Source organism: Anarhichas minor, unplaced genomic scaffold, assembly GCF_050575085.1.
Source record: "Anarhichas minor isolate MPS153535 unplaced genomic scaffold, ASM5057508v1 ptg000002l, whole genome shotgun sequence".
Classification (NCBI taxonomy): domain Eukaryota; kingdom Metazoa; phylum Chordata; class Actinopteri; order Perciformes; family Anarhichadidae; genus Anarhichas; species Anarhichas minor.
The window spans coordinates 4,334,392-4,406,480 of NW_027466448.1; the positions used below are offsets into that span (position 1 = coordinate 4,334,392).

Sequence of the window (72,089 nt, forward strand, 5' to 3'; positions counted from 1 at the left end):
CCTGGGCTGACTCAGCAATTGAACCCTTCTGAGTGAAATGTTATAGTTTTTGCAGAGGAAAATACATTTTTGCTAAACACAACCTGTCACTGGAACGGCCTTGCAGAGAGTTGGAGATGAGAAAATCCGTCCTCGGGGTCAGTCGTTCTGTCTCTCAGTATCTCTCCACTGTTTGTACAATGGAAAATGTTTAATTAGCGCACCGCTTGTGCTGAATCTGCAAGTGACATTTTCAGATATAAAGAGCTCTTTGCAACTTTAATCAGAATAAAATAATTTATATCATCTTGACATGAAGCAGTTCTTTGTGATTGTCAGACAGACTGCTGGAATAGCCTGTAATTAAGAGCGTTCAATACCACGTCAAAAGTGAATGAAATGGCTCACATTAATGACTTTTGCTATTATTTTTTCACCCCACTGTAAATAAAGAAAGATATGTTAACAGCACATGTAATCACGGACACTTGATTGAATGACAAAAGTACAAGCAAGAAGGCAAATAACAGTCATGTTTACTGCAAGGTTTACACTCAGTGTAATAAAATGCTCATTTGGAATAGTTGTAAATGTCATTTTTTATAATTTATTGTAACTCCAAACAAAAATAATTTCTACAAAAAATATTCAAATAATGTCATATAATATTGATACGTGGTCGATATCTTTTCTCTCTCTTTTAGACTTCTGATAAGTTGAATTCTGTTAAATTCTGCTTCCTGAATACTGTGAAGATTAAATCTCGCTAAGTGTGGCAATAATCACTCATTCCTATAACAACCATAATAGTGACTACATTTTTATTATTCGTAACCCCCTGGATATTATATATGTATAATCTCAGCGACTGTTAGTGGGCACATTAGATACAATGACTCAAGATATAATTTTGAAAAAAAAAAGAATGCAGCAGAAATAGAATAAATGTAAACTCAAGTATCATCTTTTGAGAAGAAATGAAACCTGGTTAATATACTATGTAGGCCTCAGCAGCAGGATCCAACGCACAGCTCTCCTCCTGACTCGTCCGTCGTGTCGTCATGTCGCGTACTCTCACCGCGTCTGACCACACACACACACACACACACACTCCTTAACTCAACCAAGAATAAAGGAAGAAAAGAAAAGGTCCTTGTGGGTACAACAGCCATTCCCTTTGAAGTGAAACAGTGGTGATTTAAGTGTTTAGTTTATGCTTTTTGGTTTGATGCACATTGCTCCAGCTCAGGAATAAAGGGAACAGTGGTTGGTATGATTTATTTTTTTTTCTGTTTTTTTTTTCTTCCCCCGTCTGCATCTTTTTTTCTCTGAGGTCACTCCCCTTTCTTCTCTGTTCGACCTTCTCACACCTGAGCACACACCCTGTATCATAACAGTCCTGTGAAGTGTGTGTGTGTGTGTGTGTGTGTGTGTGTGTGCGTATATATGTGTGTTTTGTTAGGAGACTGGGGCTAGTTAGTGTTGTGTGTGTGAGTTTTGCGAGTGCCGGGGTGTGTGGGTCCACGACTGGAAGCGGCCCTAACCATTCTGGGTCACCCCTCGCCTCGCGTACACACACACACACACACACTCTCCTTAGTCCGAGGGGCATTTCGTGGCTCAGTGTGGAGTTAACGTGGCCAGCAGGTGGGCTAGCAGAGTGCAGAGCAGCAGGGTGGCCGTGGTAAGGTGCAGGGAAGAGGCGGCGTTGCAGTCCTTGCCGGCCTCGCAGCGGGGGGATTGGCACAGTAACCCTTTAAACTCTGGAGGACAGATGCACTTCTGGCTCTGGAAACATGTTCCTCCGTTCTGGCACAGGAGCATCTCCTCGTCGCAAACGTTAGCTGTGAGCGGAGACGAAGGCAGACAGAAAGAGTAGCATAGGGAGGAGAGGGAAAGAATTGCAGAGGTAAGGAGAATGAGAGAGAAGTCAGGAATAAAGAGGGCACGGCAAAGTGACAGATTGACAGGCAGTAAAAGGATAGAGGGGGAGTAAAGAGCATAAAGAAGAAGGAAAGATGTATGGCAAAGAGAAAGACAGGTGAGGGAAGATGAGGAGGGGCAATGTTAGAAAAAGCATGATGGGAAACAGAGACGCAGGGGTAGGAGAAGAATTCAGGGCAGAAGGAACAAAGTAGAAAAGAAAGCAGGAGGAAGGAACGAGGCAAGATAAATTCTCCGGTCTTTGCCTCAGGGACAACAACAGGTAACACCTGCCTTCTTCTTTTTTTTTTTTGCAATTCTTTTCTCTGTCTGCTTTTCTTACGTCTGCACTTTCTCAGGGTCAAGTCAAAACCATTGTCTCAAACACAGCAGAAAATCCACTGCATTTGTGATATTTGTTAAGTAATGATTGGAGGAACAAATGGCATCGTTAAAACACTATAAAAGGCATTAGGAAAACCACAGAGGTAGTTGCACTGCAAAAGATACTTAACCTAAAAATGTACTCAGAGACAATAGAGGGGAGGATCAGGCTTCCATGACAGGAAATAATTACGTTGAGCTAACATGTTTTAGTACACCAACGATAATTGGCTCTGTTGCATTGGAGTATTTGGAGTAAGATGTCAACTCTAAAGTGGAGTAATATGTCCCATATTGTAGTAAATAAACCCACAGTCAAAATACATGTACGCCTGTGGAGGTGTGGTCTGTGTGTGTGTGTAGGGTCTATGTGAGACTGAGGCCCCTCACTATGGTAGATGGTAGAGGAAGGCGATTCCCTGTAATGGGGTTAAGGAGTGATAGGGTCATCAATTAAAGGAGCAGCTGATGCTGCTAATGAGCTACATGATCTATTCCCCCCTGAGTAAAGATCACCTCGGGAGATGCACAGGCTACACAGTAAGTGGCACAGTGCACCCGCAAACGTCCTGGAAACCTACAACATTTGTTCATGGCTGGATTTATCAGACATGAACCCAGAGAAAACTCTGCCTCCTTATACTCACAGTAACAGCCTTGTTTCCAGTAGTATCCTGGCAGACAGTCGTCACACTTGGCCCCCGTGGCCCCGTCTTTACACTGGCAGAAGCCTGTGCTGTTACATCGGTCATGAACCGAACCCATCTGGTTGCAGTTACACTCTGAAAAAAAAAAAAAGAGATGGAGGCATTTAGAATAAAGATTTAACCAAGAGTTGAAATGAGTTCAGCCAAATATGTGGACATTTGTATTCAGACTTGATTTGTTTTTTGTGTCGATGCTTTTCAGAGCTGCAGCACTGTGGAAGGTGAAGTTTGTCCGAAGTACAGAGAAATCCCGAGATGCTGCAGAGATTCAGACCAGAAATTTTCGGCCCTTTTCAGCCATCAATATTCTTGTTTTGCACACCATGCACCTCATGGTGAAAAGGATGCAAAGTGTTTTTTCTATAAAACTCACAGATAATGTGATACGTGTAATAGTGTCTTGACTAAAAAAACTACTGTGATGTAGTAAAAGAAGTTACATTTTGGATGTTATCCCCGAGATTTGATCCCACAGACTGTAAACAAACTGTCCCAAGGATTCTAAGAGGCTAACGTTTGCCGTTGGCTTCCTAATAACGGCACCTATCGCAAAGCCTACCACACTGGGAAGACGGATGTCAGAAAGTACTGTGTCAGATGTTTGGGAAACTAATACTATCTAAATATAACTGCAAGTTCTTTTTTTCGCAGAATATCTCCTTTCAAAGGCACGTGTACTACGTGTTGGGAACATTGTGGTATTTTGAACAGGTGAGGGAGATGCAGACGTCTTTGTAATAATAAAACAAATTCAGGCTTGGGCAGTTAAAACTTCATATGATTCAAATGGCCTATAAATCACCACAAACTAATGTTTACTTTCAGAAACACCATGAGCTCTGCTCCCTACCAATCACAGTAACTTGAAAAGCGAGGGTTAGTAAACTTGACAAACTAGCAATAGTACGCTAGATTTAAAAAAATGACCCAACAGAAAAACCCAGCGCAGTGTTGCCAACAGCACGAGCTCCAAAAGTTTCTAAATCGAGCAAGAATGTCGCCAAGTTGGCAACACTGACAGTTTGTCCCTTCAGGCCTCCTTTCAACGCCTGTCCCCCAAAATGATCATTTTGAAAGTAAACGTTTCCTAATGAACAAAGACATTCATTTCTTTAGACTGAATGAAATGATATGATGGTCTCATTACAATCCTGTGACAGCTAGAGATGCAGGATATTTCGTTTTTATTTTTGCAGAGCATTTGATTTATTGATTACCAAACATAGCGTCAACACAAGATGACATTGGATTTGTTCCATTTTTCATATAAATTACACTTATTTCTGCAAGTGGTTATCATTACAAATGCATATATTTATAGAAGCTGACTGATATCCAGATCAGTGGTAGCAGATCAGAGATGGTAAAAAAAAAAAAGTGCACAGCTGCGTATTTGCTTTGCATCTGTCTGTCGGTTGACCAGAGTTTCTCTTATGATCTGATGTAAGCCAGTAGCTTAAGCTAAACCCACGATCAAATTAACTCATTTATAATAAAATTATAAAATATTCATAGAAATGAAACACATTACACAACCAACGCCATGCAGTTGGTATCCGTGTGTTTGTGGGTCATGTGCATTAATATTGGGATTGTATGTGAGCCACTGAGGGAATGTGTAGCTGTGTCAAATGTCTGTGCAAATGCATTAATGCTTGAGAGGGCATGGTTTCTTGCTCTGGAGATGCCTGGTGCGAACTAATTTCTTTTGCCATGCTCGGTGTGCCAGTGTGCTGCCAGACGAGCTAATGGGGCCTTCTCTGTGCCGACTCCAAGGCCTGTTTGCGCCCCAACCGCCACAAGTTTAACCCCCCGACCCCCTGCTGTCCACCTGCAGATGGATTGCTTTAAGGGTGCTTGAGGGTGTTTGCATCAGTATTAGTCGAACAATGTTGGACTTCTAAACCATTTTTACACATACTGTACAGTAGCACTACGCTGAACTATTATTACCTTTTATAAAGTTGCTATTGTGAATATTTTAGCAAACGGGTGCCTTATTTTATAATAATCTTTGTGTTAAAAAACTCTGAAAAAAAACGTGTAGTTGCTTGTATTTTAAAGCAACAACGCCTTCTCTGTCAATCACACACAACACACACTCCACCACCACACACACACACGCCGTCCCCCTCCACGCACTCCTTCTTTCCCCTGCACACTGACCGATGCAGACGCTCTCATCATCCAGTTCGGCAGAGGCGTTGCGGAAGTATCCCAGTCTGCAGTGTTGGCAGTTCTGGCCCCTGGTGTTGTGCTTGCAGCTGACGCACGTGACGATGTTCAGGTAGTCGATGTAGCTGCAGCGGTTGGAGTGGCCGTAGCACTCACAGTCTGAAAGAAGGAGACATGTTTGAGTTCCTTTCCTAGAGGAAGATAATTATACATGTTCATGATGTCAAAGTCAATACTTGGGATGGGGTAGTACCCTTGTAAGCATGCTCATGGGATTCTTCAGTGACCGGTGGAAGTGATAAATGACTTGCATTAACAGATGTGTCTGATGGCTTTAGTTTTAGACGTCAGTGAACAAATGAATGGCTCCGAGTGTGTTTTATGACTTGCCTTTCTGACTCTATATTGGTTCAATAAAGACAGACCACTCCCTCTCCATTACTACACTCACAGGTTTGCTGAGTCTGCTTCGCTGGGCTGCACTGATTACTGATGGGAATTCCACTATCCTGTGTGTGTGTGTGTGTGCATGCTTGTTTGTGTATATGTGTGCAGGCGTCTGAGTACAGGTGTGTTAAATGTGTCTGGGAGTTTAATTGCATTCCCAGATGAGTAGATTATATGCCCAAGAATCATAACCAAGGGAGTTTGAGGTGAGTGATACGGTACAGTAGTTGTTTTCAGACTGCACCCGACACCATGAAATCGGTCTGACACCACTTAACTGATGGAAAACCTCCACTGCGTCTCCTCTCTTTCACTGTTTGTTCTTCATTTCCACAGTCTTAAATTCTCTTCCATAAGGCGCTGCACAATCAGAGCTCTTTATTAAATTTTCCCTTTGTAATTCATGATTATCTGAGAGGATTTGATTAATCTTCATGCTCATACGCTTGATAAATTAAGACTTTATCCATATTTCACACCCTAAAACCAAAGCTAAAAAAAAGACGCTGCAGAGAATGGTGTTTTGTATAATTTTTCCACAGAGGGAGAAATGAAAGCCTGATATAATTTACTCTAGGATCTGCATTGTGCAGAGGGGTACAGCAAGTGTTGCTCTACATTCTCACTAGTATCTTGGCTGAGGCTGGTAGCTAATTAAGGTTTTATTAAGCTTTAGAAGTTGCCTGCAATAGTGCGCTGCAAGGCATCACTGTCCTCTAAAGAGGCGTTTACCAGGCATGTTTATGCAAATACACATTTAAATGCACATTAAAAAGTCTGAGTTTAGCTGTTTAATCAGCCGTCACATTATTATTTTATTATTGTTTGGTTGATGATGCCAGCTGAAATATTAATGAGCTGGTTTAAAAGGAAACCAGCGAGTGCAGCGCCATAAAGTGCCTCTCTCAGCACTGAGGAAACCATGCTAGCGGTGGGGGAAGAACTGCCTGATTAAATATAAATGCCCAATTACGCCACAGACTAGAGATGCAATGGGACATTGTTCCACAAATTACCGTCAGGAGTCAAGATGCTGCTTTATTTCTGTTTGTCAATTGTGAATTGTTCACGTGAGAGATGGTTACATTGACAGAAATGAAGAGAGCTGCCTGCATCAAAGAGTCTTTAAGGGTGAAGGAATAATGGCACATTTTGCTAACAAGCATACTTTCTAAAATCAATGAACAGGAATGTCAAAGTCTGCGTTTGTTTGATGGTTTAATATGAATTTAAAGTCTAAATACTTACCTTGATCATGCACATAAAGCAAAAACACGACCAAGAGGGAGTTGCATAGGGAAGAGAGGGAGCAAAATGAAAAACACAAGACATGCAATGAAAGGAATTTTCCCACAGGTTGCTGCTTGAAAAAACAGCGTCCACACTTATGTGAAATGAGAGAGTTCACAATCGCTGATCTGAACCAGAGGATTTAACCAAGCTCGAGTCTCCTGTCTGTATTTTCAGACCAGGTCTCTTACCTCTGAAGTCATCGTATATGATCCCATACAAGTGTCTGGCCTGGGGCTCTCCAGAGATCAAGAGTTTCAGGAGCCCTTGAGGGATGAAGGAGTCTTTGTTTAAGATTTATCTCCACGTCATTTACGGTGCTCTACAGCTCTATACCTTCACACAGCTGGGGCACGTATAGGTGGGCATCAGTACTTCAGAGAGGTGCTATGGATTAGGTGGATGGGATTCCCACTAGACTCTACCTTAAAGAAGGGGGTTGCTTTGTTCTATAAAGCTGACATAATCTTCACCTAGTGCAGTGTTTCTTAACTGGAGGCACAGAACCCAAAAGTCATCCTCAAGATTTTCTTAGTTTGTCTTCACATGATCCAGAGCTTTCAAGTCAAGTCCTATTTGTCAGCTCAATATTTGACTGTTAATATCTGGGGTGGACTAGAAGCTGATGTTTTAAAGGGAGTCATTTTCAAAATGCTCCAAAAAGATGAACTTGTAAGTTCTGTCCTGACCTTGGAAACTCTCCAACACGAACTTTTGTGGTGAGATAAGTAGCTGTTCGCGGGCTTTTGATCGAATCACACAAACGTTTGTCGTCAGATTGTTTCCCCAACCCCTGATTCCAAGGTCAAGAATGACCTCTTGAACTCAACTTTTACCACGATATAGACTATACATCTTAAAGTGCTCTAAAAACAGTTTGAACGTAACGTTTGGCACGGTTTGTCTTAAAGATATTCCAAGTGGATTCCATTTTCTTAAACATTTTTTGGGGAAAATCATATAGACCCATTAAACTTTACAGCCTTAAGTGAATAAGATTGATACAAATGTCAGTTTGTAGATTAAACCAAGAAAAGGATGATTAACTCTGGGCTCAAATGATTCAAATCACCACATTTAATGGAGCTATAACTGCAACACTGTGTCACCTATTAATCTCATCAGGATACATTTTGGGTCCCAATTAGCAAACGGTTATGAATCACTGTGTTATCTCAACACATGTTCTACCTTTCCTTTTCTCTCTTTCTCTCTCTTCTCTCTCTTCATCTTCTCTCCCAGGAGTGTGTTTGTGGGTCTCATGACTCCTTCTTCCCCACTCAGGTTTGTGGTGCACTACAAAGGAGCAACAACTTGCAAATCAATCTATATTGACGTAGCGCAGATCATCGCAGGCTGTTTTACCAAACGACGACAACAACATCTAATGATTTGTGAGAAACCGTTGATAATATAGATCCTATTCACATATAATGTAATCGACTAAAGGACTAAGGATTCTTCTGGGTATTTAGCACAATAAAAAGTTCTCTTTTCTTTTAAAAGTATCATACAATTGCTCTTACTATCTATAGTCACTTTAACAGACCGGACTTTAAACTTAAAAACGAATTATTTTGAATGCAAAAACAGCATTCTGTCTTTCAAGAGCATTTTCCATGTGAAGTTCATTTCCTTCCTCCTACAGTTGGTACCAAATTAAGATTTTGCCTTATAGCGTATGTTGACTGACAGGGTATCACGTAGTTAGAGACAAATTTAGATACATTTGTTGTTCCCAGTTTCTGTTTTCACTGTGAGCTACCAAGTTTAATTCACAATGAGAGTTTATGCATACTTGCTGCACCACAAACAATCTACAGGAGCATTGCCACCACTACATATAAAAGAGATGCCACTCTTTTCACCTTTTCTTTCTTTATGCTTGTGCTGATATTGTGGGGAAAGTGTGTCTACTGCATACTTCCTTCACTACAGATACACTACAGTATATAAAACTACAAGACCATTGCTACCACTACATATAAACGATACCTTGCCCGTGCCCAGATGAGGTTGTTGATTTGTGGCCATGGATCTCATGTCCGTGTCCTTCAGACATGTGGGAAACTGTCAAACCACAATCATCATAAACATAACAAGCAAAAGGATCATAGGATCATATGATTGTATATGCTATTTTTCTCAGCAACCTAAATAAGCAATGTATATTTGTGTGTTTTTTTTACTTGGTTCTACTGTCCTTTTCTTGATCTGATCTTGAGTCTCGGATAAAAATATTTTGCGTCTCATGTGCGTGTCCATGAGACTCATGCTCATGTTCCTCAGGCTTGTGGGAGACTGCCCGAGATCATTGTCAACAAAAGAAACAAAAACAAAGATACATTTCTGCTTTTTTCAGGGGCTCATTTTAGTTTAGACAGCTGAAGGTGTATCTTCTATTTACTGTGCTAAAGGTCAACTATAGTATATAAAACTACCAGAACATTGCCACCACTACATGTAAAAGATATCCTCTCAGCTTTTCTTTCCTCCGCCTCCCATTCCCCCCGTGCCTAAATGAGGTAGTTGTTTTGTGGTCATTAGTCTCATGTATGTGGCCACGAGCCTCCTGTACGTTTTCCCTCAGGCTCGTGGGACACACAACACATTTCATTAGAATTACTACAGTATGCACAAAAGATTAAACTTTTCGTTCAGCTTTTTTCCCCTCCCCGTGCCCAGATGAAGTTGTTATTTTGTGGCCATGAGTGTCATGTTCGTGTCCATGAGTTGCCAAGTTTAACTCGTAGTAAAAGTGTATCCACTGCATATTTATAGATACCACTACAGGTCAACAACAGTACATAGAAGGATATACCTTCATGCTTGTCCTCCCTTTTGGTCCCGTGCCCAGATGAAGTTGTTGTTTTGTGGCCATGAGTGTCAGGAACGTGGCCATTGGTCTCACGAACGTGGCCATTGGTCTCACGAACGTGGCCATTGGTCTCACGAACGTGGCCATTGGTCTCACGAACGTGGCCATTGGTCTCACGAACGTGGCCATTGGTCTCACGAACGTGGCCATTGGTCTCACGTACGTGGCCATGAGTCTCTTGTACGTGGCCATGAGTCTCTTGTACGTGGCCATGAGTCTCTTGTACGTGGCCATTGGTCTCTTGTACGTGGCCATTGGTCTCACGAACGTGGCCATTGGTCTCACGTACGTGGCCATGAGTCTCTTGTACGTGGCCATGAGTCTCTTGTACGTGGCCATGAGTCTCTTGTACGTGGCCATGAGTCTCTTGTACGTGGCCATGAGTCTCTTGTACGTGGCCATTGGTCTCTTGTACGTGGCCATTGGTCTCTTGTACGTGGCCATGGGTCTCTTGTACGTGGCCATTGGTCTCCTGAACGTGGCCGCGAGTCTCTTGTACATGAGTCTCTTGTACGTGGCCGTGAGTCTCTTGAACGTGGCCGTGAGTCTCTTGTACGTGGCCGTGAGTCTCTTGTACGTGGCCGTGAGTCTCTTGTACGTGGCCATGAGTCTCTTGTACGTGGCCATTGGTCTCCTGAACGTGGCCGCGAGTCTCTTGTACATGAGTCTCTTGTACGTGGCCGTGAGTCTCTTGTACGTGGCCATGAGTCTCTTGTACGTGGCCATTGGTCTCCTGAACGTGGCCGCGAGTCTCTTGTACATGAGTCTCTTGTACGTGGCCATGAGTCTCTTGTACGTGGCCATGAGTCTCTTGTACGTGGCCATTGGTCTCCTGAACGTGGCCGCGAGTCTCTTGTACATGAGTCTCTTGTACGTGGCCGTGAGTCTCTTGAACGTGGCCGTGAGTCTCTTGTACGTGGCCGTGAGTCTCTTGTACGTGGCCGTGAGTCTCTTGTTCGTGGCTGTGAGTCTCTTGAACATGAGTCTCTTGTACGTGGCCGTGAGTCTCTTGCATGTGGCCATGAGTCTCTTGTACATGAGTCTCTTGTACGTGGCCACGAGTCTCTTGAACGTGGCCGTGAGTCTCTTGTACGTGGCCGCGAGTCTCTTGTACGTGGCCGCGAGTCTCTTGAACGTGGCCGCGAGTCTCTTGAACGTGGCCGCGAGTCTCTTGAACGTGGCCGTGAGTCTCTTGTACATGAGTCTCTTGTACGTGGCCGCGGGTCTCTTGTACGTGGCCGCGGGTCTCTTGTACGTGGCCGCGAGTCTCTTGTACGTGGCCGTGAGCCTCTTGGACGTGGCCGCGGGTCTCTTGGACGTGGCCGCGGGTCTCTTGGACGTGGCCGCGGGTCTGTTGGACGTGGCCGTGGGTCAACTCTACGGCACCATGTGTCTCATGTCTGTGTCCCTCAGATGTGTGGGAAACTGAAACGCCACAATTGCGATTGAAATAACAAGCAAAAACACATCATAAGGTAGATTTTAAATGCTGTTTTCTTTGTATCTTAAACAACCAATAAACCATATCTGTCTTTGAACATATTTCTCTTGATACCAAATTTAGATTTAGCAGTATAACTATCATGTCACTGAAGAGACAAATTTAGATTCTTGTTTTTGCCTTGTTGTTCTAGTGACAACAATTTGTGAAAGTTTATCTCCTGTAAATTTTCACTTCTACACTTTTCTACAGTTAGTTAAAACCACTACAGTATATACAAAAACATACCTTCACCGTATCCAGATGAGGTTGTTTTGCGACCATGAGTCTCATATACATGTCCCTCTGAATTGTGGGAGACTGAAATACGACAATTGTCATTGAAATAATAAGCAAAAATCAAGATACACTTTGCTGTTTCCAGTTTTGCTGCAAGTAGCCAAGTCTTAATTGTGGTGAAAGGTTGTCTACTGCATATTTCCATCACTACAAGCAAACTACAGTATACCTGCTATCGCTACATAGAAAATACCTGTTGTTTCAGCTTTTCTGGCCTTATGCTCCTGCTTCACCCTTTCTTCCCCGTGTCCAGATGAGGTGGTTGTTTTGTGGCCATGAGTCTCATGTGTGTGCCCCTCAGACATGTGGGGGACTGATACACCGCAATCATCACTGACATAACAAGCAAAAATATGAGGTGTATTTTTTACGAGAAGATTGCCACCGCTACATATAAAAACTATACCTTTCCTTTCAGCTTTTCTTTCCTTATGCTCCTTTTTCTCTCCGAGCCCAGATGAGGTTGTGGTTTTGTGGCTATGAGCCTCGTGTATGTGTCCCTCGGACTTGTGCCGAACTGAAACACCACAATCATCATTAATGAATGAAGCAAATGCCAGCAAGCAAGCAAAAATGTAGATGCTTTTCTATTTCTAATTAAATTTTTTGCTGTCAGTTGCCAACGTGGGGAAGGATTATCTACTGCATTTTTCCTCTACTACAGGTTGAGTTCAGTTGGCTACAGCTGACTTTACAGTACATAAAAGGATCTACCTTTATGCTCTTACTCACTTTTATCCTCGTGCCCAAATAAGGTTGTTGTTTTTTGGCCATGAGTCTCTTGTACTTGGCCGCGAGTCTCTTGTACGTGGCCGCGGGTCTCTTGCACGTGGCCGCGGGTCTCTTGCACGTGGCCGCGGGGCTCTTGTACGTGGCCGCGGGTCTCTTGTACGTGGCCGCGGGTCTCTTGTACGTGGCCGCGGGGCTCTTGCACGTGGCCGCGGGGCTCTTGCACGTGGCCGCGGGGCTCTTGCACGTGGCCGCGGGGCTCTTGCACGTGGCCGCGGGGCTCTTGCACGTGGCCGCGGGGCTCTTGCACGTGGCCATGAGTCCCATGGTCCTCAGACTTGAGGGGGACTGACACGCAACAATTGTCAGTGACATAACAAGCAAAAACATCCGGTGTTATACATTTGATATGCTCTTTTCTCTGCAAGAAATACATTCTGTATCCATTTCTACTTCATCCTGTCAGCCAGATAAATAATATGACACCACTATTGGTGCCAAAATTATGATTCAGCTCTATCACTGATGTTGAGTGACAGACTATCATGTCAGTGAAGAGATGAATTTGCTGTTTTCAATTTTTAGTGCCCCAGTTGTTGTTCACCGTGAGCTGTCAAGTTTAACTCATGATAAAAGTGTATTTACTGCGCCAAAAGTAAACTACGGTATATAAATCTACAGGAACATTGCCACTACTACATATAAAAGAGTAATACCTGTCATCTCAGTTATGCTTTCTGTCTCCTCCTTCCCTTCCTCCCTGTGCTCGGATGAGGATGTTGTTTTCTGGCCATGACTCTCATGTACGTGTCCCTCAGACTTGTGGTAGACTGACACACCACAATCATTATTAAGACAACAAGAACAGACAACGTATGAGGTAATTTACATGCTCTTTCCAAAGCAACCCGAACAATAAGAACCGTATAATTAGGCCGATACTGCAGTGGGTAAAGATTACTGATATCGTCTGCCTTTCTCTCCCTTCTCATCTTCCTTTGAGACCTTGTTTTCCTTTTCTCTTTCTCTCTCTCTGTGTCAGATAGTGGATTGCCCCATCAGGGGCCTCAGCCCTGGGCTTGGGAAAAAGCTTCGAGAGTCAGAGAGGCTTGAGAAACTCCTTCATCACTACACTCTCACTCTGGTTTGGAAAGATATGACATGCACTTCCTTTTATCTGAACGTCATGACATTTTCTGAAACTCTCCATATGTCCTTGTTTCTTTGTTCCATTCCATAATAGAAAGAATATCTGTTTTGTTCTTATTTCTGCTCCTTTATTTGATATGAATATTCATAAGATGCTATATACAGTAACATCTTCTCATGGGTGCAGCTCCTTATGTTGAGATTTAATGCTCTCTGTGGTGCACTCACACATTATCTCAAATCAATACGAGAGACAACCTAGAACACACATTCCGTTTTTACTGCATTTTTAATTGTCTCTCGCTCAAGTTTTTCCTCTTTTTCTCTGTTTCATTTTCCCAGAGGGCTTTATGCTATTCCCAAGATCCTTTGCTTCAAGATTTTAGGGCTACAAATGAAAGAATAGGCATGTGAAACTAGTTTAGTTTATGGATCAAGCCCTCTCTTCATTTTACCTTTCCATTTACTGCAACACCGGCACAATTCAGTAAATCACCAAAGTCCTCCTCACATGAGTGATTAAGACAGAAATATAAAATAACCGATTGCATGAAGCAACCACACCATGCACGTCATTTAGGGACTAATGATCTCCAGACCACCAGAGAATACAATGCTTCATGCATCCATCTGTGTTTCCCCTTGAGGGTTTTTTGTGCAGGCGATGTACTTCTCCAGTTGTTCTTCTTCAGAGGGGGGGGGGGGGGGGGGCATCCTGCAAGCATCCTGCTCCCCTGCGGAGCGTCCCTCTTCAGGCTATCTCCCGCCCACTCTCTCCCCTTCATCCCTCCCCGTCCCTGGGGCTCCAGTGAGACAGGACGCCAGCAGCTGTTCTCACAGCACCCTGGACCATATCACACAACTGGCATCATGCCATCACTACCTCTCATCAAAGTAACCCCTGCCTTCCTCCGCTCATGTCCGACTCCGGCCCCACTGGACCTACTCTCTCACACATCTGTCACAGCTGCACACACGCGTGCATACACGCAAAATTAATGAAAAAAAGACTCTCTTGTGGGAGAGCAGGATTCTGAGTCCCGGTTGTTCCAAAAGGCAGACGTAGCACAGCAGTGGGCATAAATGCATTTACTCTCAGTAACCTATGCTGCCTTGGGGGTAGGAGTGATTTCAACTGTTGTTGGCATTCATCTCAATCAGCTCAGCCCGAACCGTCTGACTGGCAGGTTCATGCAGGGTTCCCGCTTGCTCTACACTGACTGACAGAAGGGACCTCAAACACCATGTGATTGTTTTATTTATATCTTGACACTCTATAGATTAATGCCCCTCCATGATGTAGTATTTTGCCATCTACTGCAGTAAATTGAGGTTGATGTCAAGGGGGATGTTTTGGGCGTAGTCCTGATTCTGTCTCTCCTGTTACCTCTTCATATCTATCTGTCACTCTGATCCTGCGGCTGATGCTCCGCAATCCTCTCAATGCCTCTGAGTGAGGCACAGACAATGTCAACTGAACTCAGACTTTTTGCAAACCTCTCACTCACTCATCCATGTTAACAAGATTTCACTGCAACTACCAAAATTGAATAAGCGTTTCTGACATGCGATATGATGCTGAACATAATGATTATGGAAGCTTGTGTATACGAGCATGTTCGGGACTTTCACCTCGTGAAAATTGCCAATTTCGGCAAGGTTCCACACCGAAAGAAACATCACGTTGGCTGGAAATGAAAATGATCTCCTGTTTCTAAATGAGATTATTCTATTTTCTGGCAGCCTGTACTCTACTCTATATCTACTGTCAACTAGAGCTATGGGTGTGCCTTACCTCCTCTCTCACTATGCCTTGAGTGTTTTTCCTCAGTGTCGTGCAGGCTTGTTTGATGGTGAAGATGAGACAGGACAGACCCTATTGTTAATGGATGGTGGTGTAGATCATGATTAACAACCGAATGATGCGTGGACTCCTTTTGGACTGGGTGAGACGGATGTGAATGTTCGGGGATTCTCTCCGAAGGTGTGAACACCTCTGGTGTCAAGGAAACCCGGTGCTCCTCAGCAGGAAGGCTAACCCCTCCCGTAACAGGAAGTGCGTCAAATTCTCCGATGGGCACCAGTGGAGGCTCAGACAAATGCCTGGTGTGTAACACATTGTCTGTTACCGGGGCTGAGCTGTCTGTAACTCTGGTTTCTGCTGGTGGAGCTCTCGTGTCTGTTGCATCGGTTGCATGAGGACAGAGAATGGAAATGCAATGAGGAATGAGCGGGCTAAGACATTAGCATAAGAGATGCAGCATCAGATTGTTTATCCAAAGAAAGCCTAGCTTTCCCTTTTTCCTCTTCAAACTTGCGCATACACACACACACACACGCGAGCATGCACGTTCAAACACACAGAAGTGCGAACACACAATGATAGTGTGATTTCACACTGCTGAGATAGGCTAAACTCAAAAGCTGTTCCACAACCCTTTCAGTGCTGGAAATTGTGTTAATTTTTTTAGCAAAACACAGTGACTGTTAAAGGTGTGACTATTGTTAATACGGCTGTAAAATGAAAACACACGCTGTTTGTCAAAGTGTATTGCTCTGTTTTACACGTACAGTGTTGTGTACGGATGTGTGCATATGTTTTGTCATCTCTAAATCTGAGAGACGTTAATCTCTCACCTTCACAACAGTAATTAATTAATTACTGATCTATAAATACAGTACTGTAGTGGTACAATATATCGGCTATGACATAATATGATTGCATAAAACTACTGGTACAAGTTGCCGTGTTTAAACTGTTCTGATGTCCTGACTGATCGTCATGCTATTTTCTACTAATGTGAATCTGAAATTATTTAGTGGCCACAAGTTTATTCTATTTTACTGTTACTTAGTGAGAGAGAGAGCATAATTGTGATGCTAGATTTTTAGACTTACGGCTGCACACAACACTGTGTTACACCATTAATACATGGTATGTATTAATATGATGTGAACACCAAGTACATCATTGTACGCTCTACATCACCAATGAAAGCAGGAGTTGACATAACTTTTAACCATCACACTTTTACAGTTCTCTATTCTAGTATAATCACACTACAATCATGACTAGTCTCGTACTAGCTAGTTTGCAAGTGCCTACCTCCACCTGGATCAGAATGATGAGGGTTTAGAGAGCTGAAATGTGAGTTTCCAACCCCAGAAACGGAGCCGCTGGAGGCAATGGACTCTGAATGTAAAAGTACAAAGTAAAAAAAAAAAAAAAAAAAAAAAGCAGGGCCAAGGTCTTAGTGTCATTTTCAGCCATGCAACAGCGCCATCACTCTCTCACGCAATGCATCAATAATCTAAGCTGATTCATTACATCATCATGTAACATGTGCCTGTCTGTCTGTACAGATGGACTCACTAACGGTCCTACGACACACACACACACACACACACACACACACACACACACACACACACACTCTTCAGCGAGCGAGTGTCCAGTCCCTGCTCGCCTGCTCGGACACATTTTTAGGTGTCTTCCACACAAATGTATTTGCATATAATGAGATCATTTGTCACTTGTATTAATGTAGCCAGAGAAATTATAACAATAATGTTTAATGCCACTTGTCAGTCTCGGCATTCTCATCATTTATTACCGGAGTGCTGGACATTGATTTAGCTCCACACTAATGAAGCCGTTGTTATTCAGGACCAGTTAACGTGTTTTTTTTCCAGAACACCTAATGGTGGCAGGAGGAGTGAGAGCATGGATCTTATTAATATGTTACATGATCTTCCAGACATGATCCAATCCCTCTCAGTCGAAGGGCAAGTTCAATCCTTATAAAAAAATGAAAAGATTTGAATAGACGGGCGTGAGATGAGGATGGTGGACAGATAGGATTGCGGTTGATCGAGTGCAGTACGTCCCCAGTGCCTGTGAGTTTGCATACACTTGTCTGTCCGCATGTGTCTGCTAGTCCTTTATTGAGGCTATTCTACAGCTCTGGGAAGATGAAGTCATGCGGGGTCATGGTGGCTGGATTGGTGGCTGTATGACCAGGTTTTAGGATTTGGTTTGTGTGACCTCCCCTCCCCCTTCGCCAAACGCCCATCTGTCAGCCGACCAATGGGCTGCGGGCTCTGTGGATCAGAATCTCTTGCCAAAGTTTTCTCTACACGTATTGCTGTTATTAATATTAAAAAATAATATACATGCTTTGAATGCATATTTAAATGCAGTTGAGAGCCAGAGAAAATAACTGAGATTACAGATGATTAATATTGAAGATAATTTGTCGTTATATGATCTAGTTTTTAAAGTCACAGGACCTTCAGCCTCACAATAAGATAAAGCGTGTGTGTGTGTGTGTGTGTGTACATGAACAAACAGTAATGGCGGCCGCTCTGTGAGAATAGAACCTAAGACCTCAGATCCCCGGGAGGAGGGGATGAAGATGATTTATGTGTTTCACTGAACTGCGCCATACGCCCGCCAGAACTCCACAGTGCACGCACGCGCACGCACACACACACACACACACACAGATAACAAGGCTTTGCTCACATCAGGGTCACGTTCAAGCCAAAAACACTTCTCTAAACCTGGGATACAAAAACGGACCGTAATACTCTACAATGGTATGATCTTCCTCTCTGGTGTCCCAGAAGTGCAAATGAGTATTTATGTTTAAAATTGTATATATTGGAAATTATGTTAATTAATTATATATATTTAGTGCATTCATAATTTTGAAGGAAGTGATTTTATTGTTTAAATGTAGTTAATAGTTTTGTCAAAAAAAGATACAGCTTATATTTGAATGCCAATTATTTAGACAGATTAAAGCTGCAATGATTATTTAATTAATAATCAATCAGAAAATAAATAATACATATTTGTATGCAAAAATGGCAAAAATTCACTGGTTTCAGCTCCTCGAATGTTGTTTTTTCTGGTTTTCTTAGTTTTCTATGATAGTTAATTGAATAGCTTTTGACTTTAGGATTTATTTTTGGTCAAACAAAACCAAAAATGGTGATTGTTTGACAATGAAAATAATTGTTAGCTAAAGCCCTGTCATGGAAGTAAAATATAGTTCAGAGAATCACCTTATGACTGTAAATGTAAAGCAAAAGTCTACATGTGATGTGTGTCCTTCATAGCGGGCTTCAAAAAGCTTACAAAGGACTGCAACTGTTTGTACAACGTCAAAGCTTCTGTCAGCCCCTTCTAAATCACAGCTAATCAGTGAATTCTTTGACTTCGCCACCGGTGTCAGCCAAGCAACAAAAGTGCTGTGCTGTTCAACAAACGCTCCTAATGGATTTCCTTCAGACAAAAAAAAGAAAAGAAGAAAGTCTGACGACATCACAGCGGTGCCGAAATCCCAGCTCCTCCCACGTCCTAAGTGCTTTTCTGGTGGAACATGAGCGGTCCGCTGCCGACCAAGATGGCAGGTTTAAATTTAGCATGACGAGGGCGAGCCGGGCTTTGAGGTCCACTTTTACTGTACATTCAAGCGGCTGACAGATTCTGTTCACGTCCACCCTGGGCTGCTTGAAATCAGTCAGTCAGAACAAATAAAGTCTAAATGTCCATACAGTTTGACGCCCACGCTCTCAAGACGGGACAAGTCTGAGATATAGACGACCAGGGAAATGCACAGCTCTAGACCTCCAGTAGGTTGCAGGGTGAATTATGTATATATACACAGACACAAACACAAACACACTGCTTGTTGGCGTCTATAAGCACAACCACAGTCAGGCACACACATTTGCTTTGTCACAAGTGAACAGTGAGTCTCCAATACGCAGCTGCTGTATCATCTGACCAGCTGTGGCCAGTGGTGTAAGAAGTATTCAGATCCTTTACTCAAGTTCAAGTATCAACACTGCACTGTACAAATACACCAGCACAAGTAAAGGTTGACTCTTAAAAAAAATCTACTCGTTTGAATTAATAGTTTTTGTACATTTTAGGAAATAGGCTTTCTGGCTTAGAGGTAAATGTAACAGTGAGGATTGGTGCTACTTTCATATCTGTCCGTCAAATAAGAAGTTTCCAGTTTTTGTGCTAAGCTAAACTAGCTTCATATTTGACCCAGAGACAGGAGAGTGGTATCGATCTTCTTATCAAACTCTAAGCAGCAAAGAGGCATTTCCTGCATTGTCAAACTATTTGTTGAAGACGTGTGAGAATCTTGAAGGAAGACAGAATGGGGAAAATGACGCCTTATTCTCGAAATTCCATGAAACAAATTGACTTCCATTGAAATGATGTCTCTGCAATGGCAGATGTCTTCACTTGTTTTTATAAAATAAGACTTTCAGGACTCTGTAATAGACAAAGATGAAGATTTCTGCAGTGTGTGCAGTATGGCATGTGTCTATCTACAAAGTAACTAGTAGCTACTAGCTATATCAAGTACCTCTGGCTATGGCTAATGTACTTTTCCGCACCTTCCCGAGGGGCTCCAAAGGGCTCATGGGTAATATCCGGGGACCATTCAGCTTCTGAGATGGTTGTGGCGCTCTTTGATTCACCTTCACCTTCAGTTTCACCCCCCGCTTCAGTTTCAGCTTCACCCTCTGTCTCGTCTTCACCTTCAGTGGCAGTAAATGTTCAGCAACACAGGTAAAAAAACGTGGATTGACAAACAAAAAGTGAATCCGTGGGAACCTGAAACTGAACCACTAAACTCATTATCAGCCCATTAGAAAGCATCATTTGTCCCTTTGATAAATCCCACCCATTATTTTGTCTCTAATTGTGAGAGGAGACCTTTTAAAAGCAGACTTCTGCAGTGCAGTCCAATTGCTCAGTCTATCCATGCATCAGCCTTTTACTGTCCGGCCATGTGGAGAACAGCCCAGTGCTGTCAGGGTTGATGTTGCCACTTTGCCGATCGTTTCTGTCTAACAGCTCGGAGGCTGAGAGCCTCTCCAAAGAGAGAATCCCTAATCAAATTCCCTTTTATTCCTGCCTCCCAGAGCTCCTCACCCGGATTCACACTGCATTACAACACTATATGCTCACATCCTTCTCTAGCATTTCTCTGTCTGTCTTTTCTCTCTCAGTTCCTTTTGCTGCTCCATCCAACACCCATCCTCCCCCCCTTCTTCAATCCATCCGCAGCAGCAGTGTCTTTAGTCTAAATAAGAAAAGCAGAGCTGTGGAAGAATTCCTCCTGTGCAGGTTAGTGTGATGTGCTGTGATGAAAGGACATGGCGACAGAGAGGCCTATTAATAATAAAGCACACAGGGCCCAAGCTGCAGCACTGCGAGAGGAGATGCAGGAAAAGAGAAGTGACTGAGTGGAGAGCCAGCTGAACATCACAGGAGAGAGGGAGAGTTTAGGAGACGTGCAGGAAAAGCGAGGTACGGGGTTAAAAACTTACATTTCAAAAACAATGCAACAAAAAAGGGGGAGGAGACAATGCAGGAAGAGAGGGAGAGAGTGTGGAATTCCACCTCCTCTGCTTTGCATTATTACTTACTAGAACCGGAGGGGGAACCAGCAATTGTACCTGAAAGAGAATAAGAAGAGGGAGAGGAGATGAGAACTTGTTTATTTATGCATTCAATTTGCCTAAAGACTTGACTGTGCCTCATTCATCAGACTCAGGTGGCAGAGAGAGCTTAAGAGCTGTTCTGCAAAATAACGGTTTGTTGGAGACCACCTCTCAATGTCCCGGAGTAATTACTGGGCTTGCACCGCCTCCCCCATCCTCCCTAATTTGCCCCGTTACTCTTCCCCCAAAATCCTCACATTCATAGGGTCCTCATCATATATGTATGTTTTAAGAGAGCGCTGCCACTTTGCAACGCTTGAATCAAAAACGTTCTGCCTTCCCTGCATGTTTACCAAGATTGTATTTATAGTTAGGTTAGCTTGGCATGCATAATGCAGTCCGTGGAGACCAAACTGTTTCGTGAGCCATGGCCATTTTGTGTACGATTTCAACCGAGCATGTTTTTAATTTTTAAATTCCACTAATGGGATTTAGGAGTTTAAAAGGGTGGTGATGTGCTCTGAAGTTGTGTATCAGCATTAGAACTGGGTTGGAAGCAACAGCATGATTTACAAAAAAAGGGCTGACAATAGAGCCATTCTTTGCAGTGTGTGTGTGTGTGTGTGTGCAGGTACAGGTGTATGTGAGTGTGTATCTGCCTGTGTTTCTCTCTGTGCACATGCGAGTGTGTCAGTGTTTGTTTGAAAGGAGAAAACTAGGGAGGGGCTGCCCTAGATTATTATTTTATCATAGCTAGCTACTGTAGCTGGCTACAGTCTCCGAGAGGATTTCCCCCCACGCACTCCCACGTTGTAGCACAGCTCTGATCTGCTCTCTGCATTGAGGAGACGACAACTCGGAGAACTCAGTCTCTCCATCGACTTCTCTCAACTTGTACCCTTGATCCTGCTTTTCATTCAGGACCTCATGACAAAACCCACAACATGAATCAAGTATACTGGAAATCACTGCATGTATATTTGTTTTGAAATAGAAAATATCATTTTATGATCAGTCAACTCTGATTAGAAAGATTGAAATGAATTGCTTTGATGCCACAGATTCGCAATAATGTAAGTAAAATAATACAACAAAAGAAAATACACAAAATACTTAACAATTAAATCAATAATATTTTGTTATTGTGAGAGGCTAGAGTCGAATGTATTCCCATTCTTTGCTCTCTAAAAGACACTGGACAATGTTTCAAATGTTTTCTGTACAGGAGCTAAATGTGACCCACTATCAGCTAATGGGACACAAAGCTAGCATTAGCATAAGCATCAGCGGGGCTAAACTACCAGCAATAACCGCTAACGGAGCACTAAGGTAACATAAAATAAACTGGGCTTAAGACTGCAACATCAGCTCTGCAACCCGTAAATGGAGCAACTAGCGAGCGCGGCGTTTCTCTTCAGTGAAAAAGATTATTTGCTTTCATTCCAATAGATAGAGATTGATATCACCCTCATGTTTGTACAGTAAATAAGAAGCTACAGTGAGCAGCCGGGTAGCTTAGCTTAGCATAAAGACGGGCTCTTTTCCAGTACAACAAAAAGCTTATGAATTAATACGTTTTGTGTCATTTGTATAATTTGTACAAAAACCAAAGTGTAAAGAGGACAATTCACGTTTTACCCGGGGTTATGTGCTTGACCGTTTCCAGCTGACACTTCAGGGATAATGAGATATAATATGATCCTCGTGAGCTTTAGAGGTGCTGGTTAGAGAATTTTACCTCCCGACAGACGCAGGCTAGTTGTTTCCCTCTGTATTTATGGTACTAACCTCAGAGTAATATCAATCTTCTCATCTAACTTGTCTTTTAAATGCAGAATAAATCATCCTAAATCTTCAGCAGAGTCTAGGCTCCTCCCGGGAAACATTTTTAATTGTTGCAACTTCGATCAATTAATAGTCCTACCCATTCATAATACAGTAAAGCAAGCTGACAAAAAAAGCCAAGGCAAATGTAAAGAGTCAGGAGTATTTTTATCTAGCTGTGTGTCAGATTGATGAGTTGATCAACAGAATAGCATGTTTTAGGTACGTACAGGTGTTGGGGGTTCCATTGGGTGTTGGCAGGTAGGAACCAGCCTTCCAGGACTTGGCTTTGAAGCCCTTCTTGCAGTGCTGGCAGTCCTGGCCTGTGGTGTTGTGTTCACACTGGCACTGGAGGTTCCCATCCTGCAGCAGGCACTGGGAGGCATGGAGGTTACACTTACACCTTTAAAAAAATAAATAAAAAAAGGAGAGTACACAGATGAGATGAGAGAGGCAGAAAGCGAAAGTTGTAATCACACGCTGGTTGTAAGTGTTAATGATGTTAGAAATTAGTGTATTTGTACACCAAGGAGACAAAAAAAGACAAGTGCAAATAGTGAGTGTTAAAGGTCTGGTGCAGAGATGGGACACAAATCTATTGTGGGTGAATTGCATTATAAAACAAGATTAAACAAGATTAAGATCATAGGATTAAGGTACGTAAGGTTCTAAGTAGTTTGTTGTTTACTGAGCAGCGAGGTAAACTACACTGCACACCTGACAAAGAGAGTAAAAAGTAAGACGTGCGTGTGTGAGCGTTTGTACCGTATGGGTGCTGTTATGGGTGTAGTGTAAATGCACCAGTAAAATGTTGCCAAAATGAGGATTGAAACACACTAAGAAATATAAAGATGCAATGCCATCAAGATTAATTGGTGTAAATACATTTATATAAAGAAAACAATGATTTTTCTTTTGGTCTCAATTTCAGAAGTGTCACGCAAAGCTACAGCACCCATTTGTATTCTGTTTGCTTGAGCAGTTTGTACAGTTGCATCTGATTCTCTGTAATTAGATTTCACCAACAGCTTCTCTGTATCTACACCTAAACTGAGTAAAGCATCAAAAAGGAATCAAACTCTTTTTACTAAAGTTCTTCTGAAAGTCAAAAGTCCAGATTGACTGAACGTAGACCTGAAACGTTTCATTGATTCATCAAGTAGTGTGAGCGCAACCTCGGCTGGTTCCTGTATGTTTTGTGTCTGTTGTTTTTTGATATGTTTTATTGTGATGTTATCCTTCCCCATTTGTACTCTTATATGACACTTTTTACTTGCTGCCCATCTTGACCAGGACTCCCTGGCAGAAGACATATTGTATCTCAATGGGTTAAATAAAGGATAGATAAATAATGAATAAAATCAAGCTTGTTGCTTCTCCTTTTTCTCAAGACATCTGGAGCTCAGGGACACAAAGCAGGATGTAAAGTGAAAAAATAATACACTTTCAAAAGTTGAATGCAAAACACTGTTGGTCCAAGATTGTTGGTAATCTATTTTCCCGGTCATTTTGGAACAAATTGTTGTTTACAATTACTGCCTGTGAAATTCAAGTATCTGAGTGTGTGTGTGTGCACGAGTGTGTGTGTGTGCACGAGTGTGTGTGCACGCATGAACATAATGTGTGCGCAGTGCGACCGCGGCAGAGGGCAGGGCCCAGGTGGGCTGATCCAGAGGTTGTAGCTCGGCTGGGAAGGAAATGAGGATCTTGAGGACATTCGGCAGCTACGACTTTAAATTACAGCCTTTTCCAGATGAGCGACTGGACTCCAATCCAGTTTGTTCCACAGGAGTGAACAGCTATCCGTCTGCATCAAATATTCAAAGAATGGCCCCTGTATTCTGGCAGGATGACTGCTTCAATCTTCCTTCCTCACACTAATCTGCGCTTTCTCATCAATTTTTTTTTTTTTTTTTTGTGGTTTATCCTGTCGGCCTACCAACCTCAATCCTAGTTTTGCGACATTACTTTACATACAGGATAACGATGACTGAAATGACTGAAACTTAGAAAACTTCACAGGAAACGAAATGGAGGCAGTCGATCATGGTGCGTTGTCTCGCATCACATTGTTGCTTGCGGTCCGATGTTTCTCTCTGATCACCTGGACGAGCTGACAGGACGTGCCAGGGAAAATCCATCCGTCGACGAGGCCTTGTTTCCTGCATGCCTTCTGAAGGACACGAGCTGTCCACTTAGCGGAGAGGGAAATTGAACATCTCTTTTTCATGGAGGAAATAGAGAGCGAGCGAGTGTGTGTGAAATGGGGACAGGTGTGTGTGTGTGTGTGCGCGAGTGTTTCTGGCTCCAGTGATTGTGATGCGTTTAACCGAGAGCGGCTATGACAGCCAACAGATCTGAGAAGCAGAGGCGCGGTGACTAACGTCTGGATTGAGTGACTGACAGCGCCGAACATATCACCGCTTCTCATCTCCCGCATCTTCGGTGATAAATCTCATCTGTCCCATCTTAAAAGAGGAAGCGCCACTGAGTGCAGCACCTAGAAGTTGTAGTTAAAAATCAATACTAAAGACCAAAGTGATTTTCTACGGATATGCTGCTGTGCAGTTTGTGTCTTGCAGGCCTAATGGCTGCAGCCTACGAGAGGAAATGTCCTCCCTCTTGTCAGTTATCTGGACAGTCGACATATAGAGGTTAAATTAAAGCAAAATTGGCAGTCTTGCAGGTTGAAACTTTGCGCGTCCCCTTGACCTGCTTTTGTGACCTCTGCCACATAGTACAGCCAAGGAAGACCAGGAGTGCTTCTAGCTTTGCACTCCTTCCGCATGAATGATGCGACACTCCAACTTTTCAAGTGCCGCGTCTCTTTACCTCGCTCTCTTTCGGATGACAGCTTGCACTGGGATTTCTCCCGATTCCCCCCCCCCCCCCCCCCCCCCCCCTCTTCGGTCCCTCCACATACAAATAATACATGGGCACAATCATATGTTAATGCGCAAGATGTCTGCCTTCACTGCAAAGTCATCAAAGTGGGAGTAGCAGCTCTGAGCTGGAGGAAGTTAAGACAGGACAGCTGGATCCATCACAAGCCTGTCTATTTACTCAGAGAGAGAGAGAGAGATGAAATTAGAGAAGGTGAGGGGAGGAAAAGACAAAGGACAAGAAGAGAAAGCTGGGTGAGAAAGGGAGTCTAGGAGCAGAAGGAAATAAGTGATTCAAATGTATTCCAGTCTGCATTAGAAACCACACGCACAAGGTGGTGGTTTAATTAGCTGGTGTAATTATGGGTCAATACTTCTGTTTATCAGTCTGTTGGAGAAAAATGAGCCTATCGTTCGTTTCAGCAAATGGGCAAAAACAACTTATATTTACGTTTTAAGGGACAAAGCCTCCAGCAGCGGTTGGAATTATGAGTCTTGTCCGTTGGGAGCAAAGGAGGAAGTCGGCTGATGTTACTGTAGAGCCACAAAGTCTGCAGAGGAAGGAGGTCGTGGTGGATGGATGGCTCAACAAAACATCAGACTCGAACGCTGGAGACTGCAGTTTGTTTCCTACAGACATTCAACGCTGATTTCTTTTAACAATAGCCGCGGCCGTTCCCTGGCATTAACCAACACAACACAACACATGATGTTTCCCCAAAAAACGATTGCAAAAAAGGGGAAAGTGCCGGCCAGAAATGAATGTTAAAAAATTGTGGTCTCGGTTAAGTTTTTCAAAAACTGTGTACGTTTTTTTCTATATTTAACCAAAACCATTATCTTTCTCGATCAAAAGTGTTTTTGAAACCCAAACTTTGTTGTGTCAAAGTTCTGTACTACGTAGCCCAGACCACTCCACTGTGGTGTCTGTGTGGCACAAAGATCTAAAATGTTGCCAGAGTAAATAATTCAGACGCCAATTATGTTTCCTCCAAAACATGTGAGGCAAAACCATTCCGTAGGCTACAGTAGGACACAGAATTGGTGCATGTGTATTGTATGATCTATATGCCCACACTATGTTTTGCATTGATCAATGATCTGTATTGCTTATCTAATAGACGGATTAGTTGTCAGCTTATCTGTGTGTTTCTCTGTCCGTTCTCTGTGAAGTCATGTCAGCGCTGTGCATTTAATGACACGAGGACTGCCTGTTTTAGACAGCAGAGACGCAGCAATTAGGAGAATAAATAATAAGAAAGATAAACAAACATCAAGGGGGAGTCATGTGGTGGCAGAGCCTGAGAAAGCAGCTGGAAGCGGCAGTTAATGGGGCTTTATCTGTCTCTTTACTGTAGTCTATGCCTATTCCTCTATTTCTCTCCGGGGACGTCGCTATCACTCCCGCTTTCTTATTTTCGGTTTTGCACTCTCCTCCCACTATTTTTTCAAATGTTTTTATTTAAACTTTTGCTCCAAAATTCCATCTACTGTAACCGTTCCAGTCCTCCAGTCTTTGCTCACGCTCTTCCTCCTTGTTCATCCATTTTATCCCCCATCTCTGTCTTTCTTTTCCCCTTCTGTCTGTCTCTGCATCCCTGACTCCTTTTAGATTTATTTTTCTTTCTTTTTTTCTTTTTTTTTTTTACTACTGCCCGTAGCACCAGTGCACTCTGTGGAGCGCATTGAGTAAATTGGGTTGTGGACTTGTGTCTGAGCGGAGTAGGTAGAGGAGAAAATAGGCGGGTATAGACGATGCGGGGAGGGGGGCTGAGCAGTCAGTTCAGCAGGGAGTAGGGCAGCTGTGTCAGAGCGCTGACAGTCTGCCTGCCTCCCCGACCACAGCGGTGAGACTCGGAGGAGGAGCAGGAGGAGGGTCCGCATTGACGTGCTCTAACCTGCGATGACAGACCGCATCGATGCGGCTCTGACCCAGCAGGAGACCTCCCTCCTCTTCTACTCTGTGTTCGATCAGCCGTCACTGAGAAGGCCCACTCGCTATTTGCAGCAACTCCCTCCCCTGATACCGCCACCGGCTACGCTACCTGCTGGAGTCACAGTAGAGTGAGAGCCTAATGGGCAATGAGTGTCAGGGCTTTTGTTGGAGACTTAACATCCAAACCAGGGCTGACTCATGACCTGGAGGTCCATGTGCAAATGCAAGGCGATGAATGAAATGGCAGGAAAATGGACAGGAAATGAGAATACAACACAATAGCCCTACACTTAGCCGCACTTTTGTAAAGTGTATAATATCTGATTTTTGTTCAACAGAGGACATGAAGTCTCCCATTTTGGTCAACTAAAAATGTCTTATTCAGCGTTCGGTGGTACTTAGCTCTCCCCTCTCCTGTCACGTCTTGTTGCAATTAACCAAGATGGCAACGGCCAAAAACCAAGATGGCGACGGCCAATATGCCAAATTTGAAGCACCAAAACCGTAGTCCACCAACCAATGGGTGACGTCACGGTGAGTACCTCCACTTCTTATATACAGTCTATGAGGAGGAGACATCGTGTCCCCGGAATTTGAAAAGAAAAGAACAATATTCACATATTCATAGATTCTGTATTCTTCATTGAGGGAGAAGGAGTAGACAGGGATTGGTCTTATTGATATAGATCGTGATCATGGACTTTTGTTGTTGTTTTAATTGTGTCTATATTATCTTTATAGTTCACTGTGCTGTACCACAAATTGCCCCTTTGGGGACATTCAAATGTTTTAGGTCTGAGATGTCATTTTAACTAGGCAATTTAACTTTTTTAGGGAAGAAAATTATCCGAAATAAATCATGCCTGGAGGTGATATTTAAGTATGTCCATCAATTCAAATCTGATTGGTAGAAGGCGGCCTGCAGGAAAGCCGAGCCCTCCAACATCGCGTATCCCGAGCTCAACGGCAAGCGACCGAGCGAGGAGTGGGTGTTGCGTGAAGCTTGGATCATTGATCAGCAGCACGCCTTATTGGCTTCTGCTGAGGTCTTTATCACCACGTCCCCTCCCACTTCCTCCCTCGCCTTGCCTCGTAAATTCAGAGCAGCTAATTGGACATGACTGCGTTTATGTTCCAGCTTCATAAATTTCTTTCTCTGAAGGGAGAGGATCGATTTTCCTCGAGTGCAACCTCCCGTAGCAGGAGAGCAGCATGAGTCTCTTCAAACGTTCCCTCTCCTCCTCACCACCCCCCCCCCCTCCTCTCCACAATCCATCCTTTCTCTCACATGCTCGCTCTCTCTCTCTCTCTCTAGACTAAACAGGTAATCTATAACTGACCTCCCCTGCAATCATGTGGTGAGCAGGGATTACACTGTGCCTCTGTTCATAACCACAATAATTCTTTCACACGTCTATCAACCCGTCACCGTCATTCATTAAAAACCGAACTTGTGGTTTTATTCTCAACAAATCATTCCACTCAATCTCATTATCTGTCATTATCTAATGAAAGCTGTCGACGGCAGAAGACCACAAGTGTTTTAGATCCATTTCCTCCCTTTCGTCTTTTTCTAGTTTCTCGGGGTTTCAAAAAATACATATTTTTGTGGGGCGTCTGAGGGAGAAAAGACTTTCTACTGAAGCATCTTAGGCAGCCGAAGTGACTGTGTGTTTGGCGTCTCCACAACACTCACAAGAACATAGATGCATGCACTCACTGTATATGTTCAATGTTGAAAGGTCACTGGATGTTTTTGGGCCTCTGAAGGAAGAAGCTGAGTGAAATTGTCCAGCAAAAATACTTCTTAAATTATTCAAAATGCAGGAATGACCTTGATTGTCTTTGCAATCCACACCCTGTGTGTGTGTGTGTGTGTGTGTGTGTGTGTGTACTATGCAGAGTACGGGGATGTGTGACCTCCCTGGTGTGTACGTGGGATGATTCATTATATTAGCACAGTTTGCTCTGAGTAAAGTCTTTTAGTTTGTGATGCACTAGATAGAGGGATGGATGGAGAGAGAGAGAGAGAGAGAGAGAGAGAGATATTGTGTGTGACTAAGCATACGAGTAAATTATTTACACAGGATACAGTAACTGACTATTGCGTGCGCGCACATTCCTGAGAGCATCGTTCTGATTGGTCGGTTTGAGTCGCGTAAAGAGCAGCAGGCAGAGTTAGGGCCACTTTGAGCTTACCTGCTCTCTGAAGTATGGACCGTATGCACAGCACCAAATAACTAAATAATGGAGCCTGGGCACATCCTGTTCTCCTGTCCAGACCTCAGAGGTCCGTTCTCATGAGCACAGCAGAGGCTGTGTGTGTTTGTGTGAGAGAGAGAGAGAGAGAGAGAGAGAGATACTGGAAGAGCTCAGGTGTGGGTTACATGCCAGCTGTTTGAAATGTACTGTTTTTGCTGGCCTTTCAAACTGCAGGGGTAATTAATATGTAGCTATCAAAGGATTTTGTCACCCTGGCTGGTTCCAGTAAGGCTTTGTGTAGGATGAGACACAATTTGTAAATAACTTTCTTGGTCACTTAAACAGTAAGTAAACCCTTGTTTTAAGAAGTGGCTCAGTGATATGAATTCATTCAGATTTGTGGTCCCTTTATTGATATCAGTAAGCACATTGACTCTGTAGTGTATGTTGATTTATATGCCTCTCTTGCCTGTTTTAGTGTCCAGTTTATTTGTACTATACTTTTAAATCATACTCATTGCATATCCCCTGACTGTGACAATGTGCAGTACACATAATTCCAGACTGTGAACATCTCAATCATAGCAGCTATGGACACTGGAGCATATCATGGATACATTTTCACTACTTTTGCCACCTTTTTTGTTTTTAGTTTCGGGCCTGTGTGTAATTATTTAGTTTGTGTTTTTGAATATTCTTGCCCTGAAAGTTCATAAAATAAAATCAGAAAACAAACAAACATAAAGACGGTGGTAATCAGAAGCGACACACAGCAGAGCAGAGATTGTATAAGACCACGTTCAGACCAAATTTAGCAGTGGATGAGAAATGCAGACCGCTCCTTCCCTGCAAAAAACAAAAACGCAAGGTCGTCCAGCAAAAAAGTTGAACCTGTTCAACTTGCGGAAAGCACAGTTACATCATCCAGCAAGACGCTGGCCCATGAAATACTGCAAGCTCACACACTAGGTAGATATTTACACTGTTTACTTTTTGTAAATGATTGCTGTGATAATGTATTTCTAAATTCTGTCTGAGTATTATAAGTGTGCAATGTTTTGGTGTCTGATAAGCTTCAAATCTCATGGATCTGTTACTCAAACGGAACTTCCTGGATCATATTTCATCGTCTCGTCTGTGCCCGAATAAACAAGCCCCCACCAACTTAACCCGCATGTTTTTTAGCAGAGCTTCTTTTGATCTGAACACCCCTTAAATCATTCAAATGTTTCTATCAGAACTAACTCTGAGAACTAAAAACAAAATTATCAAGTGGCCATATCTACTGATCATCACTCAAAATATTAATATCGAAACAGCCAAAAGTCAAACTTTTCTTTTACTCGTTAAAAACACACACAAAAAAGCGAGTAACGTTTTGTTTTTTTTAGTCTCCTTGGGAACTTTTTTTGCTTTTTATTGGTCAAAACATTTTTTTCTACTGAATATAATCCACTATTTTAATTTAATTTAATTTAATTTGATTATGTGTCCAAAAAACCGACTGCCATTCTTTCCAGTAATGAAGTATGTCTGTGCTTAGTATGCAGACATAAATGAAATACTGCGTAAAAGCCCCACGTCAGCAGTTTCACCTATAGTTTTCTCTGCTTGTCTCTGCATGACACTAATAAAAAGTTATTGTCCTATAAATAACAAATACTGAATGTTATCACCTATGAATACATGCACCCTCACTGACCACTGTGATGGGCGACCCTTATTAATTCATCCACAGAAGACATACTTTACTGGCATTTGGCACCTGGCGGGTGGTAATTTAAGGCTCTGCACGCCGGCATTGTAATATTCATGCAGCATGATGCAGCATGAATGATGCAGAATGGCTGACGCCGCTCTTCCTCAAGCAGCCATGTCACCGCATCGTAAGGTGTCTCCCACTAAAGAGAGATCGGTCTCACCCCGTCCGGCCCGCATCGCCCTGAGATCACGGTGTTAACAGTGCTGCATATTAGCGCGTAACCTCCCTGCAGAGTCCTTACTGCTGCTGAATGTGTTTTAATGAACACTATAGCAATGAGTAACACCTGGGGAGGGAGGAAATTGGGCGCGAGTTGGAGGGGGAAGGGGGGTGTTATTATACATCCTCATTTTATTTAAGATATGAATGAGGAAGAAGAAGTAAAGGGAGTTGGGAGGCAATGGGGGGAATGAAAATGTGATGATGAGACAGAAACTCTGGGACGACATGGGGTTTGGTGGGAGGTTCTTCCTGTTGTGCAGCCCCCCACAGAGTCTTCGGACCCCCAGGGGCGATAAGGATCTTTGTAGGATCTTTATGTGTGTGTGTGTGTATATCAGAAAGAAAAACTTTGGAAGTGGAGAACAGAATACTCTCAGGGCCTTCTCTCCGAGACGGAATGCCCGCCACACGAACTTTAGAGACACACTGTTGAACCTCTGATGTGTAAAGGCATGTTGTTGTAAATAAGCCCACCAACGCACACAAATCCTCTCATTTAATTTATCCTAAAAGTCACCAAAACACGCACGCACACACAGCTGCAGACACATACCCAAGCCAATACAGAACACACCCGTAGTGTACGCTCCTGCACAGCCATGTGTATATTGCTGTCTAATTCCGGTGGGACCGTGGAGGGGATGATGCCTGGGGAAGACGAGCTGTGCTGGGATCAGCCAGAGGACAGGGGTTAATATAATTATCCCGCTAAAACCTTGAGACTGAGAGAACATCATTAGTCATAGAGAGGAGAGAGTTACCCGAGCCGCGGGGCGGAGGAGGTGAAGAGTGAGAGGAAGGAGAGTTTCAAAACACACCAGTGCGGTTAGCAAGACAATTAGTGCTAAAACTTGGGGGTCTTTGTGCATGAAACCCAGAGAGGACAGTGTTTACTTGTGCTCCTAGCTGTAGCAAAAAAAAAAAAACTGCTTAGCTTATTCAGCAATTATGATATTTTGCTTAATAATTTCTATATAAATGAATTACTTGTGGTGGTTTTGAAATTAGATTCATATCTGAACTGAACACATAATGATCCAGCAAAGTCCAGCATTATTTAGTAATTGACCTCTGCTTTGTAGTTATCGAAGGACTTTTGTGAATGTGCTTCGTGCCACTTGGGGCCAAGAAGCAGAGCTTATCCAAAGACCACAGAAATGTACTGTTCTGAACACTATATGGAGCCATCTTTGTCTCTTCACTCTGTACCAGATGTCAAGTTTGGGGGAACTTTGGTTACTGTGTACGACGTGAATACGAGTGACGAATAGAGACGCAGCGTCAAATTGACCCCATGCTTGAAAATCAAACAGTCGCTGCAACTACAACTGATTATTTTCATGATCTAATAATCTGGCATTTGTTTTCTCACTTCACAACAATTATTGATCGAATAATGAACTAATCGACTCATCGTTTCAGTTGTTTATCAAACACAAAACAGTGGCTGTCTCACCCAGTCTTTTTACAATTGTAGTTCAAATGTACGTTATTTAATCAAATATTTCGCATATTGAGACATTTTCTTTCAGCATTTTTTGCTTTTAGTTTCCTGCCAACTACAATCTGTTGAGGAAGGTTTGACTCTAATACACTGCTTCCAACTTTATTGACTTTTTTATATTTGATATTTAGTATCAGATGCTTAATTTAAGAAATACAGTAAGGTATACAAAGTAGCTAGACTGAGATTATCATGAATGATGATGCATGTTTCCTGCGTATACTGGACCACTTTACGTCAGCGAACAGAAAATAATACCTAAAATGTGCATAATGAGGAAGTATTGACTACTTATTGGTTAAGTGCAATTTAGCAGCTGATTAAGAGTAAATCATGATTAATTGAGAAAATGTTCAGCAAGTAGATTCACAGAAACTACAAATATCCTGCTATGATTTCATTCTTGACCTTGGAAGCAGTAGCTAACGAAACAGTCTCACCCCAAGCTCACCTTGCTCGCTTATTACAGAGCTTTTGACCAAACAGCATGGTCTTCTTCAGCAGATGAAACAGCTCAGGCTCAACTTTTTCATGAGAAGTTCAACGAGCAAACTCCACCTACAGATGAAGACTTTGTGACGCCATCGAATACAACGGTATATTCCTCAAGTCACTCGTAATACTTAACACTGATCACAGTGTGTGAGCTGGTGTGTCTCTCATTGACAAACACATGGGCTTGTGTTTCTGTCTCTCGCATTGATGAGCTATTTATCCGTGCCCATCGACATGCTTGTGGTGACAGTTTAAAGGCCCTGTGTGTTTTTGAACACGCCATGCCTGTAATAATGCTATGCTAATTAATGTGGCTGACTGAGAACAAACAATCTTTCCAAGGACACCCTCCCTCTACCTCATGTTCTCCCACTTACAATTCCCAGCATGCCTTTCAGCTTTAAAGCACACTCGCGGTATCAAGAGATTCCCCTTTCACCAGATGCTGGGTAAGGCACAGTGCAGGCGCTAGTGGGGAGAATTCTTTATTGTATTTGTGAATTTAAAAGGGATATTTATGGGACGACTAAGACGAGGGGTGGGAAGGTGCAGGAAGAAAAGAGAAATCCATTGAAGAGGGAGGGGATGAAGAAAGAGACATTCATCTGTGAAACAAAAGAAGGGGAATGAAAGGAAAACAGGCAAAATTGCTGACTTTAACTTTGCTTCCCTTCTGAAGGGAAATAAACTGTGATTATGAAATCAGCTACAACCATTGTGTCATAAATCATGGCATATGAGAGGAACAATGACACATTCCTCATTGCGGTCCCTCAGCTTTCTGCATGCCTTTCTTTTCTGGGGAGTGCTCATGAATGATTTAAAAAGTGATCTGTTTCCGAGCCTCGGCGGAAGAGCAGCTCAGAGGGGGAGGAGTCTGAACGGGGTGGGAGGGACCACGCGTGAAGGCTCCCAGTCTTCGGCGAGAACACACACACACACACGCACACATCAAGCATGCAGCGTATATTTCATTCATGAGGGAGAAGCTGGCAGTGTTCAAGTGCAAAGCGGTTTCCTCTTGAAACGGAACAGACGGGGGAAAGTTTTCAACCGAGGCTGGAAAATACGGAGAATATGTGGGGGAGACTGTTACTCTGCTCTGTGGTGGCTGTGTGAACTGGAGAATAATATTTACAGAGCATCACACCTCACATCATTCATCACAAAATCACACACCCCAGCTAGTCCCATGAAACTAGGAGTTAATCCATCATCTGCCTCCCTCTTTTCTTCCTCTCCCTCTCCCCCTGATCCAGGCTTATACCTTCCATCCGCTCACCTTCACTCGGTAAAGGACACGAAAGAAAACTTTTGGTGTAATTCAAAAAAAAATATTGTGGTGACAGTCTCCAAAGTCAAAGTCACCCTACATGGAAAACCAAGCACACAAAAAGACTGGAGGCTCCATAAAGGGAGCAGAGGAGAGGCATCTGTTCTTCCTTGTTCTCCGGTGGAGATGATGGACAAGCCTCGAGGCCACAGAGATTAATGCTTCCAGAACCACAATAAACCTTTGCAACAGGCCACTATTCAGTCTAATTAGTCCATCCTTCAGGAGGCAGCGTGACTGCAAAAGTACAGATCAGGGTTACTGAAGGTTTCTCATTCAAAACTTTAAACGAGTACGTTGTGCTGTTACAATTTGAATTATGTGTTATGATTTTCAGCATATCAGTCGAGTGTTTAGTTTTATATATCAACTGGTCTGATTTGTTTTTTCTTCTTCCCTATTTTGTTACAAGAGTACTCATTGCCCTTCACAGTTATACAGAGATATCGTCTGATTTTATTCCACACCGGCTTCTTCCTTGTCAAAACCCGGCGCCTACATTACCCACAATGCAACTCTAAGTGGGGATTCCAACCGTGTTGAAAACAGAGCAGTGGGCTGCGTTGGTGGGAGCGTGTTTAAGATCCTTGAAGTCCAGCTGGAGTAACTGATTAATGTGTTTAAGGGCTTAACGGCAAAATACAAACAACAGTTTGTAATACTCAGTGACAGGATTTTAGGACGATGTGTAAAATCAATGGATTTCCCTTCTAATTATCTTGTAACCCCTCAGATTTACAATCCGTTGAGGTCCTGGCCAGCACGTTGGGAACCACTGTTTTTGGTCACGATCAAGACATTTGCCTAGTAGGTTACGGTTTAAGTTTGAATTAATCTCAATAAACCTGATCCAGATGTGGCTCCACCCTTTCATCCTGTTCACATCTGAAAAAATACATTTTAATGCAAAGTGTAAATGCATACAGAACGCGTTGGGATCGGACTGCTGTTGGATTGGCCAGACCACGTCTGAATTTGCATAATCATATCCGATCCCAATACGTGCAGAATCGAGATAACTTTTATTAATTTCAGGTCTAAATGCCAAGGCCTGTGGATCAGCATCCACATAATGTATCCAGATAAAGCTAACATGCTAGTACCAGGGGTAAATGTGGCCTGATCTCGTCGTCTTCTGGTCACTTCGAAATAATATTCTCAAAATCAAAAATCTTGAGTTTTCAAGCTTATATTATAATCAGATTTCTAGATATTCTGCACACGTGCAAGCAACACAAGCAGTGGAATGAAAAATAGCCAATCTGATGATAGATGTGTTGAGCATTTGTGGCCCAGACGCACGGTGATATATTCACTTAAAACAGAATTCTCTCATCACACATTCCCAAGATAAACAACTCTTCCTCAAGCCCAGTAAAAGCTGCATGCAGCAGCAGCAGCTATAGTCGTCCCTCGCCAAAAGTGATTTAAAATGAATGGCCATTGCATTGCTTGACTTGACCTGAGACATATTTGTCGGCGAGTCCGCCAACTGAGCCTTAATAATTTACATATTTAGATGTGATCACAATGCAGGCAGAGTTGAGATAAAGAGAACACTTATTTATCCCAGGTGTGCAAAAGCCCTTTAGAGGTACATTTGTACAATATCCATGACCACAGTTTGCTAATTTTGTAATTTTTCTTAATTTTACAAAGGACTTCTGCTGCTCTGGCTGTCATGATATAAACAGACGAATAAGAACACCTGAAAAGTCATAAAAACAGCTTTGACTGTCCTTTCTCTGCTCTCTGCAACATGCTTATAAGCAGCAGTAAAGTTTCCTGTGCCAGTCTGAAGGAGAGCTTAAACCTCTCAGCACATTAGCTCTGTCAGCGGGGGGGGGGCAGGATGACACGGAGAAAAACAGACACGCGGCGGATAAATGAGTCGAGCAGGCATAAAACAACACGACCATGTAAAAACACCCTGAATACCATTAGTGTTTATACGGCTCGCTTTCTGGCAGGTCTGCTCTCAAGCTAATTTTCACTACTGGAAAATAATTAGTTGTTGATTAAAGGTAAGGCCTTTAGACGAGACGGGGCCTCTCAAATGTAATTAGGTGTGAAAGCCCACAAAACTAAATCACTGTGTCTTTGTACTGCTAGTGGCAGTATTAGTGGGGGTGGTATTCATATTTGTAATACACTGTGACTCGGCTGGAAAACAGATTTTCATTCCTCCTCCATAGTTTGTTCAGTAGTTTAAGCCAATTAGGAAAAGCCAATTTTCTAAAAATCCATACTTACATTGATATTTGAAAAATATTGATTGCCTCAATTGCTAATAGTGGGTTTTCTAATAAAATGTGACAAGATCTAACTCACTTTAAATTCTGTGTGCACAATTATTTGTCTGAAAGCCAATTGAAAAATGATAATTTGTTGGTGACATCAACCTCAACAGTACTGTGATGTACATGTGCTGCTAATAATATGTTTCCTTGCTCAGCCGACTGACGTAGGGGAGTAAGACGCTCCGCACACTTGGCTTCTCTTAAATGTCATTCCTACTCCGTCAGCCAATCAAATCAAACTGAGAAGAAGGCCTGATGCTGCAGCGATTACCAGCCGGGAGAGAAAAACGATGCAGACTTCGTCTTCCGCCTCACTCTGCTCCATCTCCTTCTCCCCGTCTTGGCCCTAATCCACTTAGTTGGCTCTTCCTGAGTTTACAGCCTTTCCTTTATTCCATTATAAAGACCCACCGTACGACCTGCTGCTTATTTCATTAAAAAGGCCCAATCCATGACCCCACAGCTAATCCATAATGCAGACTACAGACAGACCTATAGCCCACTCCACAGTCCAGCAGGGCAGCTGACAGATGGGACAGAGGGAACAGGGATGGGGAGATGGAGGTCCAATGAATGAGGGGGAATTTGAGAGCTCCGCTTACGAGTGAAGCTTCCCAGTGAATAGGATTTCACTGATGTAAATGATGATAGAGCTGAGGCTTTGCTACTCTATCTTTGATTGCTGGAGATGGCTTTCCCATGGCCCATCTGTCCGCGATATGGAAATGGCCACATCTAAGGGTTGAATACAGCCTGTAAAGTGAGCATGAAGCCGGAGGCTTTGAAAACCCAAAACACCTTGGCTTAGAGGTGATATTGTAGTCAGGACTGTAGCTCATTACAGTCAACCCCGGGAGAACTTTGCAACACGAAGTGAGTGAGGCTGAATCGTATAATAACGTTCTATCGACTCTATCCCATTTGACTTTGCCTCCTTTCCCTCTGTTTGCCCTTCTCTGCTCTCTGCTCCACCGATGGCTGCCCTTTCACCCTAAATGCCCTCTCACAACTGGCTCAAGATCCAGTTTGCGGAGTGTTTTCATCGCGTCCACAAATCTAAATTTACAACCTCCCTCCTATCAAACTAAGCTTCCCTGCGTTTGCACTTAACGGCCTATCGGGTTACGTTTTTATTGATAAAGCAGCACTATTTAACCCTGAGCACCTGGCTTCCCGCATACCTGCGCCAGCTCTTTAGAGCCCAGCAAGTCACTCAGCGACGATGCAGCGTCGGATAAAAGAGACCCGTCCCACAGAGGTAACGTCTTACACTGGTTGATGAGAAAAAGGCTTTTTTTTCCCTTTTTGCTGTCTCTGTCCAGGCTCAACGCAGGTCATTAAGAAGAGTTAACTAATTACTTTTAACTGGGTTCAGCAAGAGAGCCACAGCTAGAGGCCTGGGGACATACAATACGGCCAGGAAGTGACTACAACCCTCTCTCCATCGATAACGCCAGCATATCTCATTACCGGGGCGACCTGCGGTACACTGCCATTCGGTCTTGATCATATAAAACCCATTTCAGCGTGCCGTCCCTGCCGGAGCACCAGCGGAGTGGAATATTCATTATTCAAATTTTAAGCATTGGAAATCCCAATATGTTACTAAGGCCAGATGAGATGAGATGAAATAGCTTAGCCTTTTGTCCAGGGAACATTGACTAATCGTCTCGCTCCCCAAAATCAATTTCCCAGCCGTAAGCATCAGACACTCTTGATTGTACTGTACTGTTGAAGACCCCCCTCCACTATCACCTAATACTCCTGCTGGCTGCCCAGAATAACTTATTGATTAGTGATTATGTTACGGGAGGTGTGGGTGGCCAGGGCGGAAGACGGACTGGCCTCAGTCATCTCCACAGGGCTAAATTTGGGTCCTCTGTTACCAGATCCAGCACAAACTGACACTATCTCCAGCTGCCACCAGCCATTAGTCCTGCTCTCGGGGTGAGGAGAGGAATCAAGAATGTTTTCTGGAAGTATAAATATGAAGAGAAATGTTTTGGGAGCTCAACAGTGTTTCACGCAAAGCGGCACAGCAGGGAATTGGAGACGGAAGATGAATTCTTATAGATGTGGTGCACTTGTGGACTACTAAATAAAGAAATAAGCACCAATATTTCTATACAGGCATGGTTGATTATGGAATGTACTGGTTGCGGTGGAGCTTCTGGCGTGGTGATGGACTGCCCTCCCCCTCCCCCTCCGGGGTATTGGGCAGAGCTCTCCCTCTCTCTGATTCTGTGCTGAGCCTGAAAAGTGGCTGTGATCAATACCTGCAGGCCCTTTTCACAGTGCTAGAGGGCTGTGTGTGTGTTTGTGTGTGCTGTGTCAGCATCCACTCAGGACTTCATCAAACAACCCCCATACCTCGTCTCCACACACAACACACAACAAGACGCCCACATAAGCCAACGCCCCTCAAAAAAGTCACTCATTTTCACTTTCCCTCTTCTCACCCACCATCCCTATCACACACACACACAAATTCACACCTCCTTCCTTCTGTTCCAGGCCGTCCCAACACGGATGTTAAATACCATTCAAATGTCAGCTTCCCGTATTGATTGGAATGATAATTCTTAAAGGTAGGAGAGATGGCTTGTTGATGCTAAGCAGGCGCGTGGCGGCCCCGAGCATCCTTCACTGTCACAAAGTTGCCATGTAAGGGTTCCCGGGCTCCGCTGGCAGAATGTGGATGGCGGTTTACGTTAGACCACCGAGGCCATATGTTTCTGTCATTAATCATTGTCCTCTCGGGCCGGTGACAGGCAGACCAGGATTCATGTTGAGAGAGAGATGCGGTCGCTTTTAACGCCCTCTGATCAGAGAAGGTGTGTGCGAGTGTGTTTGCATGAGTGTCGGCGCGGACGGTTTGTTCATCACCAGTTGGTTCTCCTTTTGTACGTCATGTTTGAGCGTGAAAAAGGTTGTGCGATCCGCTATCTTCTGTTATTGATTAGTATTGGCTGGTGTCGTTTCAGCAGATACACATGAATAATGCTTTGCATTTTGAACTGGTATTATTTGGTCTTTTATGTGTAATTGAGCATTGTTTTAGGGATTATATTCAAGTGGTCAATCCACCCAATCTATAAAAAGACATACTTTCGACATGCAGTTACTGGTACAGTACCAACTGTAGCCATGCAGGGTTTCACTTATCTGTTCTCAGATAGCCAGCTGAGATTTCTGCTGCTGCACTAGAGGAGCCATGCACTTCCATTGTAGCAGCAGAAATCCTGTTAGTGGCTCTCAAAGCTCTGGAAATTGACACCTGCAAACTGTAAATAGTTTTCATTGAATCTACTTCCTGCTGAAGAAATAGTCCCCGTGAAATCACTTTAACTTGTGGACCAGAATAAGCCTTACGGTGGGCAACGTTTTATTTTCCTGACACTTTGTGTACATTTATATCATGTCACACTGCGCGAGATGGGTCTAATAAGATTTTGGTCACAATCTGTGTCGGATTGTGTGAGATCACTTCGAGGCATGTCGGAATGTATAATAGATATATGAAAATGTAAACACAAATGCATCAAGACAGCATTGACCCTCACCTGGCCGGTACCTCGATGTTGGAGATGGCATAGAAGTACTTAAGCAGGTTGTCCCTCTGGACATAGGTGCCTCCGAGGGCGGGCCTGAGAAGCCTCATCCTCAGGTTGGTGAAGGTGAAGAAGTCCCTCAATCCCTTCATACTTTCCATGCGAGTGAACAGGCTGTCCATGTTCTGCAGCCGCAGTCCTGCGAACACAGAAAAGCGCGCCCGCACCTCGAATTTCACATTCTTCTCGTTCTTGGAGCCGACCCAGCGCGAGTACTGCTCGGTGCAGATGACCCGCGTGATGTTGGCGGGCGAGAGGTCGCTCACACGTTTGGGCGGCATGTTGAAGGAGTCCATGCAGTCGTCAGCGTAGAACTGGTAGGGCTGCCATGAGCGTCCGTGGTCCATGGACTTATCCAGCACCATGATAGACGGACGGCCGTACTCGAAGGTGATCTGGATGTCGTCTGTGAGCTCCAGACTCTTGTTCCAGGACATTGAGATGTTGGCCACCAGGGGCTCTGGGTGCCGTCTCCATGTGACTGTCTGCCAGTAGGTGAGTAGGCTGTTGCGTTCTTTGTCCTGCATCAGCTGAGGAGGGTGGGCCAAGTCCGGGTTGGAGGCATCACACTCATCACTGCACAGGTATGGGTTCTCCTAAAAGAGATGATGACAGAGCAGGAATACATCCGTCAGGGTTTGAGTATTAATATAATATTGTAGTGTTGTAATATGATGTATTGGTCTATTTCTCAGAGGCCATCACAGACTCAGGGACAGATTAAATTATCAAAAGGCCTTTGGACAAAGTTAAGCTTTGGGCCTAAACTCTCAGTTCCCCCTACTCTTTGAGCATTGTGTGTGTGTCCTGTTGCTTTTAAGTACCCATCAGGTACGGAGAACACAGAAGACTACACGGGGCAGTTTAATTACATTTTGCCCACAACTCCAGAAACCAGTACTACAATGCCGGAATATTAACAGTCCCCAATTTTGCTCGTTGTTAGTTAGTGGTAATTTTAGTAAAAATAATATTAAAATAATATGAACTGACATAATAAAAGTTGTAATGCCATTATTTCAGTTTATAATGTCCTTTGATGGTGCATATTCCCCCACCAAATAATTACATTTTTCTTTTTTTTTATGCCTTTTATTGGATAGCGATAGTCAGTAAAGGGGGGGAGAGAAAAGAGAGCGTAAAGGGGGAGAGAGAAGGGACGACATGAAGCAAATGTTGGATTCCAAACCGGGCCGCTGCATTAACTCTCAATTTGTGAGAAAACAAAAGGTCTTGCCGCAAAATTGTATTTGTGTTACAATTTCTCCTCCCAGTCTTCCAGAAAAAGTATAGATCTTCCCCTTTTATGTGAGCAATTATCATACATCAGTACTAATTCAAAAGATGTGTACTTTTTCTGCTGCGTCCATGACTCTCCACAAAAAAACGTCCATATTGTTCCAACAAAGGATGGCGTGTTTCTAAATGAGGAGCGCCTTTAACTCCCCGCCAAGGCACCGAGGGACAGAGAGCTTAAAAGTAAACTTGGCAAACACCACAACAGGAAGTGTGAAGGTCAAGAGGATCGTGCATCGTCACTGTCTTTGCATAGACGGCAGAGTGCTGCTGCACTTTTAACTCCAGAGAATTGATCCTCCTCTTCTAGTGATGCCAGGACCTTTAAGCCCCTCCTCAGAACGCAGAAGTCAACGGGATTGTTCGCACTCCTCACACAGAACCTCTTTCTAGCTGCACTGAGAATTGTCTTTCACTCTCTGTCAGGACATCTCAGGACTAATTTCATTATCAGCTTATTCAGATTAGCACATTTCCATGTTCCAAAACATGTCTACCTCCCGTGACCTTTATTGAGGGTTGTCACCAAACTTTGTGAAATTTCAAATCCGTCCTCTCAGATAACTTTCCCCACACTTTCCCCTCCACAGTTGATGGGCTTGTCACATTGAGACGTTTGCAGACATCTCAGTGAAATTGATGTATCTTACTGTTGTAAGCCAGTTGTCTGACATCCACATCAACGCAGGAGTTAAATATTTACACAAAGAAATCCCCAGAGATCCTCACAATCATCTCTCCTGGTGCTTAGTTTGCTCTGACGCCGTTTAGATTGTATCACATTCAGAAGGCTCATCCTGCCCTCAGGATGTACTAATTACACTGATGAGGAGTTATTTTCTCAGATATTTAATCAGTCATTCATTGCATGGAAGGGATCACTATTTGTATTATTTGTTCAACTGTATTCACTTAATAACACACAGCCACTGGCTTATTTCATGTACTTTACATTTGTGGCATCACTCGAAAAAATCCAAGCCTCAAAACTGTCATTTCCATCATTGCTATGACGCAGTTTGACTGACTGATTTACAAAAAAAGAATCTGACACTTTGTTCTGCTCTAAATACAATACATACATTTTATTTAGGTTAAGAATTAGATGCTGATGCCTGTGCAGTTCCCACTCTCCTGTGCTTCAGACCCCCTCTCTCCCCTCTCTTTCTACACCAACATGGTCACATTTTATAGCTGAAGTTATCCTTCTTTTATTTATTGGGAATCCAATATTCTTTCTAAATGTTGCTGCAATTTTAACACGCTCTTGATGGAGTGCAGAGTATGTCTTAAAATATCCTTCTTTTTTCTTCCACCTCCAACCTCTTCCTCTCTTTCGTCTCTGTTTTGTTCCTTTTATTATTTATTTTAGTTTTATTACTGCTTCTAATTGTGCTGTTTAAGACTGTGGCCAGCTCATCTTGAAATTCTGTTTGGTGCAGAAAAAAAAAAAAGATTTACTTCAATAGATGTAAAAAATTAAAGTGTATGCTTCTACATAAATCGGTATGTCACTGACTGTGTCGAGCACTGAGCCCTGATTTATCAAACTTTTAAGAATTACACTCAAGAATGCTCAAAACAACTTGGGAGTAAAAAAGTGAATAATAAGACATTTCTTAAACGACGCACTCTTTACAGCAAAGTGTAATGGTAACCTTTAAGAGCAGCCCTCGAGTGATCACATGATTGATCACTCGGAGCAGGAATAGCCAATAAGAGACAAGGATTTACTTTACATCTGCCCCTTGCATTTTAGTCATTGTTAGTTATATTATTCTCCAGAAATATATGATTTTGTTCTTTTTATTTGTGTAAAATCCTTAATGTCTCCGGTAGCAATTAACGACAATCTAATATTTTTGTGAAATATAAATAAAGATGTGTGAACAAACACATTTTCAGACTGTTAATATGCAATTACAGTCATGTTGCTTCAGTTCCTGACTGATTTAAAAGACCTCTGGAGCTCTCTTGAATTCAACAGCATTTTAATGACCTAAGTTTGATGAAAAGCTTTTATTTTAAACGTACACAGAGTCCCTTTTATCTTTCTCTTAATTCCCAGGTTTGATATTTAGCCGTTAAAGATAAATACGGGCCCTGATGATAATACACTTGATTAATGTGCCTTTTCTTTAACTATGTCTGAAGATTTCTAAACATTAAACTCAAGGAACGTTCACAGACAGACACGTCTTAGTGGGCGAAAATCCTGGCAATGACGAATGAAATGTTAAACACAGATTTGTTCTTACTCAGATTAGAGAGATGCAGAACATTCACTCACCTACTTTGCCATTTATCAAATTATGGCTATGACTGAAGATGCACTGAGAACATGAATTACACAAATTGATGGAACACTAACGGAACGTAACGCTGCATCTGCTTTAAGCAGTCTTAGATCGCATAATGACTGTTTAGTGACATTTCCCCCAAAATCAATCTCTTGAGTAGCGTCTCCCCTTAAAGGCTTTAAAGGCTGTAAATAGTTTGTGGTGTCATCCTTGATTGAAAATTTGTGGAAAAGAGTCATTCATGAGGATTGAGATTCAAGTTGTGTATTTAGCCTCATCTGGGAGGAGACAGTGTTTGTGACATATGGAGCATACAGATGGAGAGTGGATTATGAAGTGATTTGAGAATTTTCAATGGCTGTCTTAATGCTTTTCCATTCGAGTCCATCGTAACTAACATGAATTCAAGCTCACCTAACTTTCTACAGCAACCTTTCGAGCCTACAAAGGCTTATTGTTAGTATCGCTTTAAACCGCAGTTTCTCCAGTATGATGTAAGCTCTACCGTGAAAGCAATACTGCATAATATCGACTGCGCACTGTGCAAGCACGGATCATGTGTCGCCGCTTCTTTTCAGACGTGCGCTTTCTCTCGTCTATTGCCAAGAAGCAGCCGACGGTTCTGCCTTTTTGAATGAAGTCGTCGGACTGCACCGAGGGGAAAGTGAGCAGTCGGTCAAAGCCACTCTAGTGGTCTAATAACAAAAGCAAAAGTTACAATCCTGCGAGGCTGAGATTATAAATCATCTGATTTATGGTGACAGTGCAGAGTGGGAAAACTCCAAACATAAGCAAACGCTGAGGGAAGCTGTACAGCACGGAAGACACTGTACAGGATCATAATGCGTGTGAAAAAACAGCAGCGAAAGTACAGGATCCCTACACCGAAACCTGCAGATAATCTATCTCTCTCCTCACTGCAACGACATAGCAGCATTGTCCTCTATCTGATAACCCAAATATCTCCATTGCACTGACTCAGATAGAGATCACTGTCGGCACAAACACATTTAGGATGACAATCTACAATGCTCATAAACGACTGCAACCGGAAAAAAGACACAAGAATTCGATGAAGGGTACTTTTACGTGCTACTGTTAGCCGAAAGCTACTCTGTACCGTAGCGGCCTTCGCTGTTTTTGTATCCTCCATTAGTGCATCCCCTGACCTCAGTCCAGACACACGTTTACACACACGGGACTGGATTAGTAGGCTGTTGTTCTGGGGATGACCCTCGACCTACAAATCCTATTGAAAATGATCGCACTGTCACGCTGTCCCAGATACGACACAAACTCCATATACGTTGGCTGCTTAAGTGTGCTTGTCACAGCGTGTGTGTTTCTGAGAGAAAGTGTGTTTGTGTCCAGGCAAAAACAAAGAACTAGACAGGAAGCAAAGATCAATGCTATATATATATAATATATATATATATAATTATTATTTATGACCTCTCCGATTCTCCCATAAGGATTAGCTACAATAGAGGTGATATGACTGTAATATAGGCTGGAAGATTTTTATCCCCCATGAGAAACTTACGCGTGAGGTTATGTTTAAGCCCTTTGTGTGCCCTGTCGTCCTTACTCTACCCCGGCCCACTACGTCTATGCCAGGACACACGCACACACAAACACCCGCATACACACACAGATCCCGGCCAACTGCTGCGGCAGGTGGCCCGCACTGCTAAGCCCCTCCAGCAATTATCCTCACTGGGATCCTGTCTCCACGACAACAGCCGCCGCGATGCCTCGGCGATGAGTGACTTCCTTGTTTTCACTTGCGGATTAACAATGCGATTCTTAACGCTCATTAACGACTCCTCAAGTGCAAAAGTTTGCATCGGTGAGTGCGCTCTCTGACCTCCTGACCACATCAGTTTATAAGGGGACTTATGAACATAACATCTGTAATAAAACATTTCCGATTGCATACAGGAATAGCAAGCTGCCGTTGTGCATTTACACGGAAATAAAGCATGAAGAAAATAGTGCTCTGCGTGCCCTTCCTCGTCTCTTCCATGGCTTTTATGACCATTTCTGTCCCCCATCCCCCAAAATATTTTCTGTCACCGCCGGCGCCTTGCCCTCTCTCTCCTCTTTATTTCTTCCTCCACTTATAGGAGTTTCTAAGTTATATTGCTAGCAAGGGGAATAAAAGTAGGGACACGCTCAGAGAACACAATTTATTTTGTTTTGGAGAAACATCGAATGAAATGACCCTCCCATTAAAAAGGCCACAGAGGCAAAGAGAAAGGGATATTGCTTTTTCACTTATAACGTTAATCTTTTATTTTGTTGGAGGTTTTTCCATCATACTGGTTCTTGTTACCCTGAGAGAAGATGCTGTGTCTGTCTGTGTGTGTCTGTGTTGCCTCAAAAAATGTGTACATCCATGAGAGTGTATGTGTTCCGTACATGTATGCAATTACAAATCCTTTGAATTTGATTACTTGAAATGGTGATTATTCGCTTGCTGTTTAAACGTCTAACGGCAGTGTAAATGTGTCTTAGGTGTGTGTGTTTATGTGGGTGGGTGTTGTTTATGTCTGTGTGTATGTGTGTGTGTGTGTATGTGCAAGCAAAAGTAAATGTTTGCCATAGGCATGTGTGACTGTGCTAGAGGAGGAGAGAAGAAGGACAGAGCGGGGACACCATGCTGCTCCAAAGCAGCAGCAAAAGCTTGACCCGCGCAGATCACCACAGTCTGACCCGGACGAGTTATATTAGGAACCTATCTTAAAATTAAGTAATGCTTACAGCCGATACAGTGCACTGAACAACAAAATATTAAGGAGAATTGCTTTTTTTTTTTTTCTTTGAGTGCACTGATGAGGTGAATTCAGGTAAAAGCTATTATCTTTTATTGATGTCTGTTATTAAATCTAAAGCAATCACAAAGCAGGAGATGTAGATAAAGGGAGGCAGACGGGCCGGAAAAGGATTTAAAGCTTTGAGATGAAATTACGTGGCTTGTGCAACAGAGATCTTTATATTTTACCTTTTGTGTTTCTTAAAGAGTACTCCTCAGATTTAGCATTGCACTCCTCATGACGGATAGTAATTTCAAAAGAGGATCAAAATTGAGCAGCAGAACAAGATGAGTTTTTACTCGAAACATGGCACTTACATTACCCACAATGCAACTTGAGCACCACTGTTTAAACCAGACATGCATGTATTTTATAGTAATGCAGCCTTGAACCGATAGCTTCAAGCAGCGGTGAGAAGCGGGCTACAGTCTGGTAACCTCCCTTTAGTCTTCAGACCCAACCGACGCCGACTCATGTGACACCACTTGAGGCAATTACAAATGACATGCAAATTATTGTCTCATTCATACGCTAGAATGGGAGCAGGTTTCCTGTAAACACACCCGATGTTAAGAATCGGTGTGCTTCATCTTTTATTGAGCTGCTGTGTTAGAGACGTTAAAGGGAAATTCTGGTATTTGTTGTCATAATTCTTGGTTATAATAACATTTCACTCACCACCTCTATCGTACAGATTTTTGGGAAAGGTGGACTCCAGGACGAACAATTTCAATCGCACCGATCAGTGCATGCGTCTGCTATAGATTTCAAATCAACAGAAATCATGTCAAACAGCTGCCTATGAGTCTGACACAGAACGTTTCTCCTTAGATACTCATCGTCCTTGCCCTGACTAAGGTTCTTCTTGATGCATCCCATATTTCCACTTTTTTAAAGTTTTTAAAATTTGGGGAATGGGGACTAGAGTGGCAAATAGTGCGAGTCTCCTACAGCTCTTCAAACATTTCAGATCGACAGAAATCTTTTCAAATACGTGTCTCCAGGCATTTCCAGGGGACTTCTTTCTGTCTGTATTTTTGAGACGGATTCTGCTGCACTGAAGTTTTGTTGGAAAGCTAAGAGGCTCACGCTCACTCGCACTTGTCTGTATTTCCCAAATGTCTATGGAGGTGGTAAGTACAATTTTATCATGAAGAATAGTCATAAGGGACACAAATATGATAATAACATCCAGGTACAAATTTCCCTTTGAATTATCACTCAAATCTTTTGGCCAGTCTATTTCTCACACATGTCCAAACACTGGCTCTGTAGCGTCTATATACTTATGGCCTCTCCTCTCCAAACAGCCATCAGTCCTTCGATCCTGATGGCGAGACAAGGCGGTTTGCTAAGTTCACCTCAGGCTTTCTAAGCCCCTGCGGCCAATCCTTCTTAGTCTCACCTGAGTCAGGGATAAATCTCACTTATAACTATCCTTCTATTCTGCCAACACATCTAAACACACTCTGATCACTTTCAACTGTGTCCTAATGGGGAGGCATGCCATTACATCACTACACCCTCCCCCACCTCCCTTGTTCGTACAGTCACTCTCTCTGTCGCTCTCTCTAGCTGCCTGTTTCTTTCTCTGTGTTCCCTTCGTTAATTATGCCCTGCACTGTCAAACCTGCTCATGCTGCGCCCGAATTCCCCTCAGAGGGCTTATTATTAGGACACTGGCCACCTGGGCTGGCTTTAACCCCAGGGAGGTGCATCAGGGATGGCCCATTGCTGGGTGTGGGTGGCCCGTCCGCGTGGCCTCAATGGCCCACTGCTGGGCAGGGCAGGCCAGCCGGGCCTGGCAGGGCTACACTGGGCAGGGAGTATGAGGTATGGCCATAGGCCCAGTCTGGGAAGCACTGATCCACGCTACCAGCTGCCATCTTCCTCCCCTTCCTGCATGCTCCCCTTCCGCTGCTGCGCAGCTTCTCTCTCTTCTCATGTCTATTTTTAGAGCTGGCAGATTTCTACCTTCTAAAACGGGCAAATGTGTTGTGGAACAGGAAGGTGTGTCTTTCTTAGACATACTACCGTGCGCAGTCGGCCAACTCGTGCACACGTTTCGCACACCCCTGCTGGTCCCCCCGCTAACGTGAGGCACACTGTACATTCCCGTACACATGCACGCATCCCATTTGCATTCGGCTGCTCTCGGGACCCAAGGGAGGTGGTTGATTGAAGGTTTCGGTTCAAAACCAAAAAGCGAAATAACAAACAACTGTACGACGAGAGCTTTTTGAATGCAGCGTTTTTATATCGACACTGTGTACTACTCTGTGGAACTGTGGTCTGATTTCATCTTTCTGCTTAGCTAAGCTTGGATCTTCCTCACCTCTCCCTCATCATTAACTATCCCCCTCTCCAACACCCCCCCCTCATGCCTCCTTACTCCATCATCCTCAACCGCAAGCTACGACTCGAGCTATCATACAGGGGAACTACAAAGAAACTACTGAAGCTCCTAACACGGCACTAGTGACAGTAGCATCTTTGTCAAAGTGCTGGAAGCCCGTCATGTTGGAAGAAGCCAACATGCTGGCCTTTTTGGCTGAGGAGGAAGGATGCTGCATTCCCAGGGAACAAGAGAGATAAATAGAGTGGGGGAAAAAAAATGCATCCCTGTGGAGATGGAGGGACCAACAACGACTGTAAACCTATGCAAGCAGAGAAAGCGACAGAGTTCCTCAACATCAAAACCCCCCCAAAAGTGAATTTTCCCATAGTTTTTTTGGAGCATACTGTAGCACTCGTAGGGTGATGGGAGCAGGGGGAAATATTATTTAGCATCCTCCGCAGTATGTCTCAAGTCTTATTAAGAATGAGCAGCTCTGCGCATTGGGTGATGCAGTAATTTTTTTTTTTTAACTCGCAGTGCCCCGACATTCCCTTGACTTGTGGGATTGCTGAATGAGTGAATGTAGATGTACACCAATTAGATAAGAAACCGGCTTTTCTGTAAAGCTGCCAAATCCGGGGGCAATTGGAAGAGGAAAAAAAAAATGCTGCTTGCATGAAAAGAAATGATCTGTATACTAATAACCCTTAACTAATACTCCGTCAGTGTGTCCGAAAGAAAGATGGAGCAGATGTAATAACCTTGATTAAAGTGTCCCCAAGTGATATGCAGTGATTCCTAACCCAAAGTGCTTAGATTGTCATTTGAAAAATATGGATTATTATATGCCAGAAAAGTAATTTTTTGCTCAATAGGACCTTACATAGCCAAAGATTAGTCAAATAATGATCTAGTGACAGTGTTAAACCTACTCAGCTCTCTCATTATGTCGGCATTTGAGTCTGACATCCCTCATTTCTTAAGTAAACTTTCATCTCACAGCTTCTTCATTCTCTAAATCCCCAGTCAGCGCAGTAGGGGGCCTGGTTCAATCCCCCCACAGTCGCAGATGACTTGAGGAGAACCACAACTTTCCACTGTAACGACCCCGTCTGAAGTGAAAGTGCTGACTAAGACCAAACTCCTTCCCGTCCCGCCCTCTGTCCCTCTTTCTCTCTCTCGCCGGACTAGCAGGGCACTCCGGATCCTTAGAATGGAGCGACGCTGGCCAACCCTTGTAAGGAAGCCCATTAAGGAACCCATCAATATTTCATCATTGCTCACTCAGAAACATAGTTATAGAAGTTTCCAGGCCAGGGCCATTAGGGGGCAGACGTCAATACGTTATGGCAGCGAGCATCTCTCTTCAATTCTCCCCCCTTCTCCCCCTTGTCTCTGTCCGTCTCCTGTCTCAGGAGAAAGTCATCGGAGAGGCTTTCTCAAGACAAGGTTTCCGCTACCTCTACATTAAACAAATCATTAACCGTTAGGTATCCAAGGAGCGCAAGATCCTTTCCTGCTCCTGTCAAATGACCCCAAGTACTGTTATTAGTCTCCGTGCAAGGCAGGAAGGAAGGAAGGGAGGAAAACTGGGGGCGGAGGGTTGTTTGTTAAATCTGTTCTAAGGTAACAAATCTCCAGTCATACAGGATGCAAATACCTAATTAACAGCATGACATGATGTGATGCAGACGAGCTTAAACACTCTCCAGAAACACTTGTTGTGAGATCCTGACTCATGGCTGTTTAGACAAGTCTGGCACCTTCAATACTGGCCAACTCAGTGAGTGGACAGTCGGTGACAGCGGGGCGATTATCAAGAGGATGAACTTGCAGTCTCTCACACACACACACACACACACACACACACACACACACACACACACACACACACACACACACACACAGTGAGTCAAATATAAAACTTTCTTCTGAAGAGGCGGTGGGAAGTTTAATTGCAGTCTTCTTAGTATTGCAATGATTTTATAACCCGCATTTCAAATTATTACACTTGCATTAGCTGGGATGGGAACTAGCCTGCAGGCTAAAGTGTGTTAAATATCGCTGTAGCAGACATTTTAACGAGTTTTCCCGCAGCTCACCCTTCAGTGTCCTTGGAACTAAAAAGGTCCCGCTATATGCATTTTACCAGAGGAAATGTGAGGTCCTCTAATCAAACCGGATCCCAGGCTGCCAAGTCCATACTAATGTAAACAACACCTCCGGACCTCTCTTAGGGAGGTTGAGTCCTGCCAAGTCATTGCACTTATGTCATCCCTTTCAGCTCCCTATAGCCCTTACAGTGTGAATTCTGCTGTGTGAATATCTGTCATTACTTTTTACTGTTGTCACTATTCAGCTTAATTGCATAACCCCGTGACCTTGTTGATTTTCAAAATAGTAGTTTTCAACTTTTTACACTTCTATGCATCTTACAAGTGACTTAAACTGTATTTAAATGAAGACCAACCAAGGTGTTCTGCATGTGTGGAGCACCTGTTTGCATTGTTCACACTCTTTACGCTTAAAAACAATATACATAATATATACATTTTATATGGATTTTGAAGTTATTCATAAAGGTGTAAAAGATGCAGTACGAGTCCCGAGGTGAACTCACCAGAGTGCAGAACCTCTCGGGCGGGTTTCCGCATGTGATTCCGGGCGGATCCACCTTGATCCGCATGTATTCCCGCATGGACGCGGTTTTCGGCTGGCACGCGTACTGCTCCCACACCGAGCCCTCATCCGTGCTCACCAGGGACTTGCACAGTTCGTACTGGCCCAGAGTGGAGGCTAAGCAGTGCAGCAGCAGCAGACACACGGCCTGGAGGAGCATGGCAGGCTGGGGGGGGGTGTTTTTGGAGCGGGGTCCGGCACAAGGTGAGGGGGCCACGGAGCTCAGAGGAGAGGTGAGGCGCATGGAGTGGTAATCATAAGGAAGTGGTGGACATCCCTACCGCCATACTGCTGTACTGTGAATGGAGAGGTGCAGGTAGATTGGCACAGCTCGCCTCCGGGCTTATAGATGCCCTAAACGACAAGAGGTCGCTGTGTCGGGAACTTTCGCTCAGTGTCTCTTCACAGATATCGACGGACTCCACAGAGCCGAGAGGGGGACGCTGTCTTGTTTCGACGTCTGACTTCCTGGTGAAGATGAGCGGTGGGTGGAGAGGCGGATAATGTTACAGAGATGAATCTCGGCATACACTTTAACCATAGTGTTGCAGGGTGTTGGGTGAGAGAGGTTCACGCGGGTCCATGTCTCAGAGAGCGGTGTCCTGCTGGGAAACAGTGGAGCTGGTCGGAGAGGACGCTGCGTCTTCAGGTATATCCATTGGACGTTTTGCACTGGCCGAGCTCCTCTGATTGTCCTGTGGCGAAATGAGGACAAATGTAGGGAGTTAGTGTGATGAGCAACGTATCCTCATTCATTCAGCACATCCTTAATCTCACTGTAAATGCAAAGATACACTTTGTCAGAGCAGTTTGAGAGCAGCATGGTATTTCTCACTTGCATGAATAAACGTCTAATGAATCTTTGAAATATAGGCTGCATGCGGGTGGGTGGGTGGGTGGGTTGTGTTCTCATTTAGTTGCATAATTAACTCCTTAATTATTATAGGCCTAGTAATGGGCGGTAATTTAGCTTGGAAATTTAAAAAAACACCACATTCGTCTTCAGACTATATGAGGAGAACTTTTGAGTGGATGTGTAGCACAATAACTTGGTTACAAGCAGGGCAAGTTTGGTTAAATCCGCCTCTAACCGTCGGCGATATTTAATTTGAAAAGTTGTAAATGAAAACACGCAGCTTTGTTTGGATAACATTGGCACGCACACCGGTGGCACCCGGCAGCAGCACGTGTTTTTACGCACAGAGTTGTATAGGCTCTCCAATGCTGGATATAGAGGGTAGGCTACAGATGTTTGTTTTTAAAATAACTGCACTGCAAGAAATATCAATCTGAGGAGGCATTTAATTGCCTATATCGCCTATTTTCATAAATTACGAGAATATATGCAAAATGACAGTTATACGCACACATCATCTTCATTTTCTTGAATCAAGTGCCATTTTCTAGAGATTTTCTTGATTATTGGCCTACTCTCTTACTCCAGCATATTCTCATGAATCTAATAACAAACGTCAAGATAAACGAACTGCACAGGAAGTAGTTCGTGCCGGATTTATTCACTTTTTAAAATTATAATTTGATTTTAAACTGATTTTAATACATGAATAAATATATATTTATTCCATGGTCGACACTTTTTGCAGCGTGCCCTCGTTTATCTTAATCCGACTGTCACCCCACGCTGACAGAAGCCAGGTCCTCGCGCAAACTGTCCCGCACAGCCCCGTGGACTCGGACTTACTTCGGCTGACAAGTGAAGTCGTCAAAGCTATTTCCCGGCACTGACAGTGTTGTAGGAGTGTGTCGGTTAGTAGTGCCCCCCCGCCGCGCAGCATCGCTCGCACTGCATGTGTGTTGCACATTCCGAAACCAATGCGTTTTAACGCATGAAATAGTGCGAATGAAGCCGAAAGTCCACGTCACCACTCCGATTATCCCGGAATGGTTCCGGATATTGTGTTGCAACTCAGTGCAGCTTCTTCTCGGTGCAGACTTCGAAGAGCTTTGGCAAAAATGCATCGTGTTGCGAGATGTTTTGTCAAATCAGATAAAGCACTTACTTCTAACATGCATCCGCGAGAGAGGTCCGGGAACATGCACGTCCCCGTCTTTGGGCAAAAAAAAAAAAGATGCCCCCCCCGATCATCCACTGAACTCGTTCCACGCCGCGGTCCTCGCTGTACTCCCGTTATCTGGCTGCCCCGTCTCGCTGTTTGTTTTTGCTCTTCTCCCGGATACTTTTTTTTTTTTTTAATCACACCGTGGATGACTGCGCACGGTAGATCGGTGTCCTAGATCTGGAAAGGGCTGGGAAAAGAGGAGTGAAATCCAGCGTCAAGGAGTATCAAAAGTATAAAATATTGACTTTGAGGAAAGGCTTGTGCCCGCCCTTCTTCCCCCCTCTCCTCCTCCTCTTCCTACTTTACAAGCTTGGGTTTACCCGGAATGCTCAAGGGCAGAAAGAAAGCGAGAAAAAAGGCTTTATGGAAAATATCACCCTCCCTCCTTCTCCTCCCTCCCTCTCTCTCTTGCTCTCTCTGTCTCTCTCTCTCCCTCTCCCTCTCTCTCTGTTAATGCCCAGGCTAAATCCTTTTACCATCACTTTCAATCACTATCTGAGCTTTTATCTGCTCCGGCCCTGCTGCCTGAACTGGGGCGGTGCTCCTGCTCCAAACTGTCCCCCACCAGGACCGGTCCGCATTCTGCACCCTGCTCGGCTTGAAGGACCAATGGGGCCGGTGTTACTGTACTCTCGCCCTTAATCTGTCCAGATGTGTAAAAAAAAAAAAAAAAACGCTGTTCATGTGGAGAGTGAACTCACAGCTGTCCCTGCGTAAAAAAATAAAAAAAACATTTATACTGATGAGACTTGTAGTGTGTCTGCAGCTGTACTGATTGTATATGTATGTGACCTTATCGTACTTTATTATATTATTTATAACATTCAGAACATCAACTGGATATTAACTTTTGCTGTTTCTTCAGCCAGCAGTACATGTGATATTAGTTAGGTTTATTGCACATGGTTATCAGTGGATCTGAACCTAGTTCAAATGTACACAGGTCAGGTACAATGATGTGTAACGGTCCCATCCTGCAGCAGAGTGGTGCGCTGCCCGTGGTGCTGATATGGAGCGGGGCCTTTAGCCACGTTACTCCTGTTAATCCCCCTCAGCTGTGTGTTGCGGTTGTTGCTCTCCATGCTTCAATAGTCCGTGGAGTTGCAAATCAATGCAGGGTGTGGGGTAATTCAGTGGTACCCAACTTGCGGGTGCAGCTACAGCAGTGATGTCACGGTGGACTGACGCATCCTGGAGTACACTTCTGTGTCACTACAGGATGGCAAGGAGCAGATTTGTTTATATTCGTTTCTTTAAAAGGACAGTGACATCACTGTTGGGTGAGGTTACGGGTGCGACAAAGCACACTTTGAAACCCGCCCAGAAGTGAAACGAGCTCGACGCTTTCAAGCTTTTACAGCCTGACGTTGATGATGTGAGGGACCTGCTGCAGCATCCGCAAGAACCCTATAAAGGTCCCTGCACCTCATTTTGGAAACTACTGAAGTAACTAACACCTTTGTTCTGAAAATGCCGGAACAGATGTGCATAATCAGTTCATAGTGAGCCAGGACAGTGTAATTCACACTTCAGAGACTGAATGGCCGGGGCTCACATTATTCACACCTCTGGTCACATTTTAGGGCAACGGAAGAGGCCAAAAGACGAGGGGGGCAGAGGGAGAACGAGATGTATGATTCAGTGGAAATTATGGACGTCTGTATAACACTGGCAGTACACCCAGGAGAGGATCGATAGTTTGTCCTTGCAGGGCCTTCCCTCTCTTTTCGCATCTTTGCGATGAGCCTTAACCCTTTTTTGTACTGCTGAGGTGTTTTTAGACCCCCCCCCCCCCCCCCCCTCTCCACTGCACTGTTAACAGTGCCAGACTGAAAGACAAATTCCCCCCTCGGGGATCAATAGAGCATCACAAATACGGCATTCGCTGCTATAACAGGCTCTTGATATAGAATAGCACAGGTCTTTAATCGACGCTCCACGAGGGCAAAGGGGGAAAAAGAGGCCTGCTGCATTTGTCAAACGGCCTCTGAGTCAAAGATGAAACACCAACTACGTGCAATTTGGTTGAGAAAAAAGTAAAAAGCCTATATTTCACTTTCAGTATTAGACTTTCAAAGGTTTTCAGATATTCTTATGTGCAACAAACATTTTTTTTTCTTCTTCTCGCTTGCTTGGTGTGAGCGATTTTAAAGCAGAGGGTCATCACTGATTCAGCGCTGGTCAGAGAGCGTCAGCCGTGCTGGAAATGTGACTTAGCATGATTAAGCTCCCAACATTTATTTCACCAATGGATAAGGATTACTTGTGTAGGCAGAGAAGCTGGTTGCATTTTGTTGCAGCCTCTGTGATTAACCCCTCTGTGCTTCTCACAAAAATCCTGATCATATTTAGCCAACTGCACATTTTCCACATCTGGATGCGTTTTAAAACTTAGCTAAATTCACTCGAACGTGCATCAGTAACTTAATAGAAAATGTCAACCCTCAACATGATGAATGAGTGATTTTGTGTTTTGGAATTCAATTATGTCTAACTAAACAAGAGCATCAATAACAATAGAACTGCCTGTCCTGGCTAATAGACCTGTACACGCCACACTATGTAGCACAACAAGGCATTGCAGTATTCATTTCCTGCAACAATGTTAGCGACCATGCTGTGTTCAAAGTTTAAAATTAGACATCCTTCTTCAAAACGGGCTTAATTGTGATTTGGCTGCATGTGAACATTATGTAATTTCTGTGATTTATTGAACATGATATAGAAATCTGCTCCGTGAATCATTCGGCTCCCCGGAGTGGGCTCACCAAATCTGAAAAGCTGTGTCAAATGCTGAGTGTCAGTAAGTGGAAAGAAAAAAAAAAAATCAGATGACGGCACTAGTTTGCTTGTTTTTTTTTTCTTCTTTTTTTTTGTCACCCTCCATCTTTCTCTATACTCTCCCTCTCTTTCACTCTCACTCTCTCTGCGCTTGTGTTTTGGCAGCGGACAGAACTGTCGGAGTAGCCTGGCTGGCAGACCTTGATAAAAAATATACCCTTCATCGTGGCAGCCTGCAGAGTTTGGACAAGGTTCAGGACGAGCCTCATCCCTCCCCCTATCTCTCGCTATTTGCCGAAAAAGGATGACGCAAAAGTCAACTTGTGCGGGAGTCACGCTCTCACATAAATCAGTTTGGAACTTTGGGAAGGCCACCAAACAAGTTGCGCATGATCAGAAATAATTTATCTATCCATCATGAAATGCTTTGACCAGATGGCCAGGCTGTAATCAAACACACACACACACACACACACACACACACACACACACACACGAGACACTTTTCTGTATGTATTTTTTAGGTTTATATTCTAAAAGTTTAGATTGGTTTCATATCTAACATTCCATGCCCCTTTTCCCCCTTTTGGTCAGTAAACCTTTTGTTAACCTCCCAGACTACACAACACCTGTCACTATGGACATATGACAGCCAAATGGGTCCTCCAGAAAAGGAATAGAGACGCACACAAAGAGAGAGAGAGAGAGACGAACATGCACACATACACCAATCATGGTCTCCTAGCAACTCCTAGTTAGTGGTCCTACCTTGGGAGTGATGCTCTTTTCACTTGCATCAGGTGTTTGCCCACAAGGGAAACCAGAAATATCCTTGGAGTGACCCTGAAACACAGACACATTTCACCTCATTTCCCACAAACCACATCCAACCCTTTTACCCACTCAACCCCAAAATATATTAACACCACAAGCAGTTTTTATACCTTTTTATATTTCTGAGTTTACCTTTTTTTTTTTTGTCAACCCCTTCTGCTGCTATATACGTTAATAGAGCTTTAGGCTGACCTCTCTGCTGTTTGTCCTGAGAAGCCGGATTGGTTGAAAGCGGATGCAGTGGTTAAGTATCCAAAAGAAGTGAGCTGTAATGAGCTGGAATAACACCTGAGGGCTCATCCTTCTACATCGCATAGCAGTCACTTTATAAGAAGGGATGACAAGCCGTCGACTCTGAGATTTAGCTGCATCTGAGGAGGGCCCCAGTCGGTGTCCTGTCCCACACTGGGCCAGCAGCAGAAACACTAATCTACTGTGGTGTGTGTGTGTGTGTGTGTGTGTGTGTGTGTATGAGAGAGAGAAAGAGGGTTTGAGCATACAAAAGAGGCATTGTTTATATCTATTTTTTTTTTTTTGGGTGTGTGTATGCAGCGTTGCCGGGGTGTGGAAGGTGAATCCATGAGTGTACACATTTGTGTGTGTGTGTGTGTGTGTGTGTGCTGTGCAGGTGCTGTGCAGTGTTTGTGTGTCGCGGCTTCTTTTCTGCTTGTCGGTCCGCAGCACGACTGAACCTCCTCAGTGTCCCCGTGTGATCCAGTGATCGATGCAAACCTCTGGAGGTGCCTTTCTCCCCCCCCCTCTCTCTCCCTCTCTCTTTCTTTCTAAGACATGCACACTTCTCTCCGCTCCTCAACACCGCAAAGTGTCTGTCGCCACTGAAGGTTACGGTAACAAACCCGGCGTCTCGCTCACCCTCTTACTCAATGGATCAATCAATAAGTCATCCACTTCCTCATTCCTCTTCACTCACTCATCTATCCACGTCACCAAATGCTAAGTTGCACTCGCCGTATGACATGCCTGATGCGGTCACTCAGACGGACACACTGCTCACTCACTCATTCATGTGTTGTGTGAATGAGTGAGCTCATTGATCACAGGTCTGGTTTACATATGTGGACGGTTGTACTGCCGAGGAGGACGATTTATCGAAGTGGATTTTACTGTTTGTTGTTGTCATGTTTGTGTACTGATGTGCTGTTGTCTACAAGGAGTTTCTGAAGGGATCTGGTGATATGAGGCTGAAATTGTACAGTGATACGGTGAAGGTGTGTGTGTGTGTGAACATGGTAGAGGTGTGAAATTATTTATTATTATATATTATTTATATATAAGTTTTGTTTTACAATATCAAATCCCCTATGTTCTACACCAGTATTTTGCAGTTAGTGTACCCTTTCATCGTTTTATTCTTTCTTTTGTTTTGTTCCTGGAGCGATTGTGCTACAATCCACAATTTGTTTGATTTGGTTTCCAGCTGTGAGCTGCTCCTGCATTTGCTAATAAATTAAACAAAACATCACTCCATTTTTTTTTTTTTGGTATACATACACTCAAGCTTATAAATAGTAGTATGTCTCTACTCTCTGTCTAGCTCTCTGACACTTCAGTAGAAAGGTAAAATTGTCAAATTAAAATGGAAAAGTTAGTAGACGATGCAAAAAAAGATGGTCTATGTGGGTAGAGGCCAATATATCTTGACTGTTGGCCTCGTATGGAATCATGATTAACCACATCATAGTTTTTTTTTTTTTTACTTAAAAAAAAGCCTCTCTAGAGCCACAATAGACAAGATGAGAGTGTTTTCAGAAGTTAGTATTTCCCATGAGCACTAAGTTGACTTTGACAAATGAAATGAGTGCTGCTTTAATGACTCCTTTCTTTTGATATGCTGGCTAGGTCATGGGAGATCTCAAATTGGGATTTCAGATGAGAGAGGGTTGACAAATCCTTATTTAACACTTTCAACTCTCATTGACTCGTTCCTTTTTATGGTGGTGTTTATCGATTCATTGTAGCAATCATTACATCAGCATGAAATTAAGTGCTTTTGCTCTAGCAGTAGTGTCTATTCAACACTGCCTTGGAAATATTGAATCTGATGATCATGTAACCAAAGATGAACACATAATTTGCCATGTGCCAGCACGACCACTTATATATGCCATTTCAGATTTATAACTCGGGCTAAGCAGCAAATTAAAGTCGGGTCTAGAAGAGGATAAAAGATTTACAGTCTATTTACCAGAATGGTCTGCTAACAGTCGCTCAGCCACCATTATACCTTTCATTAAATGAGCTGTAGAGGAGAGGATGAGATTTATCTCGCTGCTCTCGGGGCAAACGGGGCACAGTCTCTTCTTCAGACTGATGCTCTGTGTTGACATTGGGGGGAGGGGGGGATAAATCCAGCAGGATCAATACCAGCTTTTCATCTCATTGATTTGCTCATACAACCTCGCCCTCGTCCCACCCAGAGGTTCTTCCGCCACGCTGACCCCTCTCCGTAACCTGTGGACGCCGTTCATTCATCTATCTACATATAGCGCCTATCCATTTCACCGGCTGGAGGCAGTGACATTGTACAGTGACAGCAGCTCTTGGAGGTCTCATGATGTCACGTTTTAAAAAGGCAGATGAAGGAACAGACACAATAAAATGGGAAAATAGGGTCCAGGTTGAAAAATCCAAAAGTTGCCCTTTAAACGTAAACTTTAGTTAGCTTTTGCTGAAATGTCTGCTGTCGTTTTTCTTGGGGGAACATTCTCACAAAATCAGTTTGATACACTTCAAATTTGAGACTTCATGACTTCTAAAATGTTTGTTGTCTAATCTATCATCCTCTAATGATGTAGTACGTGGCACATATTCACAGCTGTAAATGTTCGAAGGTCTACATTTTGCCAAACTGTGCCCGTTGATGGCAGACTGTCTATAACCTCAGTCCGTAATACCAATCTCAGACTGATAAGTTCTGCATGAAATAATTGACACATATGAAGCTGTGACTTTCCTTTCATTACTGAGACAATATCACAAATGTGCATCACTCTACGTTTTTTTTTATGATTGAAAGCCAGTGGGCACTGAACAAGAAGACGGCCACTCTGACCTTTTCACTGCAGCGGTGTTTTGTTTCCATCACTCGATCAGCGGTGGACTTTGTTTATTTCTGTCCTTCCTCGGGGGTAAATAAGACCCCGCTCTGCCAGAGAGGAGCCTGGGAAATGAGGCTTGTGTCTTTGGAAGCTCTACATCCAACAGTTCATGGGTCAACTTGGGGGATACAGGGGAAATGGATATGAAATTGGAAGAATCTATTTATATTATATTATATTATAATATATTTCTCTATGTGTGCGTGCGTGTTTTTTGCATTATGTCCTGTAATAGTATCCATGCACGTCATTATCGTCGTGAATAAACAAAACACTTCAAAAAAAAATTTTTTTAAAAGCATCACAACACGAACAAATGTTAGGAAACAAATTCAAGGAACTTTATTTGCATGACCAAAATTAAATAGTGTTCAACAAACCCATGTGCATAATATTTCCTAAATGTTCTATGTTTCAGGCTAATTTAAAAAACTATACATAATTACAGTTTTAATGTAAGCACTTAAAGTAACTGCTTTAAAAAAATATAATATCTTTTTCTAAACTAATTGACTTTAGATTTATTTAAGTTAATGCCACTATTCCTAAATACAAGCCCATTTAAACCATTGAGCTCCTAATTGGTGAAAATAGGTTATAGTATTCATACTTTAAAAAATGTGTATTATACATCAAAAGGGAATACTACAACTTTCCCTTTGATTTTAGACACAAATGCCGTCAAACACCATGCAGGGTTTCATGGCCTTTTATTTTCCCTCCTGCATCAAAAAGCCTTTAAACGTCCCGAACATCAACAGCAGCTCATCAGGACCCAATGCAACCAGTGACAGTCTGTGGTGGAACCTCTGCTAATTACCATCACACGCAGCACCCTATGACCGTACACTCCTGGGGTTCCATGTATGACTTCAGTGCAGACCAAAGCTTTTCTTCTGCCACTCTCTGATATCTCCCTTATTAGACCCAGACAAAGAACATTCATTCTCATGCAATTATTTTTTTCTTCTCCACCACAACTGGATGGTTTCTTTCATGCTTTTTAACTCTGTCTGCTGTGATCATGGCTTGTGTGTGTGTGTGTGTGGGTGTGTGTGTGTGTGTGTGTGTGTGTGTGTGTGTGTGTGTGTTTGTCTCCTTCCTTCACACAGCATACATAGAGTATCTTCACTTTTAATGTCTTACCTTTTCTGTGCTGTTTCTATATAAGTACACTGTATACGTCGATCAGTCGGAGGCTTATTTTGTTCCAGTATTGGAGCGTTTTCCCACCGCATGCAGAATTGGGGTGATGGGGCAAAGATGGTGGGTGTTAGGAGGAGTACCTCTCCTGTCCAAGCAGGGTGGGAATGAAGCGGGTAGTGGGTGGAGGTCTGGCCAAGAGATTAGCCCTCCTCTGTCTGAGTGATCCCAGGACTGCAGCAAAGGCAGGGCGGGCCTCTCCTCTGCAGCTCCTCACGTACCCATTAATGTAAACACGATCAATAGGTTCGTTGTGAGACCTGCACAACTAAAAGCACTGAGTGAATCTACAGAACGGTGAGGTGGGAATCTGGTCTCATTCTCACTGTCTTTCTATAACCCATCACATTCCCATGTCCTTTTTCTTTTGAATGAACTTACTGTACCTTATTGTATATTTTTGGACGTCTAAATTATTCAGTTTAAACACGTTTTAAGTGGCTGCCTGGCTCCCAAGCAGCAACCAATACAGCTGAATTTTGAAGCACTGCAGAAAGTACATGAAGTCCAGTTCCCCTTATGGCTGCTGGATGCTTTTTATTTTTAAGAAAACTGTATACTGGAGACAGCATTAAAGAAAAAGAAAACGTCTTTGACGACAATCATATTTCTTATATATATATCTTCTAATGTATGGAATATTATATAATTCCTATGATATGCTTAAAAAGGGAGCATATCTATATTCCCAGGTTCCTATGTTTCCCAGTTCAATATTCTGTTAACACGCATGCAGTAAACTATTCAAAAGGTCCAACCCCTTGCTATTGTTCCCATTGACGAGATTTAATTTTAAGTAAAAACAGCTGGGGAACATCTGTTTTCCATTATGTGCTGTAAAGAGCGTGTGAGCCCATTGTTCTCTTTCCCGTTTCATTTTCTCTGAGAACAGAAAAATCTACACCTCCCATGAAAATTGACTTTTGGCATCGTAACTTGGTTCCGATCCAAGTTGAAGAAGACAATCAAAGGGCTGACACATAGTTTGGGTTAAGAGAACCACATGTCTTCAGGGAAACCAGAGAACCCAGAAAAAATCCACGTAGAATTTGATTAAATCCTCTTTTCGCTAAAGTTATTTTCCAACTTTCTATGCCTTGGCGCCAACTGTGTCCGGAGCCGATATGTTTTCAAATTGTCCGTCCGTTCGTCGCATTCTCATGAACACAATATGCCGGGAACGCCTGGAGTGGATTTCATTACATCTGACTGACTAGATTTTGGTTTTCAAAGGTCAAGCTCACAAAATACATTTTTTGGGGCCGTAACTCAAGAATTTATGTGCTAATTATAAAAAATCCCACACAAATTCTAATAGGAAAAATTTATGAAGTGATGACATTTTGGACAGACACGGGGGTAAACTGCAGCTTGATGGGTTGGTTGGTGGGGGCATACAACCGCAAGGCGATAATTCTAGTTTGTCAGTTATCTCTGCTCTCTAAAAATGTCTCTCTTCCTCTACGTCCTGTCTGACATGTCTGATCCGACAGGAGGGGACAGCTGCTGTGCTCTTCTTTTCTGCACTCCTGATGACCTCTCACCCGGAAAGAATTTTTAATGGCATAGATTTTGGTCGTCAAGGGAGATGGCAATTCACATGTTCATAATCACTTCATTGTTGTGTGCCGCTTCGGCGGCTCGGTGCTCAAGTTCACAGGATTCTTACCCGCTTTTAAAGGTTAGGAGCATGTTTGAACCTTTAATTCTCAGCAAGGTTAGGCTGGTTATTATTCATCCGGTGTGCCAGTTTCTGTATGTAAGTATTAATATTCTGTCTGTTCTTGAAATGAAAAAGAAGCTGACAACTCTTCATCTTTTTTTTATCGTTTGGTGACCCCTGTGAGCTTTTGTGTACAGTTGTTTTTTTGAAGAATACATTAGTTGGGTACAGCTATTGCTTGTTCTACAGCAACAACATCTTGATTAAGCTGAAATGATTCAGTCCTTTTATGTTTGATTTGGTCTGACAAAGTGTAGTCAGAACCGTGAGTTCAATGAGTGGCCTCCATATGATTGTCATGGTCACAGCTGCTCTGTCCTCTCTCGACTTCTCGGCCGTTCCTCACCTGTCCACCAGATGCCCTCGGTGTGCTCCCCTGTCCCTCACACCTGTGACTCGTCCCTAATCAGCTGTGATCCGCCGCCTGCCTCCCCAGCTGCTCCTCATCTCCAATTAGTGCTCCTGTTGCCTCGTCCACGCGGCCTGGAATCTGTTTCCTGACGTGTGCTACCTGTTGTCTTCCTGCTGCCTTTACTTGTGTGTGCATACAGTGACTAAAGTAAAAGAAAAATATCATGTAAATCTGCTGAATGCTGTGTGCACTAAATTCTGTAGAAACGGTCTCTACTTGGCATCTGTGTGCTTTTGTGTTTGAACATGTTTCCTGTGATGGATTACTATTCCAGAGCAAGTAGTTTTAACAGCACACTGCATTATAATTGATATAATTAATAAGTTGATTAACTACTTTATTACCTTGCTTTCCATTTAGTTTGGACAGTTTCAAGGCCCTTCATTGGCCTACTAGAACAAATAAGTTAAAATGTCTCCTTCCTGCAAATTTCAGTCGGATCTCGCTGAGTGTCCCAGCGTCCCTCCACAACTTCTGAACGTTGGCATGAGGAACATTTTCTAAAGGTTGAGCTGCTCGTCCTCGCTCGTTCTTGCGCCGTCTTGTGGGGATTGTGCTCTAACAATAGAAGCTCAGAGGAATCTGATGGAGCTGTGGCACGGTCCGATCTTTGTTATGTGACTTGTGGGCCCGGGAACATTTGTTCTCCTTCATCCCTCGATATGTGTGGGATGAACAGATCCTTCCCAGGAGAGTCCAAACTGTTTGCTTGCTTCAACGCTCTCCAGCTATTCTGCTTCATCTTTCTTGCCATCCTTTTCACTCTCTTGCCAACCTTCTTAATCTTTCTGTATCTGGTAAATCTCTATAATCTTTGTCTATTTCTATTTTGTTTATTCCCCCCCCCCCCCCCCCCCTTTCCTTCCACCTCCTGTTATTACAGTTTTGTTTGTGTGTAACCATGTGAGTGGGGGGGGGGGGGGCGTACAGAAACACACCCACACCAGCAAAGTAATGAGCATGGACAGACTCACACATCTCACACAGAGATGCTTTTATGAAGGAGTGTTGAAATACGTGTTATTACATGGCTGCCATCCTAGGTAACTTGCAGGAGGCTGAAACCTGAGGATGAAATTCTGTATTCTAGTAGATCTTTACTTGTTGTACGTACATTTTTTTGTGTTTATTTCACACTTGCTTTGGCAATGTTAACGTATGTTTCCCTTGCCAATAAAGCCCCTTTAAATTGAATAGAACTGAAAATGTAATCGTTCGAGTAGTTGATGCGTCCACCACTTTGGTGCAGACTGAAATATCTCAACAAATATTCAGTGGACTTTACCTGCTGAACATCAGCATGTTAACACCGTCACTGTGAGCATGTTAGCGTTTAGCTAAAACCACCGCTGTGCCCAAGTTCAACACAGAGCCGCTAGTGTGGTGGTTAACTCGTAGTCTCATTAATTAATATATATTTACTCTGATCGTACCATAACATATCCCCAATAAGGATCCATTTTAACTGCAGTGAAACTTAATTAACTTCACACCTTTTTATTGTTCTTAATGAGGAAATCTGTCCCCATTCAACTGGTCTCAAGTCAAAAAAATAGTCCCCAGTTGCTGTCTAAGACAGGAACACACGCGCCCCCCCCCCCTACCCCCCCCCCCCCCTCAGTAAGCCGGTGACATTCCTCTGTGCACGGGGTTTCTCTCCAGAGTCACTAGATCACTGTTGGATTAGCCCCCCATTTCCCTCCAGGCATTTGGGGTGCCCCAAGTGTGTCTGTGTTTTTCATTGTGTGTGTGTGTGCGCACAGGCTTGCTTGTGAGTTGAATGGCAGCGAACACGGTGATTAACACTGGATGTGTGGTTGCTCCCGGCGCTGGCACAGTCGTAGGGAAGTGCTGAGCCGTGTAAGCACCTGCTTTATTCCCCCCCAGTGAGACGACAGAATAAAGACATCAAGCACACACTCCTGCGCCCCGCCACCCATCCGCCTCTCCCCCTTCTCCTTCACACATACAAATACACACACACACACACACGCCGAGGTCTATGTATAAACGGTGTGTATTCAAGCTGAATCTCTGCCTATAAAGCACCATATTGGACCTGAGTCTGCACCATCTTTCCCAACATGACCCCCACTGCTGGCCGAGTTGTGCTGGAACGGAACTGCTGTGTCACCTTAAATGCACCGTCATTCAGATCTATGGTCGACTCTGTTCCGGCTCTGTGTGTGCCACTGGTCCTTGGACCCAACCAGCAGACTTCAGATCACAGTGCCTGAATCCTTGGCTTGTCTTGTAGAGTCTGGCAGTGTGTTTTAAGGAATGAGAGTTTGAAACAAACAAAACAAGCCGAGATGAAAACACAGAAATCCTGTAGGGATGCCTCATACCGAGTAAAAAGAAAGAGCTGGAGTAAGAAGCAGGGGGAGCTAGTTGGGGGGGGGGAAGAGGGGTGCAATAGCATGTTATTCTGGCAGCTTGTTTTTATTTTTCCCTTTTAAGTCGACCCGGAGAGTTTTCTGAAAATGGGGAATATGAAAGTTTAAGTCGAGGCGAAGGGAGCCACTAGACCAGAAGTCCATCCAAATGGACCCGACTGTGTTGAAAGACGTGTCATCCAAGCCCCAAACTTCTGAAGTCTTATGTCTTAATGACTATCACTCATTGAGAATCATTGCTAAAGTCATGTGTGTATCTTTTTTTGATCAGTTAGCTCAAATACATCTGTTGTTTACGGACTAAAGTTCTCCTTTTAGCCCAAGTATTCCTGTAAAACCGGTATTTAAAGGAAATTGTTGATGTATTTCAACCTGCCTTTAACCTGCGGTCTCTTGGTTTTGATGCTTCTTTTTCATAACTGCATTTCCTCATACTGACTTAAAGTTCGTATTGGCACATGCACTTTTGCGAACACCTTCCTATTCACTGACGATGACATTTTTGCCGATAAAACTGCGTCAAATAATAACCTTAAACTGTCCAGTTTACATCACAATCTGGTGTGTCCAGACCGTGACCAGTGTAGACCGGATCATTATACAGCACAGATGACTGCAAAGACCGCACACTGCACTCCCCTCTCACCTATTAGACCGGCTTCATCTACGACTGCTGGCAAGGAAGTATTGTAGCATTCAGCCAGGACACCCACAATGCACTTTTTTTATTCTGCAGGCTGCTTGGATGCTATTTGTTAAATATGGTTTTACATTATTTCCATAATCACTCCTATTGTGCACACTAATATATATTCGATTTTTTACATTCACTTCTACTGCAGTTACTTTCTTCCATATTTTTTGTATCTACATTGATTCATTTTTTTAATTGAATATCGTCGGGATTGTTTGAACCACAAGGCAGTTGTTCACTTATAAATGATGTCCTCCTCCCATTCAGTCAGCTTCTACTCCTCTGGGCTGCCTGCAGCAGCCCGCCAACCCTCAGCTTTGGCCTTTTTTTCTTCCAAGGCCAGTGAGGCTTTGGTAGCATCTGGTGATTGTGATTGTGGGCTTGCAAAAAATAGATTGTGGAAGATGGTACTGTGGCTTTACCTGCATGTAGTTTAAAACTGTCTTACTACAGAGAGACACGATATTTTAAACATAAATCATCATGTATTGTATGATCACTGTGTATGTCCAGACAAGGAATTTCCTTTAATTTATCGGAGTCAACAAGAACCCGAGCTAACATTGTTAATGATGGTGCTTAAAAGAATAGTTCAACACTAAGGTTTTAAACAAAAAAAATACCATATATGCAGGGGAAAATACTGGCTATATCATATCTGGTTTTAATAAATAAAGAAGTGTTACAACGTCTTATATTGCTTTATCTTTTCTTAGACTTCTATTCATCCATCCACCCGTCTCTATTTGGTTTTGGTGCGCAGATGTGTGAGACTGCAAAAACAAAATTGGTGAACTGCAGGTTGTGTGTCATGCTGAGCAGACCTCTGTGCAGAAGCGCTGACAGTGACGGGGTCTAGCGGTGATACTCGGGCACTGGAGGTCTCTCAAGTGTCGCTTGGAGCTATGGCCACATAATTTGATATAGCTGCAGTGGTTAGAATCAAGAAAAAAAATAAAAAACAACAGCAACCTTTAATTATGCTGCCCCGGCATATCTCAAACAGTGGAGTCTCGAGGTCTGTAAATATCATCTTTTTGTACACAAGACTTCCAGAAGCTCATTTATCAGGTTAATTCTACGGGGAACTAGACGCAGAGTTTTCGAGCAACCCTCTCCCGCGTGCATCCTCTCGCTTTAATCAAACGGAAGATCTTTCTTCACTTCAGATCTCTCCTCGTGACATTTCTTCAATGGTTAATTTGCCAACAGCCATCAGCAGACGTGTCAGTCTGTAGTCAAATGATCTCCCTTGCACAGAAACGGTGCTTAAAATTCACTCCGTCCCTGTTGTCAATCACCGATGGCTGCATCAGATCAGAGTTTTGTCTGAGCCGAGGCTGAACTTGGTGGAGATCAGTGGTGTCAGAGAATTCCCCTGGCCTCCCTCCATCCCCAGAAGGTCACTTTGCCGCAGGCTCTCTTTTCCTTTCTTTGGCTCTAAGAGTTGCAGGAAAGCTAATGTGCCTGACTAATGAGAGAGCGAGAGAAACAGGGAGAGGGCAAAGGGAAAAAAAGCAGCCAGCAGATTAGCTTCACATTTCGATTTAAAATGTTAATCTGTTGTCTAAAGTTGAACTCAGTGTTGTACGGCAATGATCTCTCCGTATTACTGAGCAGCACAACATGTTCTGCCACTGTTGCTGCCTTTTTTTTTTCTTTGTTTTTTTTATGACCAGCTGATCAAAAGCTGTTTATTCGCCTGTGTGTGTTGGGCCACCGCTGTGCAGATTCTATCTTCATATTTTGTGTGTGCGCTCACTCACTGCGTTTTCCTGCGTTTGTATACACACACACACACACACACACACACACACACACACACACATGTTTCTCTCTGTCACCACTGGCTTTAATCATCTGCAGAGCGAGGCCATGGGTAGAAGTCAGTGTTGACCCACCCACGCTTATTCAGTCCGTGTGTGTTTCTCTTCATGCATCGTACCCCCTTGTGCTGCAGTCCTGTTCCACTGCTAATGACCCAGCAAAGCACCTTAATGACGAGGAGCACGTACTCCCTGCTGTTCTGTGAGCCACAACTAATAAGTTAGGTCGCTCAAACACAAAGTATTGTAACCACTTTCAAAAAACAGAAACAGAAATCAAGGTGAACCCCGGAAAAAGCGAAAGCTGCAATGAGCCAATATGAATTCACAGCTCTGGCGATGAAGAAATCTCCCATCACTCAGATCTGCTCGGGTCTTTGATGGGCGGGGGAAGGGGGGGGGGGAAGAGGATCGCGACGGAGCTCTGCAACACGAGAGTGAATTGTAAAATCAGAATTTGTTTGTTTGTCTTTTACTGCTAATTCCTCATTAAAACCGTTCAGAGGCAGCAGGAGCCCTTTGATACGACGCAGCACAGTGTTTGCTTTACTTCTCTAAGCGATGGCATCTGGTAAGCCCACTGTGGGAGTTGGCTGCAGACACGGAGAGATTGTGTTGATTTACCTTCTTCAAAATGTATCTATTTCTTACCTCCGTTATTTTGTGCGTGAATCGGAGCGCTCCGAGCTGCTCGGGCTTCGTCTCAAGCGAAGACTTTGTCATTAAGCAGCACCCTGTCCTTTTCCATCCCTTTCATGAAATACTGTTCACATAATTGCTCCGAGGCTTGGCTTGTGCATGTGTGTTGCGTAGGATTGCATGGGTGCAAATGTGCGTATGTGCGCAGCCCACACTCCAACTCTACATGTGTGTAACAAGGGCTGTGTTGTATTCAAAGACGAGGCTGAATTTCATAGGTCATATCCCCCCGTTCCTCCAGAGCACAGTACACCCGGACCGCGTCCATCCAAAGCCGAGATTGAGTTCAGCTCATTTTTCAACTCTGCCTCATGTCCAGGTTTTAATAAAGCCAGTCGAAGTGCTGGGAGAATTAAGGGGCTGTTGGGTGGATGGGGGGGAGGCGGGGGTGGCAGTGTGAATGGCACTAATTCCAGCGTCGCTTGGTGCTGGTCTGGGATCTCATTAGTGCCGTGTTGTACTGTCACACATACGCGTCCACTTGCTCAATCATAGCCAGCAAAGACGTGTTTAAATCCAAAATGAGTTTCTGGCTACCAAGTCTGATTTATGGGGGGTGCAACCTAAGAAATACCACAGACCTCCATCTCGTCACCCCCATTCTTTATGTTTGGAGATTGTTGTTGGTTGTTTTATGTTTCTGCGTCGGTGACGGCTGTGGCCAAAGGCTTTATGTTTTCAGGTTGTCCGTCCGTCCGTCCGTCCCATTCTCTAAATGCGAACATTATATCTGGCACAAACTGTCACTGTGCCAAAAAAAATTTCGGCCTTAACTCAAGAATTCATAAGCCAATTATGACACAATTTCACACAAATATCTAATACGGTAAAATTAAGTGGTGACATTTTACATCCAAAAGGTCAAAGGTCAACTTCACCGTGACATTATTATGTTCTGCAACCACACCTCTCCATTATTCAACGCTATAACAGAAGGGGAGATTGTGTCCATATTTCACATTCGGTCAGATATCGAATTGGTGACACTAATCTTGGGTGTCAGGAGAAGAAAAATGTTTCGATTGAAACTGGATGAGAAAATTCGTCGAATCTTGAAATTTAAAGGTTGATTGCAGTTACGTGTGCAGTTACTTGTACCAGTAACCAGGACACGTTGTCTGGAAAGAGATAAGCTGCTAAATTCTTCGATGCTCGGAGTACTGCAATTAAAACTACATTCACCTCAGTTGCATTGGGGGGGGTGGCTGTAGAAATATTAAAGACAGTAATAGTTGTACGGAAGCATTTTTCTCTCATCATATCGTTTTAAATATCTAATGCCTTATTTTTTTGCCGATCTTACATGCAAACATAAAAGGAACAAACTTCACATGACAGACCACCCCACAGGAATACCCCACCCTTTTTTTTTTATGCAAAGAGGTATCAGAGTGCGTATATGTATACATAACTGCTATACAGTAGCTTAATGGTCATGATCAAAAGAAAATTTAAAAAAATGCTGGGAACACCATACCATAAAATGTGGTACGGATCCAAATTGGACAATATCATGCAAGTGCAGAAGTGGTACCATGACGTCACACAAACTCCACCAAGGAATTCCTCACGATACCTTTAATACTGAAAGTGCTTGCGCAACACATACAGCCTCTTAAATAAAACAGAAAGCTGTGAGATGCAGTAGACATTCCACTGCAAGCTTGTCAAATTCATACTAATAAGACGAGCTGGGTTCTTCCTCTCACTGCGAACATGATCTGAAGTTGAAACCATGAAACGGTCTCTCATTTAGCCCTCTCTACTGTAACAGTGTATGTACCTACAGTATCTAATTTCCCTGTACATCAGTATCCTCCACACTCTCACGAAGGGGCCTGACTATCCTCTCAATCTGCCAGGGTTTGATCATTAGGACGTACAGGAGGAATCAATGCGGTGAG

The 72,089-nt window shown here is 43.4% G+C and overlaps 1 protein-coding gene across 1 annotated transcript; it reads right to left on the minus strand.

The window, feature by feature from the left end:
* Window positions 1–1,599: 1,599 nt before the first annotated feature.
* On the minus strand, window positions 1,600–52,661 carry ntng2b (netrin g2b). Its single transcript, XM_076098762.1, has 7 exons — window positions 52,359–52,661; window positions 40,941–41,584; window positions 22,972–23,144; window positions 20,903–20,932; window positions 5,160–5,327; window positions 2,934–3,068; window positions 1,600–1,823 (listed from the first exon to the last, which is right to left on the minus strand). Exons 1-7 carry the CDS (start codon window positions 52,659–52,661, stop codon window positions 1,600–1,602), a joined length of 1,677 nt encoding a protein of 558 aa, XP_075954877.1.
* Between the last annotated feature and the right edge of the window lie 19,428 nt (window positions 52,662–72,089).

Coding starts and splice junctions, on each gene's coding strand:
- ntng2b (XM_076098762.1), bottom strand. CDS start 52,661: ATGCGCCTCACCTCTCCTCTGAGCTCCGTGGCCCCCTCACCTTGTGCC. Junction 20,933..22,971: donor CAATGGAACCCCCAACACCT/GTACGTACCTAA, acceptor ATTCTCTTTCAG/GTACAATTGCTGGTTCCCCC. Junction 5,328..20,902: donor TGGTTCCCCCTCCGGTTCTA/GTAAGTAATAAT, acceptor TCCTTCTTTCAG/ACTGTGAGTGCTACGGCCAC.